This window comes from Atractosteus spatula, chromosome 7, assembly GCF_055471065.1.
Source record: "Atractosteus spatula isolate fAtrSpa1 chromosome 7, fAtrSpa1.hap1, whole genome shotgun sequence".
Classification (NCBI taxonomy): Eukaryota; Metazoa; Chordata; class Actinopteri; order Semionotiformes; family Lepisosteidae; genus Atractosteus; species Atractosteus spatula.
In genome coordinates, this window is record NC_142712.1 from 24,270,639 (window position 1) to 24,342,727 (window position 72,089).

A 72,089-nucleotide genomic window follows, 5' to 3' on the forward strand; every position below is an offset into this window, starting at 1 on the left:
GTGCAAAAAATGTTTTTGTCCCTGGTTATAGTTTAAAAACTGATTGAATTTAAATATAATAAAGGATTTGATTTAATTACAAATTTCAGATACAGCTCCTTTAAAAGCTTACATCTTAAAGCCTCTTTTTTTAAGAAAAAAAACATTTCTATGAAAAAAAATAGCAATGACAATTTTTACAGTAGTATAAATGTAAGAAAGGTGCTGTAAAATTAATAAAAACTTCTAATAATCTTAGATTTGTCAAACTTGGAGATTATTGTTGGAGATTTAAAAATAAAAAAGGACCCTCTCAAATTTTGGCAGAATGTTCAAGGAATTACAGTTAACCACGAAGAAATAACAAAGCAGGTGTTTCAGCTGCTTGTCACTTCGCTTAATGTTGCTATACTCCTCATACGCTACTATGTTAACTGAAGGTTAGTGTTAACTTTTATTTTGATTAAAATTAGGCTATTTACATACACTTCCGGATCATTCGTGTTTGATAGATTAGCTTTCTAACGCTAGTAACAGGATGTCTATGGTAGCTTCTTTGTTTGCTTCCGAGTGAGTATATTACTTTAACTTTGAAAGTCGGCAGTTTTCAAACACGAAGAAAGAAAACACAACGTTTGGCTGTGGAGCATTCTTCGGGTTTTCTTTCTTCTTTTTTTCAGCATGGAATAAATCTATTACTTGTTCCTTTGCAGCCTGCACATGTCACGCAAACACTTCCGGTTTACTCCCGCTGCACGCTTCTGGTTTTGCTATACTATTTAATCATAGAACGTGTACACACATGTATTTACTCATTGGGATTGTGTCCACTTGTCAACACTATCGCTCATTGAGGTGAGTGAAGCGCCTAATTCAAGATTCCGGATTTGTGCTCGTTGAGTAATGTACAGAAAGTACATCTTGTTCGCTTTGTAAATTACAGATTACTCGGCAAAATTGTTGTTAGTTCCATATGCATTTTCTTTTAAATAATTGACATAATTCTTAAAGAATTGTTTTATAATTTTACAATGACTAGCTTTAGTGTTTTCAGATACCATTCCGTTTTGTTAATATGTAACATTTCTGTCTACTCAGAGTTTTGCACGAGGCTGAAGTTGGCTTCTTATTTGCGTTTTTCATTCCACCTTAAATGCAGCTGCTTTGATGTTATATCGCCTTTCGCCTGTAGATAGCTCTCTTCGGTCAGTGCTACAGTACAGTACAGTTTTTCCCAATGTATTCTCTCATGCCATGTTCAGAGGGTCGTATTTAAAAAACGGTACAGTAAAAATTCCTGCAGTTCAGGATTTTGATAGTCTGCTACATTGTCTCTCACACCGTCAGAATTGTGAGATGAGTTTGTAATGAGGAGAGAGGGCCATAGCAATTAAGCCGAAAGCGCAGAACGTGCAATCACCATTTGCCAAGGTATTCTCCTATGCCATGTTCAGTGGATCATATTTAAAAAACAGTACTGTAAAATGTCCTAAATTTCAGGATTTTGATAGTTTGTTACACTGTCTCACATATCTCAGTGTCAGACTTTTGAGACGTTTTTATAACCAGGAGGTAGGTTCATAGCAATAAGCAGAAAGTGCCATCACCCTTTGTGCATCCTCAGTTAACCACATATTGTCATAAGCCATGTTCTAAATGTTCTATTTAATACTGCTATATTAACATGTCTTGTAAAATGCAATAATTTGAGACTTTTAATGATCAGAAGGCAAGGTCGTGGTAAATATGCAGAAACTGCCAGTAAATTCACTTTTTGCCTTTATCTTATTTACTTGTTGTCTAACATGCCAGTTTGTGTTATTGTGAGTTTTGATAATTGGTTTTTGAATTTCTGAAATATGTTTCATACAAAAATACAATCTGGACAGTCACTATTTACTTACATATTCCCCTTTACTGAGGATATGTACAGTAATCCATCCGGATTAGAACATTTAAGACTGTAGAGAGCCATCTACAGGTGAAAGGCGACACAACATCACAGCAGCAGCATTTAAGGTGGAACGAAAACGAGAATAAGAAGCTTGCGAATAAGAAACCAACTTCAGCCTCGTAGTTTTTGCTCTATAATACCTCTAAGCTTTTTACCAGGGTCAAGAGCTATCATTTTGGTTGTGGTTTATAATTTCAAAGACCACTGTTTTTTATTTCACACTTGAATACAAATGTTAATAAACATTGTTTTGTGTAATTTGTCATTGGATATTAGCACCAGGTTCACAGATACTGAACAGAGTCCAGAATGGCTTTGGAAATTGAGTATTGCAACCATGGTCTGGAGAGACCTGAATTGTTCCCATCTATTGGACAGTTTTGTGACTCTTAACAAGTGGTCTCTCAAAATCAAACTCTGGTCATAGAGCTTGTTTTACTAAAAGTGTGGACTGAACATGAAAGCAAAGCCCTGAATAACAGAGTACCATCAACCCCTTCTTTAACTACTACGTTCAGCAACTGGAATTTATCAGTTTTTCTTTAAGAGAAAAAGAGAGAGAGAAACTCAACATTTGTTTGAATCATCTATTTTCCTACACATCTATCCATCTTTTCTTCAAATTAAAAAAAAAAAATGTTTATTTAACTCTGAAATAACATTGAGGTTTTGAGAGAAGTAACTGCTTGCATGTTCTGATTTTTAGGACAAACGCTGCAGGGAGGCAATTCTGAGAGTCAGAATGTTTGCAGAAGAGGAGTGGAATGATGACCCCACTGCGCTCGTGCTGACACAAGCTGTCTTCCATCATAGGCAGCTCTCAGATTTCAAGAGTGTCACAGTGAGATCACATAAAGTTTCTCTAGTTTTACTTTCCCTAACATTTTCATACTTCTGAAACAAATAGGTTCTATCCAGGAAGCAAATAGGTTCTATCCAGAAAAGGATGTGTATGATGAGAGAATTACTTCTAAATCAACAGAGGAACTTTTCAGCAACTAAACTAATTTGAATTGGGCGGTGCAGTGGCTCTGTGGCTAAGGATCTGTGCCTGTGGCTGTAAGGTTGCCGGTTCGTATATGCGGCCAGCATAGGAATCCTACTCCATTGGGCCCTTGAGCAAGGCCCTTAACCCCAACTGCTCCAGGGGCACTGTATAAATGTCTGACCCTGTGCTCTGACCCCAAGCTTCTCTCTCTGTCTCATGGAGAGCAAGTTGGAGTATACGAAAAGACAAATTCCTAATACAAGAAATTGTATGTTGGCAATAAAGTGATTTTAAGAAAGTGATCTTAATAAAACGTAAGAATAGGTACATGTGAGAGGAAGCTCTAGAGCCTCAGATCAGCCAGTTTTGTATTGATAATTTCAGGCAATTTGTTATTGCATTTTGCAGAAAATCGACAAGGAAACTTGTACCAGAGGTAGCAATTAGCAGTTAAATGTAAATGTATTTAGAGTTCTGATGTCTGGTCTACTGTTAGAATTGGTCTGTTAAGTGAGATTATGAGAGCTGTGTATACCCCTGTCTTTCTGTACTTAGGCAGTGGGGAATAAAAAGAGCCTCTTGCGGACACTGCAGACTCTAGGCTCAGTCCCAGACTGGAACAGCCCCTGCAAAGAAGGTAGCAGTGACGGTGAAACAGACAAGGCTCCACAAGCTGCCAAGAAGAAAAGAGTCCAGAAGAACCGTAAGACTGCCAAGACAGAGGTCAAGGATAATGAAGAGGATGAGGGTCCAGTGGAGAAAAAGAGAAAAGCTTGTGAGTCATTCATCATATTTTTTAATTGAAAGGTTTCCAATTCTTTTTATTCAGTGACTGAAGTGATTATTGCATATACTGCATAATGCAGAACATCTATATATCAAGTATATAAAAGGAACTGATTCACTAGGCAAGAAATGCATGGCTTAGACAAGACTTATGAAAAATTATTACTTGAGTTACTCCAGACATAGTTAGAAGTCAGCAGAATTAAGATGATTCCTTGTGGGGTTCAATATTTCAGGAGGAGTCTCTCAAGATTTCCAAGTGAGAACAGTGTTGTACAAGTGTCTCCTGAGATTGTAAAGATGTTAGGTTACCTCTTTTGTTCTTTAACAAGCACATTTATTCCCAGGGCCTCAGAAGGGAGGAGAGCTGAGAGCTCGGCGAGACAGGCAGGGCAGCAAAAAAGAAGCAGAAATGATAAGGCAGGGCGAGTGCAAAACAGAGCAGCTTAAGAAGGATGAGGGCCAGTCCAAGGTCAGCAGGAAGCAGTGGAAGAATAAGATGAAGAACAAAAGAAAATGTAAAAACAAATACCGGCAAGATGGACAAGTGAGCACTGCCTTGGTAGTTAGAGAAGACGGATCAGGAAGTCTCGAACGCTCTGCTGTGGAAAGCAAGACAACACATTCTTCACTCCAGGTCAGCCAATGGCAAGAGCAGAATAAGAGGGGAGAAGATCCAGGGAAAAAAGAACCCAAGGGCTCAGCAGCCAAAAAAGTTGCATTCAGAGGTGTTGAAGGATCAGCTTTGAAATCTCGGCCAGATGAAGAAGAAATAGAAACCAGTGGTTTGTGGGCCATTTCAGCAAGGAAAAGGAAAAAAGATCTAAAACAACAGCAAGCCAAACTGCAGAAGATACTTAAGGTGCTGGAATCTAAGAGAACAGGGTCCAGAGTGAGCCAAAAGGAGGAGAAAGTGGCTGACTCGCCCGTCCCTGCACTGGATCGCTCATCTGCCTTGCGAGCGCGCATGGAACAACAGCTGGAATCAGCACGTTTCCGTTACATTAATGAGCAACTGTACACCTCCACCAGTCAGGAGGCCTACAGAATGTTCCAGCAGGATCGTCAAGCCTTCAACATCTATCATCAGGGATTCAAAGCACAAGTGGAGCGATGGCCAAGCAATCCAGTTGACTCCATCATCAGCTATATCCGCAACAAGTAAGTGAAGTAAGAGAACCTTTCAGAGAAGTCAAGGTTCTCTGTTCAGGGTGCAGTGTGGAGTGTGGGTTGAAAATATCCTTATATTGCAGTTCACTGCTGCTATAATGCTTTTCCAATGATAAGCTGTCATTGTAGTATATCTGGGACAGTAAAACTAAGTGGATTTCTGGATCCTTTTTTAAGTACACAAAAATAAAAGACTATATCTGAAATGAAGGGAAAATATTATTTGCAAGATTAAAGGTTTGTTATTAGAAGACCCTTTTAAAGAGCAAGTGTAAGGGAAAATACGTTGACCACGTGGTGATTTACTTGGTTGCCGATTTTTTTTCGTGTTTTAAAGCATTATATCTGTGATTGGCATTAATTTTTTAATTGAAATGCTTGGATACGTTTTTGGAATCTTTGAAATTATAGAATGCTGCGGTCCTGTTTTCCTGTTTTTAGCGCACATTAAATTTTGCTTGCTTCCACATGTTGTAACAGACAAATAAGTTCTGTATCCCGAGATGAAGTTTAAACAACTGAGTTTATTGCATACAAGGAACAATAAGACCAAAGGATTGTTCGTAATATAGGTACAAAACTTCCAGTTTATATTGAAAATTTCAGCCGTTTGTGATGCAATTGGTTACCATGGTAATGGGGGGAGGTCACAGTGTTCGGACATTTCCCAGACTTTGACCACGTTTAATGGTCAGTTTTAGGTTTTCTTAGTTGGGGGGTCTCTAGCTTGCATCTGGAATTCTTATCAGTTAACCCCATCTCTGCCATAACTCAAAGCCTGGAATGTCTTGTGTCACAATAAATCTTTGTGCAGAAAGGAATCAGTTAACCTCTTCTTCACATCTTATATCTTTCTTCATACATATTGAACACTTATCTAAAGTATCCAGAAAATCCACCACTAGGTCCACTGTGCTCTGTGTTACAAGTAAATTATCTTGATTCTGATGTATTTGGGCAATTTATCACATTTGCAAAGTACAAAATAAGAACTGAGCTTGAGGAATTGACTTAAACAATTTATTTAAATAATTTAATTTTTTTTAGAATACTCTATACAGTTGTAAGAGCCACATTAAAAAAGACATTGATGCTCTGTAATTAATTCAAAGAATAAAAGTTTAATTCCTGGCCTCAGATGGTTTTACACAGTCAGGTGAAAGAAACTGAATCTATTTAGTCTTTAACATCTGACAGAAATACAGTAAGCCCTTGGTTTTAACAGTTAAATTTATTCTATGAATTTATTGGACAAAATAGGAATCTTGTCTGTAAAATAAGATATACTGGACTTTCCAGCATTAACAGGGAAATACTGTTATTATGTTTATTACAAATGATAAAATAAGGCATAATTAAATAAACATCAGTTCAAAATTCAGGAATATTAGTAGTGTGCTATAGAGGTAGGTCAGTTCCTTACACTGGGTGTTTGTTTCGTGTGCGACACATGAATAAAGAGCTTGTATGTGATAAAACAATAGAAAAAAAAATTTTCATTTACTTTATTGTGCAATGAAAACCAAATAAGTAAAAAGATCCAGAAAGAATATATAGTATATATTTTTCTCATGTAATAGTGTGTTTGGAGGCTGAAAAAATGCCATTTGTGATTTAATGAACATTCAACAAAGGACACCCTTCCCCCCTATAAATCCATTAAACCAGGGGTTTACTATATATAAAATTCTGAACAAAATTTTCTTTCTGACCAGTGCTTAACTTAAGACCTGAGACATAAGTTAAAATGATAAAGATAATTTAAGGGATATGTCAGGAAGCAGTTCGTTACACATAGTTGTGAGGGGTTTTAAACAAAGTGACCAGACATTTTGTTGAAGTTAAACACAAAAATGAAACAGCTGAATGAGATCCTTGAATTAATAGCCAAAAAACTTCACTGACCAAGCAGTCTGTTCTCATTTGAAACCTTTCTTTTGTTTTTATTATCTTATGATGTGCATTCATTAAAAGAGACTGCTTTTAACATGGCTTTGTGCTTCGTCTTACAGGCCCTCTTCAATGGTTGTTGCTGATTTCGGCTGTGGCGATTGTAAGATTGCACGCAGGGTGAAAAACAAAGTGCATTCCTTTGACCTGTTGCCCATAAGTGATCTTGTTACCGTCTGTGACATGGCCCATGTATGTTCATGCCTCTCCCTTTGCTTTTCTCACCCTTCAGCCCTAGTATGCTTAAACTAAATCCTTCAGACTTCTTATTCACATTTATTCAAGCAAATATAATCAGAGTAATGCAATATATTAGATTCCTCACCTGTCGCCATGTTTATGTCTCAGTGAATCATTTCCTCTCAAAGGTCTTTTCTCTATACGTATATTTCCAGGTCCCTCTCCCAGATGGCTCGGTGGACATTGCAATATTCTGTCTATCCCTCATGGGGACAAATATTGGTGATTTTTTGGTGGAGGCTAACCGTGTGCTGGTGAAAAGGTAGGACACTCATTTGCCCTCTAGTAGAGCAGAGCTGGGAGAGGGCAGAGTACAGTGTGGCACATCACAACCGCTGGAACACCCTTGCAGGGTCAACCTAGTCTGATCAGCTACACAAGACTTTTTGTATGACCAGATTCTGATAGAAGAAAATTCTGATTACAAAATATATACTTTGAAGTTAGAAGTATTTACTCTGCCAAGTGTTACAAACTATATCTAAAATTCAAGAGACACTTCTTAGTCACCTTAAGCTGTAACACACGTATAGACCAATTTTCAAACTCTGCATTTTTGGATTCTGAATTTGGAATTAAAATCTCAAACTGAAACTTAGAATCTGAAAATTCCTTAATGCATCAAGAAAATTCCCATTTGCCAGAAAGTAGGTAGCATTAGATATACAGTTCAGGTGGGTAGCTGCATCAGTATGCATAGGCTGCAAAGGAACAAGTAATAGGTGTATTCCATGCTGAAAAGAGAAGAAAGAAAACGCAACGTTTCGGCCGTGGAGCCTTCACACACCTGAAGGAGGCTCCACGGCCGAAACGTTGTGTTTTCTTTCTTCTCTTTTCAGCATGGAATACACCTATTACTTGTTCCTTAGATATACAGTGCCTTGCAGAAGTATTCAGACCCTTTAAAAGTTTTTCGAAATAGCTCTAAGTTTACACAAGAAACTAATGAGGATATAATTTCGTTACCATTGGCTTCTGCCTGTGCAATTTTGAAGTGACTGTCACCCCAGTCTGTTTCTGGATCATTTGTCAGGCAGTGAATAAGAAGGAAAGGCACAAAAATGAAGGCTAAAGGGCACCTAAGGAAGTTGGAGTTAAAGTTAAAAAATGCATAGATTAGGAAAAGGCACAAAAAAGGCTGTTTGGATATCCTAGTAAGCACTGCTGGCTCGATCAGGAAGTGGAATGGCATCACATCACCCAGACACTGCCTAGAAAAAGCCGTTCATCAAAACTCAGCATCCAAACAAGGCGACTCTCCACCGAGAGCCCAACAGTTACTTTTAAAGACCTAAAGAGTACAGTGGCTGAGAGTGAAGTAAAGGTGCTTCAGTCAACTGCATCACTCAGGTCGATTCATATAAGTACTTAGGTGGACTACTCATGTTGAGAGTGTTTGCTCCAAAGTTCAGCAGCGCTTGTATTTCCTGCGAAGACTGAGTGTTTGGGGTTCGACAGAAAGTAATGCTACTCTTACCATGCTGTAATTGAGAGCATTATGGTATGGTATTATTAGATAGTAGATATTAGTAGGTACATAGTAGATATGGTATTACAGTGTGGTTTGGTAATCTATCAGTTCATTTAAAGTCGGAAATTTCCTGCCTCATCCAGACAGCTTTGAAGGTCATGGGAGTGAAACAGCATCCCTCCCTGCAGACAATCTTTGAAAAATCCATAGCAGGAAAAATTATATCAGATCCTTCCCACATCCTCAACTCTGAATATCAACTTCTTCCTTCTGGCAAACATTTTAGGGTTCCCAAATGTACAGATGCAAACATTCCTTTGTTCCACTATCCATTAAAGCTGTCAGTGCAAATATCAAGAATAAACACAATTTTGACTCTTACCACCCACTTGAGTGCGATATGTTTTGTGATGTATTATAAATGTTACATGTTATGTGTTATACTGTACATGTGCAATGTTTTTCTTTTCTTCTTTTTTTTGTTTGCATTCTATTTAAATGTACAGGAGTGCTGGGTGTCCATAAAAAAAAAAAAATCCCTCAGGAGACAATAAAATCTTACCTTACCTGACCTTATCAAATCAAATCATGGGCTCTGGCCTGTATCAGAGGGTGCAAGAAAGGAGCTGTCATTAAAAAATAACTATTGCAAAACCTCCCTGGAATTTGCCAGATATCACAAGAGTATCCAGCTAAGATTTAAGAAAGGGTTTTGTAGTAAGATGAGACCAAGACAGATCATCCTGTGGGGATGCTTCTCATTAGCAGGGAGTGGAAATCTTTTTAAAATTGAAAGAAAAAGAAATGGAGGAAAGAACATGGAAATATTGCAAGCGAACTTGTTGCAGTCTGCTAAAAAACAGGTCCACAAGCATTCTCCCAGAAACTTGAATCAGCTTAAGAAAATCTGCCAAGAGCAATAGGCAAACATCACTACCCAGAGTTGGTAGCTAGTAGACACCTGCAATGAAAGACTTAAAGCTGTTATTGTGGTAAAAGGTGGCTCTAATGCAAGCAGCATATTTCAGTTTTTCTCTTTTTTTAAGATATTTGCAAATAACTAATTTTGTCTTTCATGTTTGAGCATGTGAGTTGGCAATAAAAATACTGATTGGAAAAATATTTTAAGTATCATTTTTAATCCAGCAACATTAGAAAACGTATAAAGAGTCTGAATACTTTGGGAAGGCATTGTTACATATACTTTTTAAATTTGTGCCCCAAACTGGTTATGTTAACTGGTGGAGAAAAGTGTCTTACAGATTAATTTCCTTCACAAATTATATTTCTCAGGAATATGGAGCAGTGATGTTAAATATTTATGATCAAAACCTCCCCTTGAATGAATTTCAGTACAAAGAAAATGAAAATGTATTGTATTCTTTTAAACTTTAGGTCTGATAAAGCTGTCCTATTACAATGTGAACTTTTTGTGTGGTAGGTTTTGGAACATGTCAGTACTTCATTGATTGATGAATTGGCAATTCAATTAAAAATAAGAGTTGTCAACTGAAAGGCTCTGAAACATATAAGAAGATCTTATGTATAATGTTTAAGAATACCTGCCAAAAGAGTTTGTCTGCCTTTGCAAGAACTTAGTTTTCTTTGGGCAGCCTAACATCGTTTTGTCATTAACTTCATACCACCCTTCTTTGTGCAGTGGTATCCTGATGATTGCTGAGGTAGCCAGCAGGTTCGAGAATGTTCGCAGCTTCCTAAGTGCGTTGTCTACTCTTGGGTTCAAGTTAGCCACAAAGGTAAGGAAACATTCTAAGATCTGGGTAGTGATTTGAGAAAAGGTTTTTGAAAATCACAACTTTAGTGGTAGCTGAAATAAAAGATTATTTAATACACTACGTTGTCCACATTATATATACTGTACTACTGCATAATGTACTACAGTATTAGCATGTATGGTTAAAAGCCATAAATACCCTCCTTTATATTATAATGTAAATACGAATTCACTGGGTTTAAGTTAATTAAGGCAGTGGTTCTCAAATGTTTTGGACTAAGTACCACTCCTGATCAAACCAAAGCATCCAAGTACCACCTACAAGTCATTTTCTCATAGGAACCCCAGAAAATCTCAATGACCAACATGAGCGCGCGAGCGTGCGTGCACACACTCACATACACATATAATAAATATTATAATAAACTTTATTTGATATAGCGCCTTTAAAGGTGGCTTCTCAAAGCGCTTTACAAAATGACAACAGGAACAACACCAATTAAAAATAAAGAATGAAAAAAGCACCATTTCAGTGAGAGGGGTGAGCCTGTTTAGCCAAGCAAAGCAGATGTAAATTCATTGATAGATCCTTGATACAATTCACAACTTTGACAGCAGAGTCTTACAGATTTTAAATCCTCAGGCATTTTCAAGGCCTCGCGGTGGATGCTGCAGTGTGTTCACTTCATATCTGGAGCAACCTCTAATTCGTGCAACTACACCTCTGTGTCGGCTTGTCATCACTCTAGCACCGTCTGTACAAACTCAGACGGATTTTATCCAGTCGATGTCATTCTCTTCGATACATTCATTCAGAAGCTGAAATATGTGCTCTCCTGTAGTTCCTGTTGGTAGCGGCTTACAGAACAGAAAGTCCTCATGGGACATACCCTCAAACTCGTATCTAATCTAATTGCAGTGAAAAGAATCTGCTCATCTTAACGTGCTCTATCAGCATACTTTTGACATCATCCACCATATCAGTAATTCTACGAGTGACTCTGTCTTTCAAAGGGGGCAGCAGGTCGAGCTGCTTAGCAGCTTTTTCTCCATACATAATACTGTATATGTCGGCTCTTTTGCCAATAGTAAACAAAGTTCTTCACAAGTAGTGTGGGGCTTACCTGCTTTAGCAATCCGCAAGCTTGCATTTTTTCCCCATTTCCGTTTCAGAAGTCCGTCTCAGAAGTTAAAAGAAGTTTTTATTTAATGCGCATGGGAGCGGAACACAGAGACACTCTGTGTATTTTTTTCAAATTAACCTAGAACAGTCCTTAAATATTTTCTGTTATCTATCACGCTTTCCTGTGCTCACAAGATTGCCAGTGTTTCAAAACCACGCACATTCTCCTACTTTCCTATTTGCTGGAGATAACTTTTTTAAAATCCAATTGGTCACTTGCGTTCGTAGCACGCATTCCTATACAATGTTATAGAATTACACTGTAGCTCTTGTGTCCTCTCAAGTATTAGCACACTGTATCATAGTACGTAGGCTACGTATTTGACACAAACTAATTTTATTCAAATTGAAAATTTCCAATTTCCCATCCCAATTTTTCAGTGCACACAACAAATTTTCATGTCATATGGCATACCACCTGGCGGCGCTCCGTGTACCAGAAGCGGTACGCGTACCATAGTTTGAGAACCACTGAATTAAGGTAACATTAAGCAACTAAAACAAACAACATTAATCGCAAACATATATTAATCAGTTACAATAAACAATATGAATCCCTTCTTGGATGCCAGCTGTTGATTAACAGTTGGCATTAAGTGGTTGATAGTATTTCTATTAGTCTGTTACACAACATCTTTTCTTGGATATTTAAGTATACCCAAGAATCCTAATGAACCAACAGAGACAAAGAAACAAAAGCACAAAAGGGTAACACTCATCCTCTTGACTAATGTGTTAATTAATTAGTGTAATTACTAATGTTAATGTAGAACAACAGCTACATTTATCTATTGCTTATGCATGTCCAGTGATAGGGATTCTGAATCAATCATATGTCAATGTATTTACGCTGAGCTACAGGGTTCAGGCTGCACTCTGATAATACTGATTGGTTGAGAGCTACCCAGCTGTCACAGGGATTCATCAAAAGTGGCTGCATGCTGTTGATTAAACAGTTGATGTGTTCAGGAGTCAGAAATGGTACCCTTGGTCTGCCATACAATACAGTGCCTGTGAGTTTGCAGTTAGAGCTACACCAGTTTGTCCAACTGATGCTGAACTCCATAGTATACATTATGAGACCTAAATTGTGAATAACGGCAGATAGACAATGGTTTCAGGATTGCAAAAGGGTGTCTATACAGTCTTCATTCTAACCGGTGTGTGATAAAGCCAAGAAAACTTATGTGAAACAGAAATTTTGTGATCATTGATTTGATTATTGAATACATACTGAATTTATTTTTTAATTTTATTTAGATTTTACTGAAATTCAATGTGATTAACAATACAGAGTTCTGTATTACAGGAGTTTTAGCTTAAGTCGCACAATTGTACATTTTGTAGTTGCTCTGCCTTTAACTATAACCTGATGTGTTCTCTTTTTTAGGACACTAGTAATTGCTATTTCTACACATTTGAGTTAATCAAGACAATGGAATCTGAAGGGAAAAGCCATACAGCAGGTCTGGAACTAAAGCCCTGCATGTACAAGAAGAGATGAAGAAAGAAAATTGACAGTGTGGTTTGGAAACCAAATGGGCCTCAAAGTGGCTCAAAATGGGCACCCCCAGTTAAGTACAGTGGACACGTAGCCTCTAAGGCACGAGATTCTTGTTATATGTCACAGACAGTTATCTTTAATAATAAATGTATCTTTTCAATTGATGGATTACTAATGAAGCCATAATACTTGATTGGAAGGTGACTACAGTTTACAAGTATTTTCAAAGTTATTTATTTTAGATATGAAAAAACAGTTAAATGTGTATGTGTGATATATTTAATTGTGAAATGTGGAAAAGGGATAATCATAAATAGTAAATATGTAATCGATGAAATACCTGTGTAAATGTGTGAGCAAAGAGACTTCTATAATTGTGATGTTAGCTTCAAGACTTTTTCAAAATTGTTCTTTAAATTTCACTGTATTCCAAGTTTATTTGTTTTATATTAACAACAATTATTTAGCCTAGATTATTTCAGTAAAAGATGCTGTTATTTAAAGGTCTATGGTCAGTTGCCTGATTATGATTCTAATTCATCTTGCAGAGGGTGGGGGGAAGCTTGGCTACCAGGGGGATGTAAGTGATCCCTGTCCTTGAGACTGACCTCTGCAGTGGTCAAGTCCTTGTACACAGGGCAGAGGTACAGGGGAAAAGAGGAAGGGCTGCTGGTTGCTGTGGTCATGTCTGCTGTGGCTTTGATCCACACCACCGGCAGCTGGCATGACTGGGTAAGACAGTGTCTCCTGGACAGCACCCAGACGTGTATCCCAATGCACTGTGCAGCTCTAGGCCTGTGAATACCGTTGTGTGGCGGAGATGATGGAATGGCGATGGTATTGAGGACCTATACAAAAAATAGCAGATTGTAAAGGACACCATTTCATAGTACTTGTATAGACAATGCAAGTTTTCTTGTGTTTCAGGTAATCCCATTTAAAACTGCTCCTCAGCTCTTTTATTCTCTATACTGACCATTTATCTTTTGACATTGTGCACCTACCAGTTGGAGAGTTTACAGGGATAGCAGTTGAGGTTACTGAAGATTTTTAGCTTTGTTGTGCCTAACAAAAGGCATCAGCTGAGAGTTTGTGTGTTGAAAGTCATCTTTATTTCATATGCATATGGAAGTCTTGCATTTGGACACAAGACTTAAAAGACAACGCTTACAGTGCTCTTTTATACAGTGAAACAAACGATACAAGATACACTCCCACATGACTCTCTTGAACTTGAACTTTATTGCCATATGTAACCGGTACATGTACTGGTACAATGAAATTCTTACAGAAAGTCTCTCGATTGTTAAAACAAGTGTAAAAACACGAAGTGCAGACAGTGCATCAAGACAATATACAAACAAACAGTAGGCAGCGTACAAGTAAACAAGTAAGCAGTTTGAATGTAAACAATGCAGACGTGTAAACAATGACTGGAGATGTGCAATAAATAAGAAATCATAATGAGATAGATGGTATAGGTGTGGTGCGAGGAGCATGGCTAAATGTGTTCACCAATCGCACTGCTTGTGGATAGAAGCTATTAAGGAATCTGGTGGTAACTGTCTGTATGCTCTTGTATCTCTTGCCTGAGGGCAGTGGGGTGAAGAACTCATGCCCGAGGTGGTGACTGTTCTCTGTGATGGCCAGAATTCTACCACGGCAGCGGTCCTCATAGAGCTGTTTAATCTCGGTGAGACCACAGCCGATGATCTTCTGGGCCATATTGACTGTTCTCTGCAGTGCCTTTCTTTCTCAAGAAGAGATGTTTCCGTACCACATGTTGATCCCGTTGGTGAGGATGCTCTCAATGGTGCAGCGGTAGAAGTTCACCAACACAGGTACTGGCGTCCCCCATCGCTTGTGGCACCTCAAGAAATAAAGGCGCTGCTGAGCCTTCTTCAAGATGGAGTCAGTGTTCACAGTCCAGGTTAGATCTTTAGAAATGTGAATTCCCAAAAACCTAAAACTGGTGACTGTTTCCACTTCCATTCCATCAATACTGAGTGGGCTGTGAGTGTGTGGCCTGTGTCTCCGAAAGTCCACTATTTGCTCTTTCGTTTTATTTATTTTCAAGTCGAGGTTATTGCTTTGACACCACCTAAGCAGCTGTACGACTTCATCCCTGTAAGTGGACTCGTCATCATCGCTGATCAGGCCTATTCTAGTGGTGTTATCCGCCAACTTAATGATGCGGTTGTTGGTGTGTCTTGCTGGGCAGTCGTGAGTGAACAGGGAGTACAACCATGGACTCAGACAGCAGCCTTGTGGGGTTCCAGTGCTCAGGGTAAGTGGTGTTTTATTACCTATCCGCACCACCTGTGGTCTCTTGATTAGAAAGTCCAGCAGCCAGTTGCAGACAGAGTTGCACAGACCTAATCCCATGAGCTTTGTCACCAGTTGACTGGGTATGATGGAATTGAATGCTGAACTGTAGTCCACAAACAGCATTCTCACATACGAGTTCTTAGTGTCCGAGTGTTCCAAGGCTTTATGTAGAGCTAGGGAGACAGCATCATCAACTGATCTGTTGTGTTGGTAGGTGAATTGCAAGGGGTCCAGGGACTCCTTGATGGAGGAGTTGATGTGTGATAACACCAGCTTCTCCAGGCATTTCATCACCACAGATGTTAGTGCTACTGGGCGGTAATTGTTCAGGGACGTCACTTTTGCCATTTTGGGGAGTGGAACAATATTTTTTTTTTTAAGCAGGTGGGGACAATGGACTGTGACAGGGAGGAGTTAAAGATGTCCGTAATTACTGTGGTCAGCTGGGCTGAACATGTCCTCATGACGCGAGGTGGTATACCATCAAGCCCTGCAGGCTTACGGATTTTCATCCTGCTCGGAGTCTTCTGCACGTCCTGCTCTGAGAGTTTCAGAACAAAATCGCCCTGCACACTTGGGGTCTTCTCAGCAGTGCCTGTGTTCAGAGCATCAAAGCGGGCATAGAAATGGTTCAGCTCGTCCAGCAGGGATGTGTTGTTCGTGTCGATCTCCTGGCTGCCCTTGTAGCCTCCTGGCCCTTGTAGCCTGTGATTGGCTGTAATCCCTGCCACAGCCTCTGGGTGTCAGTGCACTGCGTTTCAAGCCGCACTCTGTAGCTCCGTTTAGCACGTTTTATGGCTTCCTCTAATGCATACCGTGATTCCCTGTACAGCTCTTTGTCCCCCGATTTGAACGTGGTGGATCTATCTTTTATTTTATTGCAAATGTCGTTGTTGAACCATGGTTTCTGATTGGGAAATGTCCTAATTTTCTTCTCTGGTACACAAATGTCGGTGCGGTATTTAATATAGCTGGTGACCGCGTCCGTATACTCATTTACGTCTGTGTCGGGAGCTCTGAAAGCGTCCCAGTCTGTACTATCAAAGCAGTCTATTAACCTGCTTTCCGCCTCCTCAAACCAACAACGCACTGACGTGTTCGCAACGGGGGAGGTCTTCAGCTTCTGTTTGTACCCAGGAAGCAACAGGAGAGAGATGTGTTCCGACTTACCGAAACATGGTTTGGGAAGCGCTTTGTATGCTCCTTTTATTGTTATGTAGCAGTGGTCCAAAATATTGCCTCCTCTTGTTGGTACAGTGACATGCTGAATGTATTTTTGCAGTACTTTCCTCGGATTGCAGTGGTTGAAGTCCCCGACTACAATTGAGACAGCTTCCGGGTGGGAGTTTTCGTGCTTGTGATGTGAGAAAACTCAGTCTTCACTCAGGTTAGGAGATTGTCAACAGAGATCTTTAATTCAATCAGCTGAAGGGGAGCATATCACAGAGAAAGGGTTTCCCCTAGCACTCAAGACATGCTCACTGTACTGAAGTTATACTTTCCTTTTTATACATTAAAAGTAGGCAAGATTTTAACATATCAAAGGAACATACAGGTAAAGGGGCAGTGTCAAAAGTCAAACAAACAGGACAGGAAGATGCCATTTGGCATCCTACACTCTGCTTCATTTCTCTCTGGTGTAATGGGTGTGAGGAATCACAGGCTTTAGTTTGCACCTAAGACAGTGGTCTTAGGTGCGAACAGAAAACCTTTCCCACGCATAGTCACTGACCTTTTGACTTGGTCTTCCACACTCCCCCTTTTTGTGCTTTAAAGCACAACCATCTGACTTTATTGTTTTTGTTGTCTACATTATAATTGTTCCGTTGTCTGCGTTGTGTTTGTCCATTGTACTGTCTATGTCTGAGAGATCAGCGCAATTAATAATTCCAAAGTAGATGTACATATGGTATAAAACTATTCTACTAAGCTACTACTCTACTCTCTACTACTCTTTAAATGCCTATCTGCATCAGCCTGTCAATTTCCTCTTCTTCTTGTCTCCTTTGTTCTTTACATTTAATTAACATTAGCTTTACCTCTGTGTTGGACATCTGGGCTTGGATTTCTTTTGATGTGCAAGTACAACAACATTTAATAACAGAAAAGCATAAATTTACTCCAATTACACAGCCCAATAAGAGCAATAATCCCTGCAATATAAAGGCACCTAGATTTCCTAATGCACCACTGACCCAGCCCCATAGAGTCCATCCTGGGTTTTCGTGTAGCTTGGCGGCTTCCTTGCGAATGTGTTCAGTAAGATCTGAGATTTCTTCTGAGCTGTCTGGAATGTAAGTACAGCACTCAGAGCCTATGAGGGCGCAGGTCCCCCCTTTTGCAGCTAACATAAAGTCAAGGGCCATCCGATTTTGGAGAACCATGGTTCGCATTGCTACCAGCTCGGCAGACAGTTTGTCAAGGGCTTCTACAGTGTAATTGCTGACACATTCCAGGATGCTCGCGAGGAGCCGAATTTCCTTCATGGCCCTGCCAACCCCGCACATGGGGAACGGGACAGCTGCCAGCCGGTCGCATTCGGAGATGGCCCGTTTGTTTTGGTTATCATAGTGCTTAAAAGGGAGAACAGTAGAATGCCGCATTGCTGGGGTAATGTATCCTATGTAACATGACCCTGCCCAGTCAGGTGGAAGCCAGGGATGTGCTCGATCCCTACAAATGAAATAAGTCCCATTGTAACTTCGCATTCCAGAGGATTTTAAAGTACAACCTCTGCTGAAGTACTGGGTTGCATAAAAAACTGAGGAAGGGTCGGTGCGGTTAACTATCTTCATGGTAACATTCTGATAACAACTAAGGGTATAATTGCAGGAACTATTTCCCATATAGACAGTGCCATTGTTAGCACAACAGAGAATCCCTTCAGCTTTGTAAGCCAATTTTAAGCCCAGAACATCATTAGTTCTTCGTGTGACATTATAGGGAGGTTTATACCATCCTCCAAAAGTGACATTAGTACTGTACACAGAATACTTGCAGCCACTGGGATACCATATTTTTGATTTCTCATCAGGTTGCCAATTTAACTGTTTTTCAGTTGCCACAAATATCATCCCAAGTAAAGGGAACTGGTGCCATGGGGATACCTGCTCCAGAATTATGTGGGTTGTGGGAACAAACCCAGCATCCTGATTTATTCAATGATTTTGCATACTGGTGTGTGAATTTAAGGAAAGAGTTACTCTTCCACCCCTGTGCAACACTTCCTAGACCACACATAAAGATTAGAAACAACATTTCAAATAAACAGCAGATCCTGTCCAGAGTCTGTAACTCAAATTTCATTCATCTTCTACTGGGCCACTACTCCGGGCCTGCGTTGGTTCTGGTTCATCCTACACTCTGTTTCATTTCTCTCTGGTTGAATGGGTGTGAGGAATCACAGGCTTTAGTTTGCACCTAAGACAGTGGTCTTAGGTGCGAACAGAAAACCTTTCCCACGCATAGTCACTGACCTTTTGACTCGGTCTTCCACACTGAAAATGTTGTGGAGTTCGATGTGTGATGCTTCCACGCAGGCTCGAGGTTGAATGTAACCGGCTGTAATAATGGTGGCGGAAAACTCCTTTGGCAAATAAAGGGGTTGACATTTTATGGTCAGGTGTTCTAGATTCGGTGAGCAGGATTTAGAGATTACCTCCACGTCGGTGCACCATTTGCTGTTGACCAGGAAGCAAACGCCTCCTCCTTTGTGTTTGCCGGTTGCTTGGTGGTTTCTGTCCATGCGGTAAACGGTGAACCCCTTTGGCTGGATGGCGGTGTCTGGGACGCATGCATTCAGCCAGGTTTCAGTGACGGCATATACACAGCATTCCCTCAGCTTCTTTTCCACGTTGATCCGACAATGTAGCTCGTCTATCTTATTGTCCACTGACTGAACATTAGCTAACAAAATAGATGTCAGTGGTGGTCTGTGCAGACGCCTCCATAGTCGCACTAGTACGCCGCCTCGTCTCCCCTGGCGTCTGCCCACCTGTTGTTGTTGTTCGCCGCATCTTTGTCCAATCCGGCAGGTGGGGTCCGGTACGTGAAAAAAGTTGTTTGATGACCCTAAGGAGTCTGTCCTCAGGTTTAAAAGTGTATGTCTGTCATAAGTAATGACAGATATTGAGCATCCAACACAAAACAAGAGTATTTGTTTTTTAAATTTTATAAACAAGCCATCTTGCCGGTGCCGAATGCAGTCCGCTTGCATTGTGGCTATATATTTTGGCTATATAAGTATTTATGATACTTTTGTCCTTCATCATAGATATTCTGTGCTAGGTCTGTAACATGCTTGGAATTATCCGGAATGTAAGTACAACATTCAGTTCTGATCACAGCACATGTTCTTCTTTCAGCTGTAGCTATTGTTTTCAATGAGGCAGCCATGTTAATGACTTCCCTTGCTAATTTGCCAGTGCCATACCAAGGGAACGCTATAGCAAAGAAACGTTCCATCTCGGTAATAGCCCTAGGATATATTCTGGAGTGATTTGGAGAGAATGGGCTGTGTGTCTGTATTCGCACGTGTGGTACTCTAAAGCCTAAATAACAGCTCCCCTTACATTTAGTGGTAGCCAAGAATATGCATTATTTTTTCAGTCCCACCAGTTATCATACTGTTGAACAGTAGGCAAATAAAAGTTGGAGAATTTGGTATGTGTAACATCATGATCCTTTAACCATTAAGAATATTACAATCTGAAGGATCATTACAACCCCACCGTCTTATATTACTTATGTTGTCCAATTTCAACAAAGCCCCCAAATAGTCCAATAAATTGTAAGGCATGGGCAGGAGAGGAAACCTTCCCTCTCATATACTTGGGGCTAAACACACTCAACATGAACTCTTGTTAAAGTCTCAATCCAGCTGGTAAGAGAGATCCAAGAATGTATTAACATCATGCTCTCCAATGTCCATGCGGTGCTGTGAATGAGGTTCCAAGAAACTCTATCAGATAGAAAAACACCTTAAATCTGAACCACATGGAATGACCTCTCTGTGTCCAGTACCACTAAGATGAGGGAGACTGGAAAGGGAGCAGCAAACCTTATTCCTGTATTATTAATAAGCCTTGCCGCTACACCTTAAACACGGCCCCTGCCCCTTAGCCACTGCATCGACATAAAACATACAGACATAAAAACAGTTGATCCTTCTGAGGGAATCCATCCAATGGCCATTTCCTGCAAAAGAGCTTGCTTCAAATCCTTAAAAGCAGTTTCTGCTGCAGGGGTCAAGGCAATTTTGTCCATAGACTACACTACCCCCCCCCTTAAGCAAGACTGTCACCAGTTAAGCTTGTTCTGAGATAGAATCGAATCTACCCAGGCTCTGTTAAAATTACACAGACCCAGAAATCATCACAGTTCATTCACAATCTTTGGTACTAGAAACCCTCAAATAGCTTGAGATCTATCCTCAGTTCCCTTTTTCCTTTACTAATCTTTTGTCTGGGATAGATCAAGGTTTCCAAACAGATTTGTGCTTTATAACTGGCATTATGTCTTTTCTTTGCTTTCTGAATTCCCTCATCAGGGAGACAATTAGAATATCATCAACAGGTGTCCCCCACCCACATCTATATTTGAAACTGTACAGTGGTTCCAATACATATTGTAACAGCTTGAGTCTCTTTTAAACAAACCCTTTGCCTGCATTAGCCCTGTAACCTCCTACTACCCGTTGGAGAATTTTAGGGGAACCTGGACACCATTTACTGGACAATGTAAGATTAGTTATTTTGTATTTAATTTCTTAGATGAGCTTAGGAAGGAGGCTTCCTCTTTTAAATGTATTATTTCATGTAAAGCTCTCTTTTCAGCTTCTGACAGGTTCTTTGTGAAATAAAGCCCATTTCTTACGATTTCTCCAGAAACGTCTGTTTTTTTACAGTAATTGGACATCGATTTATTTGGTAACTTATCCTGCTTGATTTGGCCCCCCTTGCCCTGCCAACCCGTGGGGGCACTCCCCATCTGAAACGCACGTACTTTAGCATACACTCCACTTTCCTCGCTTCTCTACTGAATCGCTCAAACTTCATATTGTCATCCTCTGTGATATCAGGAAAGCACAACTGTGGCATCTTAGCTATTATCTGGTTTAAGCCCATTCAGATGAATCTGTTTTATCACTACGGAGGTATCTTCATTAACCTCTTCATCGTTTGCTAAGCCTGAATATTCAAGCCACAGCATAACAATCCTCTCTATGAAATCTGACACATCCTCCCTCTCTTTCTGTTGACATGCTGTAACTTTCTTCCAGTCTGTCCTGGGTGGGTAGTATTCTTTCCGAAACTTCCACACCATGCTCCACCCCTCTTTATTTTTTCTCGCTACATATGTTCGCAACACGCCGGTCCGTTTTTCTCCTACCCTCCTTAGAACCATAGCTGTCTCTATAGGTTTAATACTATATGTATCTTTTAATTCCTGTAGAGCACTCCATGTTTCCTGCCTCAGGGTGAGGTACTTCCTTAGCCCAGTGATCTACATCCGCAGGGTTGAGTTTATATGTTTTACCCTGTTTCTTCCTCTATGAAAAGCATACGTCATCTTGTGAAAGGCGATCCTTGTAATCCCTTATCTACCTTATCCTTTCTTCCCGCGAAAATATTTTTTTCCTGAGGGAGGTGGTTCAGATCCGTCTCTATCCCAATCATACCATGTGTCATACCAGACACAGACACAGACACGCTCTCAGCTCTTTAGATTCATTTGTACTCACTGCAGTTCAGGAAATTCCGTTTGAAGCCGTGGAGTGGAGAAGGGACTTTTATAAACAGGAGTCCTGACCTCTTTAAAGCAGCGGTGCCTTGCTTTTCCACTCCACTGTTCCGGCGGAGTTATGTCACTGAGAGTACCCTGCTTGCATTGGCAAAACTTGTTGTGCCAGAAAAAAACGGCATCAGCTGAGCGTTTGTGTGTTGAAAGTCATCTTTATTCCTATGCATATGGAAGACTTAAATGACAACGCTTACGCTCTTTTATACAGTGAACACACATGATACAAGATACACTCCCACATGACTCTCTATTGCATTGTGGCTATATATGGTCATTCTAAAAGGCTGACCATTACATATATATTCTTTACTGCCGGCTTGCGTGACAAGCAGCCCCCTTCTGCTGAATAGACCATTTGTTCCAGGAGAGGTCACTCGGTCATTTCCCCGAGAACTATGTCAGCTGTGCATAAAGACATCATGTGGCTATGTTATCTCTTGAGACCAGATATCCTGAGATGGATTTAATAAAATATAAGTATAAAGATAAGTATATAGAAACATAGTTATCAAGATATAATAAACATTTTAGTTAATTCCCTTAATATCTTTAAGTATCTTAACAAAATATATGCTTTATAATATTTGTTTTACACAGTTAGAAATGAAATTTAGTTTGACTCTGAGGCATGGGAACAAAGCAATGACTACTGTAGAAAAAATATCAAATACATACAATCAGGTAAGAACAGGCAAAGGTTTATTCCATGTTGAAAAGTAGAGGAAAGAGAAACACAACACTTCAGCTATGGAGCCTTCTTCGGGTGTCAATAAAATAAAGTATATACATATCATCGCTCTGTGACTACACTTTTTCTATTACCTCAACCATACAATCAATAGCAAAAACTGCACAGCAGAATCAAGTTGGCATAATGAGTGACATATTTGTAAGGATAGTTAATGACTACGGTATTGTTTACTCAAATCAAGAAATAATCTACCCAGGGGTCCATTTCGAAGTTTATTTCCAAGCCAATGTGTCCACTGAAGAATGAAGAGATAAGGGAGATGCCTGGGAAGTGGGATAATAATATCATTTTCATGTTTTTGTATGTTTTTTTTTGCAAACTATGCAGTCTAGTGGCTTGACGTAGGTTTTGTGCTCAAATGTATATAAAGATGCTGCCTGTCCTTGGTCAGTAAGGGGTATGTATTTGGTAAGCTGGCTGTACGCCCAGAATATGAAAAGAACTAACTGTTGTCTAGTCTGCAACTTAGATATAATTAATTGGCAGGTGTTGCTTTTTCATCATTTGTTTAGAATATGTCATAGTAACTCTTTGTGTTTTAAGGTATAAAGGACCATCTTCAGCTACTTATTTTTTAAGTCTGGTGGTCGCAAGCCAGACTTCCATATGCATATGAATAAAGAGACTTCTGCTTCACAGACACCTGAACTTTGTCATTTGTTTGACAGTACACCACTATGAAGAAAGATATAAGATGTGAAAAAGGGGTTAACTGATTTCTTTCTGCACAATGACTTCTTGTAACACAAGCCATTCCATGTTTAGGCACCTTTGAGTTATGGCAAGGATGAGAGTTAACAGGACGTTCCATGCTTAGGCATCTTTGAGTTATGGCGAGATAGGAGTTAATTGATATGAAATTCCAAGTGCAAGATAAAGACCCCCCCCTAACTAAGGAAAGATAAAACTGACCATCAAAAGTGTTCAAGGTCTTGGGAATGTCCAAACATAGGGGGCCCCCCATTTCTATGGTAACAATTTGCGTCAGAAGCGGGTAAAATTTGCTATATAAACTGGAAGTTTTGTACCTATATTTTGAACAATACTTTTGTCTTATCGTTCCTTGTATGCAATAAACTCAGTTACTCAAACTTCATCTCAGGTTCCAGAACTTATTTGTCTGTGACTACAACTCTATCAAATCAAAGTGCTCCTATAACAGCATCTCTGTCCTATTTCCTCTCTGTCTCCACACATGTTCCTTATACGTATGCCATGCTCTGTTTTGTGTGTGAGCACCTGTGCAAGGATTCAGAAAACCTTTGTATGTATAAAATGGTTGTAACCGAGACTGCCTAGTATTCCCCTGTATGTTCGTCACTCATCTGTGATTATGCTAGTTTGTGGTCAAACGTAATGAACAAGGAGGGGTATCAGATGTCTTCATGACCTTTTCTCCATAAGACTCAGGACTGGCTTCTTTTCTTCCACCCTTCACCTCCAACATTCTAAAACTTTATAGTTTTGTCTTAATAGTGTTCCAATTGTCTGAAAATATATTTTCCCATCATCAGAATACAAAGAGAAAGCTAAAAGAAAATGAAACAATTATGGAATGCCACAAATATCACATACAGAATGTACCTTTCTTTTGTGCATGAAATTGCTCTCATCAATTACTACAAACTCCCTTCTGCCACTCAGGTACCTCTGCAGTACCTCCGAATAGCTTTCACACAGATACCCCGGACCTCCTTGGAAATGTTTTACAAGGGGCTGCTGCTCGCGGCTATGCCATCCTGAATCATGTCTATTTGACAAAGATGCAATCCTTGGGCAAATCTAATGCAAGAGTCGGTGAGAGAAAACAATATATTTGTTTATATTTGTATGTTTTCTGAATGAGCAACACCAAAAATAATATAGTACATTCTGCATACATGCCACATACATATGCTGTTAACCTTTATCAATGGTCTGTCAACATGCTTTTATTACACCATACAGTATAATTTACTTTATCTTTTTAAGTTGTAATGTTTTTAATTTTATTGGGGGGGGGAATTCCAATTTCACGCATAGGGTAGAGTGAAATAGCTGTAAGGAGTGATTCTCAGGGTCTAATTTGTCATTACAACAACAAAACAGCAATTGCCATTACAAGTCCCAAACAGCGTTTGGCTAAATCTCTAAAAATGCTTTATAACTTCACATACCTCCAAAAATGTTTTTACTTTCTGCCTGTTGAGTCGGGAGTTGCCTGTGGTGTATTTTCCATCCCCCCTTTTGGCAAACTGATGCTTGCAGGGATTTGATTTCGGTTTTTACTTCTGCCATGCCTCCATTTTCAGAGGCACATTCTTGAACCTTGACCTTTACCCAGTCTATGAGGGCTGTAATTAGTCCCCCGATTCATGTGAATAACGGTTCCATTTGTTTATTAGTAAAACAGTAATTAAGATTTCATATTTGAAACTTAGATCTTTAAGTGTTTTGTTTGGATGAATTCCTCTTTCTCATTACAGTGTTAACATACTGAAGGATCCAGTCTCTCAGTGTTTCTGTATGAATCACCTTAATTAGTTCCTGCTGTAGATCACTGGTAGTATTGTCTGTTTGTGTGGAGTGTGCATGTTCTTGCTGTGTTGGGAGAGCTTTAGACTGAAGATCTAAAGGTCCCTTGTTCTATCTCGAGTTTTGGCATTTTGGTTCATTACGCCCTTTGGTCTTCTCTCCAGCGCCCCCTGCCTAAAGTGGCACTTTTGGTTAATTATGTGAGAAATAAACACAGCTCCTTTGTATTCGCAACAAGAGCCACCAGCTGCAGCAGCAGTACTTTCTGTAGGTTTCCGTAGTGTAGTGGTTATCATGTTCGCCTAACATTTGAAAGGTCCTGGGTTCAAAACCAGGCAGAAACAAGCCACCTCTTTTCACATGCTTACAGGCCCCTAGTGACAGGCCATTTGTTTCCAATGCCTTCATGGCATCTTGTACCAAATGCATGTTCCTTCTGTACACTGAGTTGATCATTTACAATTCTGCTATGCAGAGGGACCAAGATGAGCTATGTCGACTCAAAAGCAGCTGAAAAGAACAACAGAAAGATCACAAACCCCCGGGGGCTTCTTAGTGAGCCCAAGATCTCATCAAGAAGCCAGGATATCGACTCCAGCAACAGGCCTGGGCAGACTGTTTCATACTTCGGCTACTCTCGGGGTAAACAAGTCCGATTTCTGATTGAAATGGACTCCTCTGTAAAGCGCTGTTCTTTCACATCACTTATGTGGGACAACATCAGTTGGGTGAAACCTTGCACCGAGGGAGAAGGCACTCAGGACTTTCTAAGCAATAAGAAGGAGGCTCTTCAACATCAACCCACCAACAAGAATCTGGCTGCAAATATCTGAATGTGTAATCCAATCCATTGCCCTATACGGCAGTGAAGTGTGGGGTCCCCTCACAGACCGGGAGTACACTCTGTAGAAACTCTAACCAATCTTTAGAAACATCCTCCATGTGCAGAGAAAAAACCTAACAACACGTGCGGGGCCAAATTAGGCCAATACCCACTATTAATAAACATACAGAAGAGAGTAATCAAATATTGGTTACACCTGAGAAACAAAGACCACAATTCATACCACCACTTGGTCCTGCTGATCCCAGAGTACAGCTGGTGTTGATACCAGCCAACCTCAGGACAGCACAGCTACAGCAACGCCAATCACAATCATCCAAATCACAACACTACCTTACTCACTGGAATACACCCACAACATAAACTGGAATGCTACAAGCAGCTAAAACCACAATACACACTAGCTGAATATTTGACCAACATAAGTAACAGCAAACAGAAACTGTCCTAGAGGAACTACAGACTCAGTGACCACAGCCTAGCCATAGAAACTGGACACAGTGTGTCACACCGGGGGAAAGGTTTATGTAATAGAGATAAAATTACTCACACCACACTCTCTTCTTTAATTTTCGTGGAGTTTTTCTCAGTTTCCAAGCCAGTCCGCAATCCGTTCTCTCAATTTGCTTCTTTGTTGAGGGTTTAGGCCAGTTTCTAATTAACTGCACCTTCTGTTCTTGGGGCATGATCATTCCTCTCCCCATCGTATAGCCGAGATAATTGGCTTCCTGGGTCCCTAGACAACATTTACTTGGATTAGCCGTTAGTCCTGTTTCTCGCAAAGCTCCAGTTACTGCATTCAGGTGTTGTAGGTGCTGTTCCCAAGTCGTGCTATGAATTGCAACATCATCTAATTAGGCAGCCGCAAAATCTCAATGAGGTCGGAGTATTCGGTCCATTAATCTCTGAAAAGTAGCTGGAGCTCCATGTAAACCAAACAGAAGGACCCGATACTGGTACAGCCCCTCCGGGGTGGCAAAAGCGGTCTTGGCTTTAGCATCTTCGGCTAGGGGTACTTGCCAATATCCCTTCGTAAGATCTAGCGTACTGTTATATCGGGCGTTACCTAATCACTCGATTAGCTCATCTATACGGGGCTTAGGGTATGCGTCAAACAGCGAGATCTCATTTAACCTTTTGAAATTATTACAGAACCTAATAGTTCCGTCTGGCATGGGTATCAGTACTATGGGACTAGCCCACTCGCTATGGGATTCTTCTATTATCCCCATTCTTAACATTTTTTCTACCTCTTCCTTAATTAATTTCCTTTTTGCTTCAGGAATTCGATATGGGGGCAGTCTTACCTTTTTTCCTGGTTCTGTGATAATCTTATGTTGTATGAGGCGAGTAGGAACTCTTGTAATTCTTGCTTCTGCGCTGGAGCCAGGTCCCCCATGGCGACAGCACCCGTTTCTTCTTCCAAAGGGTCAGGGGAGAAGTGGGTGAGCAGAACTTCTGCACCATGCCATCTCTTTAATAAATTCACATGGTAGATCTGATGCTGTCGTCGTTTGTCAGGTTGCTTAACTTTATAAGTGACCGGACCCACTTTTTCCTCCACCTCATAAGGTCCCTGCCAGAAGGCCAGGAATTTACATTCCGGGGTCGGGACTAATAGCAATACTTTGTCCCCTGGCTGAAATTCTCGCACACTAGCTCCCCTATTATAAATCTGCCTTTGTTGCGCCTGGGCCTTCTCCAGATTTTCCTTCAAAATGGGAACAACAATGTTTATCCTTTCCCTCATTTGTTCCACGTTCAATGACAGTCTGTAAGGGTGAAGGTTGATGCTCCCAGGACTCTTTGACTAGATCTAATAAGCCCCGTGGTCTCCGAGCGTATAATAACTCAAATGGAGAGAACCCAGTCGAGGCCTGTGGTACTTCTCAAATAGCAAACATTAGATAAGGGAGCAATTGATCCCAATTTTTGCCGTCCTCAGCATGCTTTTCAGGGTCTTATTAAATCGCTCCACTAGTCCATCTGTTTGTGGGTGATATACCGAGGTTCGGACCTGATGAATACCCAAAAGCTTACTTAGGTCTCGCATGATTGTTGACATAAAAGGAGTTCCTTGATTGGTTAAGATCTCCTTAGGAATTCCCACTCTAGAGAAAATTTGCACTAGCTCTCTAGCTATGTTTTTGGCTGTAGCGGCTCTCAGAGGAATGGCTTCAGGGTACCTCGTGGCATAGTCCACTATTACCAGTATATTGTAACGCAACAGGGGCTCAGGCGGGCGCCCTTGCCACATTAGGTCAGCCCCGCACCGTCCGGGGCTCGAACCCGGGACTCCCGCGTCACTCTGCAGGGACCCAGCCCGGTGAGCCAAAGAGAGATCTCTCTACAGCCCACTAGTTGTAGTCCTGCTATCACAGGGAAGGACGGTGACGTCACCTGCTCTGGTACGCCGGCTCTTACACAGTGCCCGTCAGCCGTAAGCGTTACACTCTCCCCCGCTTAAATCGCCGTCCCTGGCGAAGGGCTATCCCACCCCGCTTCTGACACCAATGTAACGCAACGGGGGCTCAGGCGGGCACCCTTGCCGCATTAGGTTGGCCCTGCACTGTCCGGGGCCCAAACCCGGGACTCCCGCGTCACTCTGCAGGGACCCAGCCCGGTGAGCCAAAGAGAGATCTCTCTACAGCCCAGTAGCTGTAGTCCTGCTATCACAGGGAAGGGTGTTGACGTCACCTGCTCTGGTATGCCGGCTCTTACACAGTGCCTGTCGGCTGTAAGCGTTACAATATACTGATGTCCCTTTGTAGTTTTAATCAGGGGTCCCCCTAAGTCCATCCCAATCCGCTCAAAAGGAGTTTCTATAATTGGGAGAGGAATCAAAGGGTTTTTATAATAAGGTTGGGGGGCAGTTTTCTGACACTCTGGGCATTCCCGACAATATCTCTCAATGGCTTTGTATATTCCCGGCCAGAAAAATCGAGAGAGCAGTCTCTCAGCCGTTTTCTTCACGCCCAGGTGTCCTCCCAGGAGTTGGCTATAGGCCAAGTTGAGGAGTTTTGCTTGGTAGGCTCGGGGAATAAGGAGTTGCTCCACTTCTTCTTGATCCCTCTTCTGTACCTGATAGAGGAGATTGTTTTTCACCATGAAATAAGGGTAACTCAGGACACTGTTCTCATTACAGAACTTTCCCTCAATTTTTCTCACATGTCCCCATGCATGTCTCAGATTTCCATCTTCCAACTGGGCCGTCCCAAACCTCCCTCGATGTTCTGGTGGCTTCCAGTCTGGCAAATCCATATTTAAGAATTAATCTCCCAGTTCGGAGCCTACTTCCTGTTGGTCTGCCTCTCCAGGGGAATTGGTATTGTCCTCTGAGTCTCCAGAACATGGAAGTGGACATTGCCTAGCAGACTGGACAGTATTCCAAAGCTGAAGAAAGTGGGGACAGTCTCATCCCAACACCACCGGGTGAGGCAATTTTTCAACCACCCCTACAGTCGAACTATATGTTCCTAGTTCGGTCGAAATGGGAATTTTTGCAGACAGATATACCTTAGTTTCCCCATGAATACAAGTAATAGGGATCGCTTCTGCTGGCCTGATCTCGGTGTCTTCAGGTAGTGCTGTAGAGGTCACCAGTGTCACCGTACTTCCCGAGTCTAACAAGTCCTCGACATGTTTTTCCCCTATCTTGATTTTAGCAATACGGGGTTCTTCACAGGATGGGACGCTTGCCGTGAGGTAGTTGCATTTTCCCTCTTCTCGGGTGTCCATTTGCATAGGTTCACACCAGTTGGGGCAATTACTGGCTAAATGTCCCTCTTCGTGACACTTAAAGCATCTGCGGGACTCTTTCCATGGTTGGGCCCTTTGAACCGATCTTCCCTGAAGAGAAGACTTACATTGTGGTGGACCTCGATAATCCCTGTACTTTAGTGACTGAATCTTCATTTCATTCTCCAAACTCTTGGGGTTTCTCCTCTCTTCTTTCTGCAATTCCCCTCTTTCTTCCTTAATCAAAGCTTCAGTAGCATGCTGTCGGTCCACTAAATCAGTGGTTCTCAAACTTTTTGGACCAAGTACCACCCCTAATCCAACCAAAGCATCCAAGTACCACCTACAAGTCATCATCTCATAGGAACCCCACAAATTCTCAATGACCAACATGAGCGCGCGTGCACACACACTCACACATACATATAATAAATATTATAATAATAAACTTTATTTCATATAGCGCCTTTAAAGGTGGCTTCTCAAAGTGTTTCACAGAAAAAAAAAACAGTAACAACAACTAATAAAAAAGCACCATTTCAGTGAGAGGGGTGAGCCTGTTTAGTCGAGCAAAGCAGATGTGAATTAATTTTTCGAGCCTTGATACAATTCACAACAGAGTCTAACAGATATTAAATCATCAGGCATTTTCTTGACGGCAAAGGTCTCGCGGTGGATGTTGCGATGCGTCCATTAATTTCTGGAGCAACCTCTCTAATTCGTGCAACTACACCGTTATGTCGGCTTGTCATTGCTCTAGCACCGTCTGTACAAACTCTGACACATTTTATCCAGTCGATGCCATTCTCTACGATAAATTTATTCAGAAGCTGAAATATGTGCTTTCCTGTAGTTCCTGTTGGTAGCGGCTTACAGAACAGAAAGTCCTCATGGGACGTACCCTCAAACTCGTATCTAACGTAAACGAGCAAATTGGCCAAATCGACTACAGACTCATCTAATTGCAGTGAAAAACATCTGCTCATCTTAACACGCTCTATCAGTGTACTTTTGATATAATCCTTCATTTCAATAATTATATGAGTGACTGTGTCTTTCAGGGGGAGGGGGGCAGCAGGTCGAGCTGTTTAGCAGCTTTTTCTCCACACATAATACGTGTCAGCTCTTTTGCCAACGGTAAATACGGTTCTTCAAAAATAGTGTGGCTTACCTGCTTTAGCAATCCGCAAGCTTGCATTTTTCCGCTTTTCCGTTTTTATTTCCGTATTTATTTAAAGTTTTTATTTCATGCGCATGGGAGCGAAACACAGAGACGCTCGGTGTATTTTTCTCAAATTAACTTAGAACAGTTCTTAAATATTTTTCTGTTATCTATCACGCTTTCCTGTGCTCACAAGATTACCAGCGTTCGTAGCACGTATTTCTATGCATTCCTGTGTTTACAACTTGGCATTGTTCCAAAATCACGCACATTCTCCTTCCTCCCTATTTGCTGGAGATACAGTAGCTTTTTTAAAACACAATTGGTCACTTGCATCCGTAGCACGCATTCCTATAGAGTGGTATAGAATTACAGAGTATCTCTTGTGTCCACTGAAGTATTAGCGCGCACTGTATCCCAGTACGCAGGCTGCGTATTCGACACGTTTAAAATACAAAATACAAAATATGAAAACCCGTCCCGATTTTTCAGCGCACACGACACAGTTCCAGGGTCTTTTGGCGTACCACCTGGCGGCACTCCACGTACCACTGCCGGTACGCGTACCACAGTTTGAGAACCACTGCACTAAATCAACTGCCTGGTCTAATGTCTGGGGATCCCCATCACTCACTTTTCTTTTCACATGAACCGGCAGACTCCTCACAAAGTGATCCAATACTACTCTTTCTACCACTTGCCCTGAGTTTAGTTCTTCTGCCTGGAGCCATTTTTTTAGCCAGATGTACAAGGTCAAACATTTGAGATCTCGTTGGCTTATCCATTTGATACCTCCAGTTATGGAACCGGACCACTCGTATCGCCATTGTTACTCCTAATCTCGCCAAGATCTCCTTTTTTAGAGTTTCATAGTTCTCAGCATCCTCCTCTTTTAAATCATAATAGGCTTTTTGGGCATCCCCAATTTAATAAGGTGCTACTCTCCCTGCCCATTGCTCTCTGGGCCATGCATTCCTGGAAGCTGTTCTTTCAAAAGTTTTTAAATATGCTTCCACATCATCGAGCTCTGTCATCTTTTGAAGCCCAATTTCGTCTGTCTTACTGGGTTCTCTCCCTGTTACTGAGGACCGTCTAAGTTCCTCTCCTAATCTTTGCAATTCCTCTCTCACCAAATTCTGCTCTTCTATAATTCGTTGATTCATCTCAGTTTGAATTTTATTAGCCTCCTGCTGTGCCTGTATAGCTTCTTATTGTCCCTTTAAAGCCTGGAACTGGGTTAGTGTGGCTTGGGATAATTGTTGTATCAATTGTTCCATTTTCCTTAGCGAGAGTTCACACAAACCGAGATAGAAGAGAGAAAAAAAAAACTTTTTTTTTCACAAACCCGATCAACGGGTTGCCCGCATCCTCCACCAATGTGGTGCCTCCGGGGGAAAGGTTTATGTAATATGATAAAAGTACTCACACCACACTCTCTTCTTTAATTTTCATGGAGTTTTTCTCCGTTTCCAAGCCAGTCTGCAATCCGTTCTCTCAATCCTTATTCTGTCCGAGTTCCAAAGTCCATAAAGTTCCACAAATCCGCGCCGTATCCAAATCACAAAGCGTAAACCACAAACCTTTATTTGTCCGTTAATCCGTTATCCTTAAATCCGTACAAACACCATCCTAATTCCACTATCGAGTCTAACCGCATTCACCTACTGGTTTCCGCGCTGGTTCACTGTTTCCAGGGCATATATATTTTGTTTCCTGATGAGGCACCTGTGTCTCGTTGTTTTTCTGACTGACCCCTTTCCATCTGCAGGTCAGCTGGTTTCTCTTAGCGGCCATCTTGGTCAGGTCTAAGTCAAGTATATTGAGCAGATTGTTCTTGAAATACAGTACCTGTCCTGGATGACCCTCCCTCTGGTCATCTTACAACAGGCAGACCTGACTGCCCAGAGAGGACAGGCTCATTGACTACAGCCTGGCCAGAGAAACTGGACACAGTCAGACACCGACAAATCTGACTGTCCAGAGAAGACAGGCTCAGTGACCACAGCCTGGCCAGAGAAACTGGACACAGACAGACTTGGCTGCCCAGAGAGGACGGGCTGCCAGGACAGACTGCCACTGCCAGCGGGGAGAAATAGAGACAGAGATGCACTTCCTACTGCACTGTGACAAATATTCTGGGATAAGAGAAACATTCTTCCCCAAATTTACACATCTAATCTCAGAATTTCACACCTGCCAGAATCAGGGTGCCTCTTATCAGTGCACAGGTGCATGAGTGCTTTTCAGAGTTTCATTTCTAACTCTGTTAAACAAAAATTGTAAAATTCGTTTATTGTAAATTTCGTTAAGATACTTTAAAGATACTTTGTCCAAGATTTCTGTTTTTGTATTTGCAAAATATTTTTATAAGGAATACAGTGGTTACACTTATTGTCATTAAAAGAATCTTGTTTTAAAAATGTGATCTATATTATTGCCACATTTAATGTGTGGTTTACAAAGGCTTTATTAATGTCTATTAATAGTTTACTGCAACATGATTTTGCATTAATAAGAATGAATAGGTTCACACTTTACATGAGGTGCTGCAAAGAATGTATAAAAGGCTTATCAAGCCTTTACAAATGCCTGTTAATAATATATATATATCCCAACCCAATGTGGGGTTAGTAAATAGAAAACTTGGTCATAAGGTTTAGTCTGAATGTGTTTGATGGTTCTAAGTGACAGAATACTGTAACAGCCCAATCATAAAACAACATACTGCAATTCTACCACTGTCCTGTATGAAGGGAGTCAACAGCCGGGAGCTGCATACACACTCTCTTCAAGATGTTTCCCATAAATATCTAGTATGCCTTCAGTTGTGATCCTGTAGTTGAGTAATCTGTGGATCTCTTCAAAAGGTGTTCTATAAAGCACTTAGGTGTGCCAGAGACATAGCAGAGCAAAGAGTAATATTTAGCAATACAAAAATTGACATATGTTAATGTGACATCTGTTTACTCTTTATAAAGTATGAGTTTGTGATAGATCTGTTCAATTATTTTTAATGCGTTGACACTGCTGATCATGTTGATAACGTTTATTTTGTTCCTGCAGCTTGACATTCAGCTCATTAGGCAGTTCAGTCAAGTTTGTAAGGAATCTGCAATAACACCAGTTCGAATTCAGGTCACGGCAGGACAAGTGCTCCGCTTTCACTGCTTGCAGGAATGAAGGAAAACATTGTAGCAAAGCATACTCCAAGGTTTCACCCCAAATGATGTTGCCCCACATAAGTGATGTGAAAGAACAGCGCTTTACAGAGGAGTCCATTTCAATAAGAGAACAGGAGAGACTTCTTTACACCAAGAGTAGTCGAGGTATGGAACAGTCTGCACAGGCTTGTTGCTGGAGTCGATATCCTGGCTTCTTGATGAGATCTTGGGCATGATTCACCTGAAAAAACGGAACGTATCGGGCTTGTTTATATAAAGAATTTTCTTAATTGTCTAAAAAATGGCAAAATTTATCATCAATAAGTTAAGCGCCTTGGGGCAACCTTGTTGTGAAAAAAATTGAATTGAATACCATAGACACTGTGCCTGTCTCTATAGATACCCTGTCTCCCATTATAGACTGTCTCTACTGTAGACATTGTACCTGTCTCTATTGACACCCTGTCTCCCATTATAGACTGTCTCTACAGTAGACACCATACCTGTCTCTATAGACACCCTGTCTCTCATTATAGACTATAATACAAATTACTCTTTTTCCGTCTCTCATTTGATATTTCAAATGTGGCTCATCAGATGGGTTGAATTTTTACATGTCTCCTGGTGCGCATGTTCATTTAAGAAGGAGACAGTGAGAAACTGATCACTTCTTCAGATTTTTAACAAAGCACACCGCTACTAAGTATTAAGACGTGTTCGTTAAAGCCTCTTGGTAAGAACATGCAATTGTATTGCACAGTAGACACTGATATTAAATGCAAAATCCAGCGCCACCTCCCACCTGGGAAACAGAGGAACACAATTGCAAAACTGTTACTCTCGCACCGGTAACAGACGCTTTAACTCGGCAGACGGGGTCACTGGAGGTCAAAATCACAGTGCATGGTCAGGTGATCACCCATTAAACAAGGCGCTATATTTCAGGAGCAAAAGCAGCACAAACGGTACTTCAACGGCACAGACCGGCACAAACACAGCACTAAGGAATGAGAGGGGTTTCATCGTTTGTGCTGTTTGTAGGGTGGGAACTTCACTGAGCAGGCACACTGACCTGAGGGAGAGTCAAATCTTCCTCCCGAACCTCCGCACATACGTGCACATTTTCACCCCACACACTTACAAACAAGCAGGACCATGCCCGTGTTTTTATGTTAAAAAAAAGCCTTGAACTTGATCAGGCACAAAGGACTTTCCCAGGGTGTTTCTTGAAAAGAGTATGGCACTGGGGTACTGTCGGTATGCTTGGTAAAAGCTTTCCCCACTGTGTGTTTTCATGAGCGGTCCCCTTAAAAAAACTACAACACCCAGTTGTATCCAGTCACATGCTTCTGTCTCGTCCAACCTTTGTTCTTCATTCAAAACACAAAGAAGCATGCCGGACATGAGACAACACTAGCGCTTATGCTGAACCCCAGTCAGGAAGGGATGACTCGATTACAAATGAAGACGAGCTTGTATCTAAAAAAGATGCAGTGTTGATCATTTGGTCATATTTTGGCTTCAGCAAACCGGATACTGAACAAAGAGAAGTCAGATGTAAACTCTGTCGGAAAGTTCTGGTTCTGATTTTTATAATTATAGACTGTCTCTACTGTACAAATTGTACCTTTCTCTATAGACACCCTTTTTCCCATTATAGACTGTCTCTACAGTAGACACTGTATCCCTCTCTATCGAAACTCTGTCTCCCATTATAGACTGTCTCTACCATGTACCCTGTACCTGTCTCTATAGACACCCTCTCTCCCATTATAGACTCTCTCTACCGCAGGCACTGTGCCTATCTCTATAGACACCCTGTCTCCCATTATAGACTGTCTCTACTGTAGACACTGTACCTGTCTCTACAGACTCCCTTTCTTCCATAACAGACTGTCTGTATTGTAGACACTGTGTCTGTCTCTACAGACACCCTGTCTCTCATTACAGACTGACTCTACTATAGACACTGTACCTGTCTCTACAGATACCCCTTCTCCCATTATAGATTGACTCTACTGTAGACACTGTAACTGTCTCTACAGACACACTGACTCCCATTACAGACTGTCTCTCCAGTAATAATATTCACAAAATCACACATAACTATAATACAGTGGTCAGACAGGCCCTTGATGAAATTGCCCCATTAAAGACTAAGGTAGTCAAAACCACTAGACACTCTCCATGGTATAATGATCACACACGATCCCTTAAACAGGAGTGCCGCAAACTAGAGTGCAAATGATGGTCTACTGGTTTGCAAGTATTCAAGTCAGCATGGACTGATAGTCTGCAACAATATAAGAAAGCCCTATTAAGAGCTCGTTCAACTTGCTACTTTGAACTTATAATAAGCAATAAAAATAACCCTCGCTACCTATTTAAGAGAAGTGTCTCTGTATGAACCCCCTTAATTAGTTCCTGCTGTAGATCACTGGTAGTGTTGTCTGTTTGTGTGGAGTCTGCGTGTTCTTGCTGTGGCTCACTGGTACTGGTGTCTGTGTGGAGTCTGCATATTCTTGCTGAGGGACACTTAGTACTGGTGTATGTGTGTGTGGAGTCTACACATTCTTGCTGTGGCTCACTGGCACTGGTGTCTCTGTGTGTGGAGTCATGACTTGGCATGTTAAAGTACTGTATGTAGAAAATCGTAAGGTGTAATGACAAAAAAAACACTCTTAGATCTGGCTGGGCGAAATATCGAAAATGTATCGATACCGACGTTAAGAATCTCCCACCGGCCTTATTTTGCTTATGTCGGTATGCTTGGTAGAAGCTTTCCCCACTGTGTGTTTTCATGAGTGGTCCCCTTAAAAAAACTACACCCAGTCGTTATATCCAGTCACATGCTTCTGTCTCGTCTAACCTTCTTCTTCATTCAAAACACAAAGAAGTGTGCCGGGCATGAGAAAACACGAGCGCTTATGCTGAACCCCAGTCAGGCAGGATGGATCTAGCTGACAGGTGGTGTTCTTTGTGTTAATAATTAATTTCTTGTGTTCTTGTTCATTAACTAATTGAAAAACACTAAAGAGGCGCTCATATTGTTTTTATTCCAGACTTCTTTGAGGCTTATTTGATTGTGTTTGAAGTCTGATGGTGTTAATTTTATCGTTAATGAAGTTAATGAAATCGTCACTACTAAAGTTACATGGTGCTATAGAATCGGTCTTAATTGTTGATAACTTCTGTTTTAAAAGATTTCAGATTTGTTTTAAAATTTGTATTTTTTGTAGCTGCTTATACAATGGCAAATATAATTGTAATTCCATTATCACCTTTTATCGTGAGGGATACATGTGCATTGTTGGGTGGGTGTACACTGTTACTCACTGGTTCAGTCTTGGCATGTTCACATAGAATTACATGTTCTGTGTTCATGTTAGTGGTTTTATAATAAATCAGTCTGATTGGTTACTTCATAATTTCTCATAAGCATTTCCAAAGACTCCCGAGCGAGGCTCCTCTGTGAAGCTGCTGCTGGAGCTTGGCTTGCCCTTCTCCATGGCCCTAAAACTTCAGGACCACAGCAATAACAGTTGCTGTACAGCTCGAGATAAAAGTAGCACAAACTATTTTCAACAGTGCATTTTTTGTGTGATAATAGGTGGTCCAACTCTATTATTATTATGAGATGGTACGGTCTCTTTAAAATGAAATGTTTCCTTAACATTGCATACTGCGGTTTTAAAATGTCAGCCACATGAATCGAATATGTGAACGAAGACTACAATATTCACAGAAACTCTGAAACAATAGCAATGAATACATAAAGGCAATCAAACTTATCAAACTGCAGCTTTACACATTTTAATATGTACTGGTAGTTTGTGAGCTGATGAGTTTTCATTGTATTATTTTGTGTCTAAAGAGGAAAATGTCCTATGTTAAAAAAATGTACAATGTGACATAAGGTAGGAACATGATTCGTTCGCAGAAAAAAAAACATAGTGCCAGGTTTGCTTTCGGGATGTTTATTGGCAGGAATAGGAGAAAACTAAATACAACAAAAGAAACATCACAAAATATGCATATATGTGTGAGGTTTAAACTTATGGGTGATCTTTAGAAATGAATTATCCAACTTGAAATTGCAGAAAAGAAGGGGGGCATACATTTTCGTCGGAGCCTCCAAAGAAATATTCTGGACAGGACCTAACATGAAGATTATGCTGGTAAAGACTGGTTTATGCAGTATTTTACTGTTGAACAGTATGCTACAAGGCAACTTGCTTCCATTTTCATTTGTTCAATTTTGGATTTTATTTCACTATCTATTACTGCAGGATCATTTTGAATATGAATGAAAGTTATGAAAAAAAGGAACATTTGTTTTTGGTTGCAGTAACAGTGTTGCCTCTGAGAACCAGTCATGACAGAAACCTACTAGATAGAATTCCTTTAAGAATCAATTATTTTTCTCTGTGTAACATTTCTCTACCCTACTCGATAAATACCTCATCTTCCAACTTTGTGTTGCAGTAAGTGCTCCTTCCACGTTCTTGTTATTCAGACACTTATCAAACTTTTTCTCGAATAAACTATTTCTTGATATCCGTAAAATTATTACCTAAAATTTCAAAATGCTGGTATGACAGCATAATTATTTCAGACCATGCATGCGTTTCATTTTACTATGTCCAAACTCTCTCAGAGGACCTTCTAGGTGGCGTTTTCAAACAACTTGGTTGAAAGATCTGGACTTTTTCTGAAGCTGAAGTGAGTACAAAAGAAAAATGAGTTTATGGTGTATGTGCAACTACCTGAAGGGCTATTGACAATATCCCTTGAAAACAAGCTGAGAGCGTGCAGTCTTCAGAATATCAGAAGTCTTTTAAAAAAAGAAATAATATATTTTTTGGATTGAAAACTGGTCAATAGATAGTGTATGATAGTGTATGTGTTTGTAGACAGCTGTTTTGTGAAGGTGGGGTAGAAAAAGAGGGATTGCTGAAGGAATAGCGTCTCACCCTGCCCGTGCGAAAAAATCCAGGTGTTGTATCCTGGTCAGGTGTGGTATCCTGATATGCGGAAAAATCCAGGTGTTGTATCCTGGTACATGACTGCAGTACGGCTGAGGGTCGTAACTCGGACTGTACTCGTGGAAGAGCCGAGGGTTGTAACTCGATTCAAGTGTGTTATTAAAGCCAGGATTTGGAACCTGGTCCGTGTTCCCGAATTGTAATAGTTCGTCAGTTTGTCTCGACTGGGGTATTCCGCGGGGCACGTGGGAGACGAGAAAATGGTTTGGTGCGAAGAAAAAAATTATTAGTGGAGGTGTCTGACTGGGTATCAGAAAAAAAAAAGAAATTAGATTAATGCAAAGTGAAACTTAAAAAGAAATATGGACTGTCAGACAGAATTTAGGCTGAACAGGAATGTAGAATGTAGGCTAAGGCCTCTAAAGCAGAGAAATGGACATGGTTAGAAAAGAATGTGGGGCTGCATGATGATTGGTTGCGGTGCTGCCAGCACACTGGACGCCCTGCATGCCCTCACAGCCTAATGCCCTTTGTAGCCCGACAAATGCACTCTGTTGGACACCCAGGTGTGAGTCAAATGGTGTGCCGGTTACCCAAAACTGGGTGGGGACTGGGTTTGAAGCAGTAGCCAATTATGTGGTATCTCGATGTGAGGCTTATCAAAGGAACTCAACTACAGTTCAGGTGCGTGTGCTACAGCACATAAGACCTGCTCCTGAGGAACCTTTCATGCAGTGGCAAATTGACAATTGTAAAGGGAAAACCTGGTGTCATGATCGTAAACCCCTCCTCTTAAGGACGTTACAGACCTACCTTGTTTATACTCATCTCTAGCACCTGGAGCAACTCGACGGCATAGGCTTCACTACGGTGTCCTGACCATCTGGGTCTGGGATCAGGGAGCGTCTGGTCCTGTTACCCACTTTTTATTCCCCTGACCCTCCGCCGGATCCCGCTCCGGTTTTTAACTCTGTGTGTCTGTCAGGATGGATTACCCGGCTTTGGAATTTTTCTTCATTCATGGATTTGCCTCGGACTACCTTGGACTGTCTGCCTTGGCCACACCTCCCCGAACACTACCGCACCATGGACACGCCCCCTGTTTTCCTTCCAGCCCCTAGCATGCCTCTTTCCCCATGTTTTCTTCACTTTCCTCCGGATCGTGTTGTCTGCATAGGGCCCTGAAAGAACGCTTTGTGACACCTGGGCTCTTGTTTCTGTTTTCCCAGTGGGTTGCTGCCACTGCCTCTGTGTCTGTGTCTACCAAACACTTGATGACAGAGATAAGCCCTCGGTGGGCACTGCCTTGCCGCTTGTATTATGATCAAGGGCCACACTTCACAGGGAAGGTGTGTCAGGCTGTGGCTGCGTTGTTCGGGGTGAGATGGGACCTTCATTGCACCCATCACCCTCAGTCTACTGGAACAGTGGAACGAAGGAACAGAACTCTGAAAGATCGACTAAACATCAGACTGAAGGAACGCCATGGGTAGATGTTCTGCCTGCTGTCCTGTGTAGCCTGCGGGCTGGATCAAACAGAACTGTGTAACAGAGACTGTTTGATATCATCACGGGCCAACCAACGAAACTTCCTCGAGGGCTGAATCTGGCTAATGGATCGTTGAATTTGCTAATTCTCTATTGTAGTATTGTAGGTTGTTAATTGAAGCAGTGCATGGGGCTGGTGAACAGGTGCTGGATGCTTGGGGACCTCCAGAAGAGGGAAGACACGACCTGATACCTGGTGAGTGGGTGTGGGTGAGGAAGACATTACCCTGCCAGATGTTGCAACCCTGCTGGGGAGGGACCATATCAAGTGCAACTGATTACCGACTCTGCCATCTTAGTGACAGGATGAGATCACTGGATCTACGCGTCGCACTGCCATTCTGCACCAGAGACTGAGTGAACATTAATTATTATTTTGTTAGTGTTTCTGTGTTTGTTGAGCTTCCTGAGGGGGGCCGACAGTGGGCCTGTTAAGTGTAAGGAGTTTTACTTTGAGAAATGGGGATATGGAATCAATACTTTATCAATCAGCTTCAAATAATAATCAGAGCTCATGTTGGGTTTGTATTGCTATAAAAGATGCTCATGGGAGTAATTCCCTTTGATAGAAGTGATTATTTAGGTTTATTGGCATGGGTAAATAGTTCTGTTTTTAGTCTGAGTGTAACTCAAATGTATTAGAATGGAACTAACTGTGTTCTCCCCGCTATAATCACAGTTCTAGGCCATCCTCTATTAGGGTGACAGACAGCTGTTTAGGTGAGTGAAGACTAAACAGTACTTGTATTCCAGACAATTCTGAGCACATAAATGACTTAGCACAGCACATCTATGATGATGAAAAAAAAAATCATAATTATAATCCAGATGATTGGGGCACTGGCGCGTGGCTACAGTCTGTGCTAGGAACATGGAGAGGGTCTCTGGTTCAATACATATTTGTGGGTCTGGTATTATTCGTTATGATCATATTGTTAATATCCTGCTAGAAAAACATGTGGACTAAAGCTGCTGCTTCTGTGCTAATTGTACACCCTGAAGGGATCACAGAGGTCAAGAATGATTTCATTGGAAAGGTTTCTACATCTCTTATCTAGTGGCAGAACCTGAGTGGTAGAACAATATGGTTCTAAGGGGGGAATGAAGAGATAAGATAGCCGCCCGGGAAGTGAGATAATAATATCATTTCTTGTTTTTGTATTTTTTTGCAAACTATGCAGTCTAGTTGCTTGAAGTAGGCTCTGTGCTCAAATATATATAAAGATGCTGCCTGTCCTTGTTCAGTAAGATAAAGGGCATGTATTTGGTAAGCTGGCTGGATGCCCAGAACATGAAAAGAACTAACTGTTGTCTAGTCTGCAACTTAGATATAATAAATTGGCATGTGTTGCTGTCTTATCATTTGTTTAGAATGTGTCATAGTCTTTTTGTTTTAAGGTATATAGGACCATCTTCAGCTACTTATTTTTAAGTCTGGTGGTTGCAAGCCGGACTTCCACAACAATGTTAACACTGTAATGAGAAAGAGGAATGAATAGAAACAAAACACTTAACAAAGATCTAATTTTCAAATATGAAATCTTAATGACTGTTTTACTAATTGACAAACAGAACTGTTATTCACGTGCATCGGGGGAATAATTACAGCACTCATAGACTGGGTAAAGGTCAAGGTTCAAGAATGTGCCTCTGAAAATGCAGGCACGGCAGAAGTAAAAACCGAGATCAAATCCCTGCAAGCATCAGTTTGCCAGAAAGGGGGATGGAAAATACACCGCAGGCAACTCCCGACTCAACAGGTAGTAAGTAAAAACAGTTTTGGACATATGTGAAGTTATAAAGCATTTTTAGAGATATAACCCAATGCTATTTGGGGCTTGTAATGGCAATTGTTGTTTTGTTGTGGTAATGACAAATTAGACCCTGAGAATCACTTCTTATAGCTGTTTCACTCTACCCTATGTGTGAAATTGGAATTTCCACCCATGACCCCCCCCCCCCCCCCCAATAAAATTTAAAACATTACAACTTAAAAAGATAAAGTAAATCATACTGTATGGTGCAGCTAAAAGCATGTTGATGTGAAAAGATGTGAAGACGGGGGTTTAAATTAAATCCTTTCTGTATGAGGTTTAGAATTCTAAACAACAAACTGGAGTTTATGGCAGGAAAGGGGGTTAACTGATAAGGATTCCAGATGTGAGCTAGAAACCCCCCGGGGATGTAATCTTAAACTGACCATTTGGCCAGGGTCTCTTAACTGGCCAAATACCATGACCCCCCCCTCCCCCTTTACCAAAATACAGAGTGACGTCAGAAGCGGAAAGAAAATACTATATAAACTAAAAGTTTGTACCGGCACATTGAACAATACTTCGGTTTTGTTGTTTCTTGCGGGAAACAAGACTTCGGCTTTATTGTTCCTTGCATGCAATAAACTCATCTGTTTAACTTCATCTCGAGATCCAGAACCTTATTCTTTCTGTTACAACAATACTTGTGTCATGTATTCAGTATGTAATTCATTATTTTTGGTGTTGCTCATTCAGAAAACATGCTCACTTAATCACTTTCTCTAATTTATTTAGGGGGAAAGGGTTGTGATTCTATTCCATGACACTATTGGCAGTTGAAAGATTCAATGTCTCTGTATTAACCCCCTTAATTAGTTCCTGCTGTAGATCACTGGTAGTGTTGTCTGTTTGTGTGGAGTCTACGTGTTCTTGCTGTGTGTCACTGGTTCGTGCATCTGTGCGTGTGGAGTCTGCATATTTTTGCTGAGGGACAATTGGCACTGGTGTATGTGTGTGTGGAGTCTGCATGTTCTTGCTGTGGATCACTGGCACTGGTGTCTCTGTGTGTGGAGTCGTGACTTTCTGAACATGGCATGTTAAAATATGTAGAAAATCGTAAGGTGTGATGACAAAAAAACACTCTTAGATAGGGCTGGGCGATATATTGAAAATGTATCGATACCGACATTAAGAATCTCCCACCGGCCTTATTTTGCTTATGTCGGTATGCTCGGTAAAAGCTTTCCCCACTGTGTGTTTTCATGAGCGGTCCCCTTAAAAAAAACTACAACACCCAGTCATTATATCCAGTCACATACTTCTGCCTCATCCAACCTTCGTTCTTCATTTAAAACACAAAGAAGCGTGCCAGGCATGAGACAACACGAGCGCTTATGCTGAACCCCAGTCAGGCAGGATGACTCAAGTAGAAATGAAGATGAGCTGGTATCTAAAAAAAGATGCAGTGTCGATCATTTGGTCATATTTTGGCTTCAGCAAACCAGATACCGAACAAAGAGAAGTCAGATGTAAACTCTGTCGGAACGTTCTGGTTCTGGTTTTTATCATTCTAGACTTTTATCAGTCTCTACTGTACAAATTGTACTTTTCACTGTAGACACCCTGTTTCCCATTATAAACTGTCTCTACAGTAGACACTGTACCCCTCTCTATCAAAACTCTGTCTCCCATTATAGACTGTCTCTACAGTAGGCACTGTGCCTGTCTCTACAGACACCCTGTCTCCCATCCAATGGTGCGTTTTATGGTCTGATGTCCCGCCACCTCCCAAGCCAATGGTGTGTTCTTATGTTTGTTATTGTCCCGCCTTCCACCCTGAGCGGACCTGAGCCTCAGGGTCCAAATGTCCGTCCCCACGTCCCCCCTCATTTATAAATGTGTATGAAAGCGCGTATTAGCGACGAGGGTTGGTATGCGATAATGACTGAAAAGGGTTTGAGCGTGCTCTATTATACCCCTAGGGAATCGGGGAGTTACAGCGGCGTGGGGGGTGTCTGGTGAGGGCCGTGAGTTCCCGGGGTGTGAGCGCCAGCCACGGCCAGGTGGCAGACTGGCTGTCCAGGCAGCTGGCTTATACCTTGCACAAGCCGGCTCGCGTGAGCTTTAAGAGAAACAGGACGCTGGTACCCGAAATGGACTGGCAGTGGCAGGCCGACTTGGTGGACATGAGAGAGTACAGCAAGTTCAATGACGGTTTCTGTTACATCTTAAGATGTATAGACATGTTGTCTAAATACGCCTGGGCTGTGCCACTGAAAACCAAGTCTGGAGGCTGCTTTCCGAAATATACTTTAAGAGGGTCGTACTCCTAAAAAGCTACAAACGGATGAGGGAAAAGAATTTCTTAACAAGACCTTCCAAAATTTTCTCAAATGTGAGAATATTGAACATTTCATTATGGCTGGCGATGTGAAGGCAAGTGTGGTAGAGAGGTTTAACATAACTATTAAAACAAAAATGTGGAGGTACTTGACACACAAAAACACCTTGATCTTTTTTACTTATTATCTTATTTACTCTTAAAATCATAGTTACCACGTGACTATTAAACGAACCCCAGCTTCTGTTACACCTGACAATTCCCTGAAGGTGTGGAGAACAGTCTATGGCGATCACTTTAAGAGAAAACCGTCAGAGTTTTCATTTAATGTGGGTGATCATGTGCGGTGTCCAAAATAAAGGGAGTGTTTGAGAAGGGTATGAACAGACCTTCACAGATGAAATTTTCATTGTCAAAGAGCAGACCTCGGCTCTGAGACCCTATTACAAACTGCAGGACTACGCAGGCGATGACATTAAGGGCTCCTTCCACGCAGAAGAGCTACAGAAGATAAACCCCAATGCCGAGAGCGTCTATTGCATCCAAAAGATTTTAGCATCCAGGGGGTGTGGTAAAATCAAACAGCTGGCGCGGCTGGAGCGATAAATTCAATAGTTGGGTAAAGGCTTCCGAGGTCAGAGACATATAGAGGTGCTGAAAAAATGAACCCCAATGGCTTCTATGTTATGCTGGCCAGTAATTCATCCTCAAAGATGTTTCCAAAGAACACCAGCAAGTGCTTCACAGAGTATCTAGCAAAGGTGATTGACCTGGACGGCAGCTGGGAAGTGGGTCTGGTTGAACTGCTCTATCTGCATATGTTAAACACATTTGATCGAGATGAAGATTTTCTGCTCATCAACGATGAAATCGAGGCTATGTGGATCTGTACCGTACCCAGAGGGTACTACAGCAGCATCGATCAGCTCATGCTTGAAATGAAGCACTCTGTGGACAAAACCAAGCTAACTAATGTAGGTTTTAAATACAACCCCATTAGCCGGTCTGTAAGGATTGTAGGGGCTTGTTATGCATGCGCATGGCCGTCTGGCAATTTGGGATCCTTCTTTGTACACGCACTACTACAAACAACAGGCTGTTTATGGATTACCAGGATTTTCGGGACTGCCACTTCAGTATGGCGCTGGTATAGGGGGTATTTTCAGAACACTATTTAGAAAAGCCATACCTTTTCTGAAACGAGAGTTTGAAATAGCTAAGCCGCATATGGCATCGGCAGCTAAAAACATCGCCAAAGACGTAGTTAGCAACGTTACAAGTGCTGTCATGTCTAAAGTGGCAACACATCATTGATGCGGCAGCCTCTGTGAGTCTCGTGAATTACCCGATCGCATCCATCTTCAGCCAGGTTAACATCACCGTGGGAGACCGACTGATCAGTTAGAGCAACAACTGCTATCCTTACAGGGCCTTTATAGAGTCTGTCCTGAACTACAGCAAAGACGCAGTATTCAACTGAGCTCTTTTACAAAGACACAGCTGGGCAACACAAGTCCACAGTTTTGGATGGACCCAATCTGGGGTTCCGAAAAAGGGCATCATACACGGCGCAAAGCCGAAAACTGGGGCTCCTGGGTCACATTCACGCAGACCTGTTTTTTCAGGACAAACTACTAGTAAACGGTGTTGACCTGAAAGTGCGCAACAGAGATGCTTTCTGCTTAATGAACAACATCAGAGAACACAAAGTGGGCATACTCTCTGCATCATTGTTTGTGAAAAGAGTCAGAGTGTCACCAGGGGTCAGGTTTGGACACGCCGAAGCACTGCTGACGGCCAATGCTAAACACCCCATAGACCGCGTACAGATGAAAGTCTTCAGTCTGCCTTCAGGGAGCTGTGTGTGTAACCAAGAAAACCTCTTTCTCGGGCAGTTGCCCAAAGTAGTAATTTTAGGTTTTGTGGACAATGCAGCATCCAGCGGCAGGTTTACACAAAACCTCTTCAATTTTAAACACTACACCGTTAACTTTTTAGTTCTCTACTTGGACGGTGAACAAATCCCCACTAAACTGCTTCAATCCGACTTGAATATTTTAACCTATTGGAAACAGCTGGGATGCTTCTGAAAGACAAACCTCTTTTGGTGGACCGTGAGGGGTATGCGTGCGGTTACACTTTGTTCGCTTTAAACCTCAGTCCAGATGATGAGTGCACAGGTCATTATTCACTTATTAAAACAGGTAATCTGAAAGCTGAAATATGCTTCGCACAACCATTACCCACTACAGTTAACATGGCCGTGTATGCTCTGTTCGACAACATGGTAGAGCTTGATATGAGACGTCAAGTCATTTACGACTTTAACTAAAAAACCTGGAGCCCCACAACCTTCACATAATGATGAACACCAAACAGCTGGAAGACATTCTAACTTGAGACTGCTACACCAGAGACAGTTTTCTGGGTGTGTTCCCCAGGGATGCACTTCTAATCGAGAGACTGGAGCGGCGGTCTTTGAGTTTAATAGTTAATACTCACCCACACACCCTCCCCGGCGGACACTGGCTCGCTATTTACCTACCAAATGACGACGGAGCAGAATTTTTCGACTCCTAGGGATTTTCAGCCGGATCTTTTTTCTTTCCCAAGAACATTATTGATTTCTTAAACAGAAATGCTTTCCATATTCTATAATATGCGAGTTTATTGATGAAAACACAGCCTGTGTCACCTGGAAACACACTAAAGACCACTACACAGGCCACTCCAACACCAACATTTTCATCGCTAGCTTTACAATCGCCTATGCCCGATTGGAGTTATACACATTGTTAAATGCTTTGCAAGACCACTGTCTATACCACGACACAGACTCGGTCATCTTTGTGAGCCGTGAAGTAAGATGTGAAGACTGGGTTAATTTTAAGTCCTTTCTGCATGAAGATTAGACTTCTAAGGCAGGAGTTTATGGCAGGAAAGGGGGTTAACTGATAAGGATTCCAGATGCGAGCTAAGAACCCCCTGGGGACGTAATCTTAAACTGACCATTTGGCCAGGGTCTCTTAACTGGCCAAATACCATGACCCCCCTCTTTACCATAATAACGAATGATGTCCAAAGCAGAAAGGAAGGACTATATAAACCTAAAGTTTGTACCAGCACCTGGAACAATATTTCGGTTTTGTTGTTTCTTGCGTGAAACAAGACAGAACAGGGACTGCACTGGAATACACACACAAACACAACATAAACTGGAATGCTACGGACAGCTAAAACCACAATACACACTAGCCGAATATTTGACCAACATAAGTAACAACAAACAGAAACTGTCCTAGAGGAAGTACAGGCTCAGTGACCACAGGCTGGCCAGAGAAACTGGACACAGACAGACCTGGCTGCCCAGAGAGGACAGGCTGCCAGGACAGACTGCCACTGCCAGCAGGGGAGAAATAGAAACAGAGGTGCACTTCCTACTGCACTTTGAAAAATATTCAGGAGATTAGAGAAACATTCTTCCCCAAATGTACATACTGTAAGCACAATAGTAACATTTCTTGTATTTCAGGATTTTGACAATCTGTTATATTGTCTCTCATACCTCAGTGCCAGAATTATGAGACAATCTTATAATCAGGAGGGAGGGCCATAGCAATTCATCAGAAAGTGCAATCACTTTTTCCCAATGCATTCTCTCATGCCATGTTCAGAGGGTCATATTTAAAAAACGCTACAGTAAAATTTCTTGTACTTCAGGGTTTTGATAGTCTGTTACAGTGTCTCTCACATTTTAAGAAACCATTTACAAAGCATGAAAATCAGAGTTAATAAAGGCCTAAGAACAAGTTTGTTAACCCTTAAATAATACTTTGTTCATTTTCAAAAAATTTAAATCCTTGTCAGGTTTCCCAAGACCGTATCCACCCTAATTTGTGTACACGCTCCCTTTGCTGCCCTTGTGTGTTTAAAGTTCGATTGAAGGGTTTATGGTTTCTGTTGCCTAGTAATAGGGTGATGGAGGCCTGTAATAAAAAGTGCGTGCGCTATCTAAATGTCTCGTTGTTGCCCATGTGAACCATTCTATAAATGTTACACTATAAATTTAATGTGTTTAAAGTGTGTAAACATTTTTATTAGGGTAACTGATAAACTTGGTAAAGCTTTGGTTAGGTTTTCGTTTCATTAGGTTTTGAGTAGTCTGTCCCTAACCTTATTTTTCTCATGAGCCCTGTTATTTTTATTGCGTGAGTTTGCATACCGCACAGTTTTACAGGAACGCATCTATCGTGTTAAAGCATTCATTTGTATTCCAAATGTGTTGGGTTTTCCCATTAAAACTAGTACAGGCGTGTACTAGTTAAAACTGTACTAGTTTTAATGGGAAAACCCAACACATTTGGAATACAAATGAATGTAGGGGGGTTTCATTGTTTGTGTCAACTTCAAAAAACTTCACATAGCTAATTTACAACTGGATACAATTTGATCTTGCCTTGCGAAACTGAAAATCCAGTTCCTTGTGAAACTGAAAATTTGATGTAGCTGCTAATACAATGGCAAATATAATTATAATTCTATTATCATCTGTTATCACGAGGGATACATGTGCGTTGTTGGTTGGGTGTACGCTGTGTAAGAGGACCAGAGGAAGGGTCATCTAGGACAGGTATTTTAGGAACGATCTGCTCACTATACTTGACTTAGACCTGACCAAGATGGCTGCTAAGAGAAACCAGCTGACCAGCAGATGGAAAGGGCTCAGTCTGAAAGACAATGAGACACAGGTGTGTCTCATCAGGAAACAAAATATATATGCCCTGGAAACAGTGAACCAGCGCAGAAGCCAGTAGGTGAATGCGTTTTGGAGGAGATAGTGGAGTTCTGATGGTGTGGATACAGATTTAAGGATAACGGATTTTCGGAATAAATTAAGGATTACGGTTTACAGTTTGTGATTTGGATACAGTGTGGATTTGTGGGACTTTACGGACTTTTGGAACTCGGACTGATTAAAGATAGATTGCGGACTGGCTTGGAAGACGGATGAACGGGAGAGAGGGAGAAAACTTCACGAAAATAAAAGAAGAGTGTGTGGTGTGAGTACTTTTGTACCTACATGTATTACATAAATCTTTTCCCCGGAGGCACCACAATTGGTGGATTCTTCTCTCTCGGTTTGTGTGTGAACTCTTGCCAAGAACAATGGAACAATTGATACAATAATTGTCCCAGGCCACTCTAACCCAGTTCCAGGCTTTAAAAGGACAACAAGAAGCTATACAGGCACAGCAGGAGGCTAATAAAATTCAAACAGAGACAAATCAACGAATTATAGAAGAGCAGAATTTGGTGAGAGAGGAATTGCAAAGATTAGGAGAAGAAATTAGATGGCCCTCAGTAACAGGGAGAGAACCCAGTAAGATGGAAGAAATTGGGGTTCAAAAGATGACAGAGCTCGATGATGTGTAAGCATATTTCACCACTTTTGAAAGAACAGCTGCCAGGAATGCATGGCCCAGAGAGCAATGGGCAGGGAGAGTAGCACCTTATTTAATTGGGGATGCCCAAAAGGCTTATTATGATTTAAAAGAAGAGGATTCTGAGAACTATAAAACTCTAAAAAAGGAGATCTTGGCGAGATTAGGGGTAACCACGGCGATACGAGCAGTCCGGTTCCATAACTGGAAGTATCAAATAGACAAGCCCACTAGATCTCAGATGTTTGACCTTGTATATCTGGCAAAGAAATGGCTTCAGCCAGAAGAACTAAACTCGGGGCAAGTGGTAGAAAGAGTAGTATTGGACCACTTTGTGAGGAGTCTGCCTGTTCACTTGAAAAGAAAAGTGAGTGATGGGGATCCCCAGACATTAGACCAGGCGGTTGATTTAGTGGACCAACAGCATGCCACTGAAGCCTTGATTAAGGAAGAAAGAGGGGAATTTCGAAAAGAGGAGAGAAGGAACCCCGAGAGTTCGGGGAGTGGAATGAAGTTTCAGTCACTAAAGTACAGGGACTATCGAGGTCCTCCACAATTTAAGATGTCTTTTCAGGAAAGATCGGTTCAAAGGCCCCGACCATGGAAAGAGTCCCATAGATGTTTTAAGTGTCATGAAGAGGGACATTTGGCCAGTAATTGTCCCAACTTGGGTGAACCTATGCAAGTGGACACCAGAGAGGAAACCAAGTGCAACTACCTCACGGCAAGCGTCCCGTCCTGTGAGGCTCCCCACATTGCTAAAATCAAGATAGGGGAAAAGCCTGTCGAGGCCCTGTTAGACTCTGGAAGTATGGTGACCCTGGTGACCTCTACAGCACTACCTGAAGGAACCCAAGGTCAGGCAAGCGGAGGGGATACCTATTATGTGCATTCATGGGGAAACTAAGGTGTATCCATCTGTGAAAGTTTCCATTACTACAGAAATGGGAATGTATAACTATATACTGTAGGGGTGGTTGAATGTTGCCTAACCCTGTGGTGTTGGGACGTGACTGTCCCCACTTTCTCCAAATTTTGAATACTGTCCAGTTGGCTAGGCAAGATCCACTCCCCTGTCTGGGAGATTTGGACGATAACACAGATTCCCCTGGAGAGGCGGACCAACCGGAAGAAGGCTCTTAACTTGGAGATGAGTTCTTAAATATGGATTTACCGGACTGGGAGCCACCAGAACATCGAGATAGGGACGGCCCAGTTGGAAGATGGGAATTTAAGAGATGCATGGGAACATGTGAGAAAAATTGAGGGGAAGTTGTGTAATAATAATAGTACCCTGAGTTACCGTTATTTTATGGTAAAAGACAATCTCCTCTATCAGGTGCAGAAGAGGGACCAAGAAGAAGTGGAGCAACTCCTCATTTCCTGAGCCTACCAGTCGAAACTCCTCAACTTGGCCCATAGCCACCTCTTGGGAGGACACCTGGGCGTGAAGAAAACAGCTGAAAGACTACTTTCTTGATTTTTCTGGCCCGGAATATACAAGGCCATCGAGAGATATTGTCGGGAATGCCTAGAGTGTCAGAAAACTGCCCCCCAACCTTATTATAAAAACCCTCTGATTCCCCTCCCAATTATAGATACTCTTTTTGAGCAGAGTGGGATGGACTTAGTGGGACACCTGATTAAAACTACAAAGGGACATCAGTATATACTGGTAATAGTGGACAATGCCACGAGGTACCCCGAAGCCATTCCTCTGAGAGCAGCTACGGCCAAAAACATAGCTAGAGAGCTAGTGCAAATTTTCGCTAGAGTGGGAATCCCTAAGGAGATCTTAAGCGATCAAAGGACTCCTTTTATGTCAAAGGTCATGCAAGACCTAAGTAAGCTTTTGGGTATTCATCAAATCATAACCTCAGTTTATCACTCGCAAACAGACGGACTAGTGGAGCGCTTTAATAAAACCCTGAAAAGCATGCTGAGGAAGGCCATGCAAAAGGACGGCAAAAATTGGGATCAATTGCTCCCTTATCTAATGTTTGCTATTCGAGAAGTACCGCAGGCCTCGACTGGGTTCTCTCCTTTTGAGTTATTATACGCTCGGAGACCATGGGGATTATTAGACCTGGTCAAAGAGTCCTGGGAGCATCAACCTTCACCATTACAGACTGTCATTGAACATGTGGAACAAATGAGGGAAAGGATAAACATTGTTGTTCCCATTGTGAAGGAAAATCTGGAGAAGGCCCAGGCGCAACAACAGCAGATCGTTCCTAAAATACCTGTCCTGGATGACCCTTCCTCTGGTCCTCTTACAGTTGTTACTGGTTAAGTCTTGGCATGTTCACATTGAATTGCATGTTCTGTGTTCATATTAGTGGTTTTATAATAAATCACCCGATGAAGTTGTTACATCATCATTTCTCATAAGCATTTCTGAAGACTCTCAAGTGAGGCTCCTCTGTGAAGTAGTAGTTAATCAGTTTGTGAACTGATGAGTTTTCATTGTATTATTTTGTGTCTAAAGAGGAAAAATGTCCAATGTTCCAAAAAATGTAGAATGTGACATAAGGTACAGATGCAGCCATTCAAAATGCACAGTACAAACCCGTACTGTGGGCAACTACGCATGAGCCACTGCGCCATACCGCGGTATGTGATTGGCTGGCCAAAATGACCGACAGGGGCACTCGTGGTGCATTGGTCGGTAGTGAAAAGACTTAATCATTTAATCTCTTTACGGTGCACATTTTAATCCACTTAGTATTGAATATTTATATGGAATTTTACCACTAAAGGGAATTTTTAGTAGCTGAGCATAAAAAGAAGAGGAGTATAACGCATCTGAAGGTCATAAACGATATTAATTTAGGAACATAAACATATTATGCAAACTGTATATTGCTGGTATTGGTATTTTAAAGAAAAAATACACACTAGTATTCCATTTCTCCCTAAACATTTTAAGCATCAAAGTCTTACATGTGGTTATTTTGGAAATGTTTTTACGTGCTCCTTCTGACCATACTACTGTACATTTATATACTTTTCTGCAAATATGCTCGTTATCGGAGTAAACAAAGCATACTTTTAGAATTTGATTAATAGGGAATATAATATGGAATCATGTATCTAAAGAAATTAATGACGATATAATTTTATTCATGTACTGTAACACAAACAGTAGTATATACACATATCAATAGATATGTGTAAGGCTGTTTCAGTGGCTGTCATGTAACTGTGTCAGTGGTGTGATGGTTTAAGCGACTGACTTATAAGTGAAAGGTCAGGTGTTCAAATCCAGCTATTGTCACGAGCTTTCTTTAAACAAACATTTCTTTGAAAAATTAAAATAGCAATATTATGGACACTCTATTGACTTTTTTATATTTCTAAGTATCACAACATGTTCGAATCTAAGGCATTTATTAATAACAACAAATAGTTTCAAACTTCTACTGATATCATTATCATCAATATGTGAAAAAAGTGAATCCTGTTTTTTTTATGGTCTGTAGCTCAAATCCTGCTCAACTAAAAATTAGACACAAGAAGAGTATTATTGGACAATGTTGTGAGGCTAAAGAAATCAATAACTATATTAATTCAAAGATCTAAATATATTTAATGCATACACCTGTTATTAGAGGGTGTGTCTGCTCGCCTGCGCGGTGACGTCACCGTCTTTCCCTCTGAATAGCTACAGTAGCAGGAACCTGTACTGTGTGGATCCCCCTTCAGATTTAAAAGGTTATTATTAATATCTTCAGTATCGCATTAACATTGGAGTGTTCTTCCAAGTGTAAAAAGAGGCGATACGCAACGTGTCTCTTTCATACATTTTCAGTTTACAGACCGTACAAGATCATTTTTTATGAATAATGTTTTCCGTATTGCATTAAAATTGGAACACTTTTCACAGGTGTAAATCCACCTATTTTCTAACTGCTTTATCCAGGACAGGTAACAGTTTCACAACTCACCCCCCCCGCCTGTCTGACTTTCTTTTTAACCCTTCTGTGCCCGAATTGCAGCAGGTAATCGAAACCTGTTTTTATCGCTTTTAAAGTCATGCAATTTCTAAGTTAAGCAGGAACACATCGTTACATCTCATTTTATTTTTTTTTATTAAAAATTCGATTGCCCAGCCTAAGGCGCGTTTATAATATTGTGGCATTATTATATAGGACGGACACAGTGACTCAGGCACTCGTTGAATGAAAAACGGTGCTTTATTTTTCAGTACAGCTGAGTACAGAGAGACACACGCACACACTTTTTCATATATAAGAAATATTATATATTTTTCATATATAAGATATAATGATGTGTTCCTGTTTAGACTTTGCACGACTTTAAAAGCTATAAAAACAGATTTCTATAGTTAATAACCACTTTTTTATGCGCAAAACACGGGTGATTTTTCTTCCTCCTGATCAGCTTAGAATCTGTGTACACTGTAAGGTTTTTACTTCTTAATTAAATGTTTAAAATACACGTTTCGAATAGAAAAAATCATATTCTGTTGTCTTCCTGGTATGTAGAACAGATCAGCAGGTCTTTTTTTCCCCAATCGGAGGCTCACCACAATTCACACTCAACCACATCACAGATCTGCCACACACATACGCCTCAGGACGGTGACGTCACTGCCTTTCATACGATTCCTTTCATATGGAAACATTTTGACACTGCGCTTAACAATCCTAGGAAGATCACAAAACTAGCCTGTTAGCCTGGTTTTTGCCTAAAAAATTCACGCCCAAGAAAGTGAAGTAGCATTAACTAGCAAAGGTATTTCGCAGATGTAATAATAAAAATAATAATTGCTTACACTTATATAGCACTTTTCTGGACACTTCACTCAAAGCGCTTTACAGGTAACGGGGACTCCCCTCAACCACCACCAATGGGTAGCATCCACTTGGATGATGCAACGGCAGCCATAGTGCGCCAGAATGCTCACCACACATCAGCTATTAGTGGGGAGGAGAGCAGAATAATGAAACCAATTCATAGACCGGGATTATTAGGAGACCATGATTGATAAGGGCCAATGGGAAATTTTGGCCAGGACGCCGGGGTTACACCCCTACTCTTTAGGAGAAATGCCCTGGGATTTTTAATGACCACAGGGAGTCAGGACCTTGGTTTTATGTCTCATCCGAAGGATGAAACCTGTTTACAATAGTGTCCCCATCACTATACTGGGGCATTAGGACCCACATAGACCACAGGGTGAGCACCCCCCTGCTGGCCCCACTAACACTGCTTCCAACAGCAACCTTAGTATTTCCTAGGAGGTCTCCCATCCAGGTACTGACCAGGCTCACTCCTGCTTAGCTTTAGTGGGCTGCCAGTTGGGAGTTGCAGGGTGATATGGCTGCTGGCAAAGAGGCTTTATGAACTCTAATAATTAATAATCTTAATTAATCGAATCCCAGACGTGAGTTCATAAAGCCTGAATTACATACTATGTCTACGTCTGCGAAACACCTGATCATCTACTCTAAAGATTTCAGTGCTTTGTGTATATTCTAATCGCAGTGGCGGCAGGGTGTGTGGGGACAGGTACCGGGGTAAAGTTAGCTCAAAGTTCAAAAACGATTTTGGCACACCTGTAGCATTTTCACGAAACCTCCTAGAGTTGTGAGAACACTTCTTTTGTGTATAAAGTACACTGTGAATGTTTTCCCAGCCTTCCCTTTGTCGTTTTTATGCCATTTGTTTGACCACGCACGAATATTCTTATGTCCATATCTTTGCAAGGGAATTGGTGCGAATTTTAATACTAATTAAATGACCACGGGCACTTTCCACCCCCTCTATTCTTCTCAGGGTAGAATAGGCTAACCTTCGGTGAATGTTTTGGGTTTTGCTTCTTCACATATCTCCCCTTTTTATAAAATAACATGGTTGAAAACTGTTCCAGAGCCACTGTTGTTTCATCAGTGAAAAGTACATCATGAAATGCCTCTCCCTGTTCAATCCATTGGAAAAAAGAAAAGGAGCATAAAGCGTCCAATGGTCATAAACGATATTAGTTTAGGAACAGGCTTCAGAGATATTTTTTTAACTGCACTGCATCAGAGAGAATACCATAGCGCGTTTTTTTATTACTCCCTAGCACATTTTTTTTTACTCCCTGGCGGAAACGGGCTTCCATAAGAATCAGTATAGCTTCTGGGAAATACATTTTTCCTGCATTAAAGTTTAACTCTTTCAGAGCGCCCTACATTACAAACTCTAAGCGTTTCATTTTGGCTGTGGGGGTTGTGAGGGCAGGGTATGTGGGGACAGGTTACTGTTTTCAGAGCCTTCACTACTGTTCACAAGCCAATAGCATGTCCGTGGGGGAAGGTGGAGTGTGTGTCTTTCATTGGAAGACTTGCCCTGTTCTACTTTGAAAATACCTGTGAAACCGGTTTGTTTACAAACAATGAAATTCGGCACAGGCGGCACTCCCGGGGGGAGGGGGAGAGAGAGAGAAATGCAAAACCGCGCAGCGTGAGGCGAATGCACAATATTAATGTAGGGCTTTTGGGCTCACGTGGATTTGCGCCCTACGCCCTGCAGTACTGCTGTGTACATACAGTACGAACATGTTCTGATATTTAGAAATATAAAAAAGTCAATACAGTGTCCATTATTTTGCTATTGCTATTTTAGTTTTTCAAAGAAATGTTTGTTAAAAGAAAACTTGTGGCACTAGCTGAATTTGAACACCCAACCTCTCACTTACAAGTGGGTCACTTAAACCATCACACCACTGATACAGACACATGACAGCTAGTGGAACAGCCATACACATATACTACTGTTTGTGTTACAGTGCATGAATATAATTATATCATTACTAATTTCTTTAGATACGCGATTCCATATTATATTCCCTATTAATCAAATTCTGAAAGTATGCTTTTGTCTACTCCGATAACGAGCGTATTCGCAGAAGAGGTTAAAACGATCACTTTCACAAAGTATATAAACGTACAGTAATATGGTCAGAAGGAGCATGTAAAAACATTTCCGAAATAACCACATGTAAGACTTTGACGCTTAAAATGTTTAGGGAGAAATGGAATACTGGTGTGTATTCTTTTCTTTAAACTGCCAATAACAGCAATATACAGTTTACATAATATGTTTATGTTCCTAAATTAATATCGTTTATGAGCATGTGAAAGGCATGGTGAATCGGAGATTCTCAAAACTTACTTTGTATGATTGGAAATGAATGCGTGATTGGATCAATGAAATGCTGTGGTGTTACTTTTTGTCTTTTCGTTTACAAAGACGGTTACAAAGAATGTGGACCAGGGTAATACTTTGAGTTTACAGCTTGTCCAAGGTCATTCATTATTAATACTGTTAGTAATAGCTTCGGTAAAGACTTTGATGCATAAAATATTTCTGCATAATTAAAATATTTATGATAAAGGTAGGTTGTGTACTTTTGCCCAACTGAGCAATCTTGCTTTCATAAAATATACCAACTTTTTAATGAATGATGATTAACATGCTGTAATACACAGTTTAAATTTAAAAGTCTAAAGAGCATACAACTTAAATTCTTAATTGAATAAAGATTGTCCATCAGCAGTGATCGGGATTAGAAAGCGGCGTTTTCTGGTGACAGCTCATGTACAGCATGAGAGGTTAAGTTTTATTAGCTCCTCCTGGCGGTTTTCCAAGGTGATTCCGGATACTATTAACATAATTTAATTTGCATATTTGCAGTTGATGCGAAATGACGCGTTAACTACGTTTTGATGCGACACACTCACCGCGTTATACCGCAGCGTACCCTGCTTGTTTTTGAATGGCTGCATCTGTAGGAACGTGATTCATCCGCAGAAAAAAAAACATTGCGCCAGGCTTGCTTTTGGGATGTTTATGTTCGAAAGAACTATTGGCGGGAATAGGAGAAAACTAAATACAACAAATGAAACCACAAAATATGCATATATGTGTGATGTTTAACTTATGGGTGATCTTTAGAAATGTACAGATGCAGCCATTCAAAATGCGCCGGCGATACCGCATTATTTTGCGGTGTGCTTTACGCGGTCTACCGCGAGTTACCGTAAATTCTCCTATAATACCGCAATTAAAATAATAGTATCCGGAATTTCCGCAAGGTGGAGCTAATAAAGCTCAACCTCTCATGTTTGAGCTGTCACCATCAAAGTCTTTAAAGAAGATATTACTTATAGTATTAATAATGAATGACCTTGGACAAGCTGTAAACTCAAAGTATTGCCCTGGTCCACATTCTTTTTTTCATTGACCGTCTTTGTAAAAGTAACACCACAGCATTTCGCAATCACGCATTTGTTTCCAATCATGCAAAGTACAGTAATTTTTGAGAATCGATTCACCATGCCTTTCACATGCTCATAAAAGAGATTGATTTAGGAACATAAACATATTACCGTTTGCAAACTGTACTGTATACAGTATGTATATGTATATTTAATGTCTTAACTGTGCCCGTTTAAGTATTGAATATTTATATGGAATTTTACCACTGAAGGGAAATCTTAGTACCTGAGCATAAAAAGAATAGGAGCATACTGTAACGCGTGTGAAGGCCATAAACGATATTAATTTTGGAACTTAAACATACAGTATATGGCTGGTCTCGGTACTTTAAAGAAAACATACACACCAGTATTCCATTTCTCCCTAAACATTTTAAGCATCGAAGTCTTTAACTAACCTGATACCGGAGTCAACAAGCATACTTTTAGAATTTAATTAAAAGGGAATATAATATGGAATCGCGTATCTAAAGAAATTAATAACGATATAATTATATTCATGTACCGCAACACAAGAATAGTACACGCTGTACATTGTCTGTTGCAACGTAAATTGCAAAAATGCACTTGGAATCTGTCCAAGCCCTACTTTGTCAGACATTTTCTTTTACTGCAATGGACATAAAAACTCCCTTGCTTTTAACAGAGCGTTTCATAATTTCTAACTACGAAAATTATTTAAACACGAATTCTTTTCCAATCGCACAAAGTAAGGGTTGAGAATCTCCGATTTACCGTGCTACTAATGGTTTCCCGGAGATTGCAAGGCAAGGCACTTTTGCCTCTGGACCCATCAAAATTTACAGACGTGGTCCACCCCCAGTAAATTTCAAAAGTCTCAAGATTTCGAAACACGGGGGCGGCGTAGCGGTCGGCTCTTGCTTTCCCGTCCAATGAAAGGCAGGTTCCTTTTGCCGAAGTCGGGAGACATTAGAGGCTTGCCACACCCGGACTGTTAAACCAACGCATTAGCACGTCAAACCCCATTAAGGAGTCGGGTGCAATAATTGTTTTGTCCCTTGATTTACTGATCTGCATTAATTACAGAAATCGAGTTCCTGCTCTTTGCAGACGACCTGGTCCTGATGTCGCCCACAGAACAGAGGCTGCGGCAGAACCTGGCACTGCTGGAGCAGCACTGTCAGACCTGGGCACTGACAGTCAATCTGGACAAGACCAGAGTTATGGTTTTCCAGAAAAAAAGCCAGACCTCAGGGAAACAGGTACAAATTCACACTTAACAACAACACATTAACACCTAACAATGGGAGCAGGGCCGAATTAGGCCAGTACCCACTATTGTATTCTTTAAAAGAATATTAAAGTATTGGCTTTAGTATTAGCCATACAGAACATTAAAGTGCCCCTTTCCATTCAGCGGGTGTCTGAGCCGCTGTGTCCTATCTTCTGACAGTCGCTGTTGTGAATGTCTGTAGAGTGTATCTTATTTTTAGTACTATATTTTTATATTATATTCCCTATTAATCAAACTCTAAGAGCACTTTGTCAAACTGCAATGAAATACAATATTGTTGTTGTTGCTGTTATTGTTGTTTTTATCCTGTAAAGTGTTTTGAGAAGCCACCTTTAAAGGCGATATATAAAAGCGCTGATTCTTATGGAATGTGTTCCGCCGGGGAAGAAGTATAACCTTGTTCATGCACAAACAGTGGGATGTTACATTATTAATTTGGGTGTCTCCTCTTGCCAGAAAGCTCTAAATTGCATTTTGAGTGCGGTTTTTGACTTTTTTTAAATTGCAACCCGTAAATAAAGCTGATACTGTTTAGACTTATATTAGGATTTAGACTTATATACTTTGTGAAAAGTGATAGTCTATTAACCTTTTCTGTGAATTCGCTTGTTATCTAACAAATGCATACTTTTAGAATTTGATTAACAGGGAATATAATATGGAATTGCGTATCTAAACAAATTAATAACGATATAATTATATTCATGTACTGTCTGGCGGAATAAACTGAAGAGGTTAGTTAATGCGACACGGAATTACTTTCCACCCCCTCTACATTCTCAGAGTAGAACAGACTAACCTTCTAATGAAAGACGGTCCACCCCCCACGGACAGGAAAAGTGTCCACAGGCACTTAAACTTAATATGGTCAGTAACAGTAAACAGTAACATGGTCAGAAGGAGCACGTACAAACGTTTCCGAAATAACCACATGTAAGACTCTGATGCTTAAAATGTTTAGGGAGAAAGTGGAATACTGGTGTGTATTTTTTCTTTGAACTACCAATACCAGCCATATACAGTCTGTAACGTAGGGATTTCTATATGTATCTTACATTAGTGACAAAGGCTAAACTTTTAGCTTCAGTAACGCGTACATATCTCCCCTTTTTATAAAACGACATGGTTGAAAACTGTTCCAGAGCCACTGTTGTTTCACCAATGAAAAGTACATCATGAAATGCCTCTCCCTGTTCAATCCACTGGAGAAAAGAAAAGGAGCATAAAGCGTCTGATGGTCATAAACGATATTCATTTAGGAACAGCATCAGAGATATGTTTTTAACTGCACTGCATCGGAGAGAATACCATAGTGTGTTTTTTTTTTACTCCCTGGCAGAAACTGGCTTCCATAAGAATCAGTATGGCTCAGAGATTAAATAAAACTTCACTCGCACCAAACAAATGTATATTTCTAAATATCACAACATGATCGAATTTAAGTCATTTTAATAACAATGAATAGTCACCTAGGCGTTACAATATAAACATTTATATTGATTTAAATTGTGTTTTGATTTAAATCGCAAAAGTGGGTTTAAATATATGTGTTTTTTGATTCACAATCAGACAAATGCAACATAAATTGATATCTTTGTCTTCTAAGTATCTTAATAAACTTTCAGCATAGCTTTCTCCCCATTTAGATTTATTTTTCTTGGGATCTTGGGATCAAAAGTGGAAAGATTAGATTGTAATCGTTTTTATTTTTTAAATACATTTAGAAAAGAGTAATCTATACTAAAAAGCTGTACACCACCTGCTATAAAGATACATATTGTGATACTTTCGGGTTTGGATAGGACAGACACAAGAACTCAGACTTGCGTAGTTAAAGCAAGTGAAAGCCTTGATTTTATATATCACCTTTAAAAGTGGCATCTCAAAGCAAAGTAAATACCCAAGACTGATTGTACCCATCTGTCATGCTAATAAAGCACCTTGAATTGAATTGAGAGAGAGAGAGATTTAAACTGCGACACTTATCATTCAACCAGAGCTCGAAATATCACAAGGGTCTCAGGAGCACAGCAAAGACTTTATTAAAAGTATACTAGTGACAAACTAGTATACTTTAGATCTTTTTTTCTGAACCGGGGAAAATCTGATCATGTTTCTCTATAACAATAATAAAAAACATTATTTTACATATCACCTTTATGTGATATCACCTTAAGGACAGCACATACAAGGGTTAATTGCACAATGGACCGCGCAAAGAAATTTAAAATAGTCTTCTTTAGGTGTGAGGGCAGGAGTGGATCGCAGAAGGCATAATCAGCAAATTAGGAAAACAAAGAACAGGACAGGCGAGATGTTTATCCAGAGAGCGAGTGATCAGAAAAAGGAACAGCTGTTACGCCCAGGTTTTACGCTCTCTCTCTGCTGAATGAATAAAAGCATTTTATTTAAAACGTGTTTGCGTTTGTCTGGGTATTTACTTTGTAATCTGTGGTTTACATCTACTGTATTGCTTTGAGATGCCACTTTTAAAGGTGATATGTAAAATAAAGTTTTTTATTAATGTTATAGAGAAACATGATCAGATTTTCCCTGGTTCAGAAAAAAAGACGATTAAAATCTGTAATCTTTCCACTTGTATGTCATCGGAAAATACAAGAAGTTTCTGCTTTGTGTAAGGATGGTATCAAAAAGTAATCTTAGTGGTGAGAAAGCTGTGCTCCTCAAAGCGCTTTACAGGATAAAAACAATAACAACAATAGTGTTAGGCTGGGCAAACGATTTTTTTTATAGAAATACAAAATGAGATATAATGATGTGTTCCGGCTAAGACATTAACGAGTACAACCCCCCTCTCTGCGGGAGTGCTGGCTGTGACGAATTAAACCGGTTTCACAGGTATTTTCAAAGTAGAAGGGGGCGAGATTTCCAGCGAAAGACACCTCCCCCCTCCAAAACCAAGGAAGTTCAGTACTTACTAGTTAAGAAAGCTAGGCTCCTCAATGAAATCACTTTAACATGCTAATGCGTTGGTATAACAGTCCGGGCGTGGCAAGCTTCTAAAGTCAACTCGACTCGATTGGAAGACAATGAACATATTCTAGCCCTAAATGAATTAATAGCAAACATGGTTTACATAAAAGACATTTTTCCAAGAAAGTTTATAATAATACGATCTATAGTTGAAATCTGAGCCTAAATAAAAAGAAAAAGCATTTTCAGAGAGCAATTACGCTGTTTTTATGTAGAATAAGTGATTAGGTTTATGAGCAATCTAATTACTTATTTGTTTAAAACCCTATATAAAATAAAGTTTATTATTTTATTTTATTATTATTTTGTCGCTGGACAGAGCGGTGAACATTATTATACATAAGACAAAGATAACAATCCTGATCAGTTTAGAAATCTGTGTACGCTGTAAGGTTTTTACTTCTTAAACTTCTAAAATACACGTTTCGAATAGAAAGAAATCCTCTTCCTGGTACAGTATGTACGTATAGCAAACCAGCACGTCTTTTTTCTCCAATCAGAGGGGTGTCAGATGGTGTCAGCCAATCACCATTCTGAAGCCCTACCATAATCTCTGGTATGGGGAGACCCCAGAATTCTGTCCCATAGTTTAGACAGATGATAGATACTTTTATTGATCCCATGAGGGAAATAAAGTAAATCATTTTCATTTTAGGAAATTATTAAACGCTCGGTTAAAAGCAAAGGAGATTGTCTGTTATAGTGGACATAAAAACAAGAGTTCGCTGGCATTATATCCTAGAAGACACAGACCGGCGCCAGACCGGGAGAATGCCTGCAGCGTAAAAGAAAATGCCTGATGAACTAGGGATTGGACAGTTTCCAAGTGCTTGTACAATTGATGAAAATGTTCAAATAAATGTGCAAAAGAAATAAACAAAATAATCATTTATTTCTTTATCATATTGGCTAGCTAATGTCCTCTCTTTGCTAGTTGCTGGCTGTGTTTCTGTGTTGGGTAGCAACGGGTGACTGTTCTCAGGCGGAAGATGTAAACAGCTTAATTTTCGTGTTAAATTTTTTTTTAAATTAAAATTCATTCTATACAGCAATCGCATATTTGGGTACCATTTCATAAAACTTTCATGCTTAAAATGTTTAGGGAGAAATGGAAGACTGGTGTGTATTTTTTCTTTAAACTACCAAGACCAGCCATACACAGTACAGTTTACGTACATTCAGTAATGTTTATGTTCCTAAATTAATATCGTTTATGACCTTCAGATGCGTTATGCTCAGCTACTAAAATTTCCCTTTAGTGGTAAAATTCCATATAAATATTCAAAACTAAGCGGATTAAAATGTGCACAGTAAAGACATTAAATGATTAAATCTTTTCACTACCAACCAATGCACCACGAGTGCCCCTGTCGGTCATTTTGGCCTGCCAATCACTTACCGCGGTGCCCTACGGTGCCCCGTGGTGGCTTGTGGGTAGTTTACCGTACCGCGGGTTTGTACCGCGCATTTTGAATGGCTGCATCTGTATTATGCAACTTGAACATATGGGAATGTCCGAAAGTTCACGGTTTCTGGTAGAAGGTATTGCATATAGTTTCACAGATACAAGATCCCGTTTCATGTAAAAAAAATAACAAACTAGCAGAGAACAAATAGTTCACATCACCTTAATTAAGCATGTCATGGTATTTAGATGATAAACATTTAATTTGTAGAGCAAAACAAGATACCAGTCATCGGGGTCTTTCTGTACAATGTCGCATTTGTTTTGGCATGATTCGTCCGCAGAAGAAGCAACATATCGGTCTTGTTTTCAGATATTTGTGTTTCAAGGAGCTATGGGCTGGAATAGGAGAAGACTAGATATAACAAATGAGACATTACCAATATGCATGCTTGTGTGATGTTTGTCTTATGGCTGATGTTTAGAAATTAATTGTGGAACTTGAAATTGCAGAGAAGGAGAATGGGATACGTTTTCAAAAGGAATACCAGACAGCACAGAACAGGAAGATCGTGGTGATAAGGTAGACTGATACAGTACTTTGGTGTTTAATTATCTCATTACTCTTTTTGTGCAATGTTTTGCATCCCACTGTAACTATTGTGACCAGAACTGCATACAGACTCAGATATTATGAACAATGTTCAGAATGATACAAAACGTAATTTTCAGCTCAAATAAACGTAAACGTTAATAACAACTTTTTTATGCGCGAAAACCGGGTGATTTTTCTACCTCGTGATCAGCTTAGAATCTTTGCCTGTCCCTGCGAAAGTCAGGGAGCCATGTCTCGCTTGAATGAGGTGAACAAGATGACAGAAAATGTCTACAAGGTGAGAGGAGCCTGAGACCCTCAAGGACTCAACAAACACGAGAGGGACAGGACTCTGCTTCTGCTGTTAGCTTGGTAATATATGAAAATACGTCCATTCCCTTGAATGGTCATTTGTAATGGGTATGTCTGATTAGTTGATTAATGAAGATCTAGTAGTAAAAATAGCTTCTAATACAGTATTTCTAATATAATATTATTTCCAGATAAACCAACTTCTGAGAGTAGGCAGCAGTGATGCTAGAGAGCGTGTGTTCACAGTTTTGTCAAGGTATTGCTTATTGAATTTTTTAAATGTTTTTACATTACGTTTTTACTTTGATCAAGTTAAAATATCCACAACATTTAACTGATAGATATCTATGTGTTAACCACTGAATTTGCAAGGTGTAAAACTGCAAAATTATTTTTTAAAATATAAGGATTACAGTACTACATTTGGTCCTAAATATTTAAGTAAATAAATGTTGAGTGGAAACTCGCTTGATAAATGTCTAAGCTCAGTGAGAATTTGGTTCTCAGACTTATGACAAATGGACTGATGATGGAATTCAAGTTCGCTGGCACAAACCAGAAAGGCAGTATTTTACAAAGAATGGACTGCAAAATACTTTTTCACAGAGGTTGGTACAAAGGCTGTATGTTTAATTTGTAAGGAAAGGGTTGCAGTGCTCAAAGAATACAATCTCAGTCGGCCTTCTTTTTACCAAACATGCTAACTATGCTAGCAATCTGTCATGTGAGGAGCAGTCCAATAGGGCTTCCAAACTAACCGCTAGTTTATAGGCTCAACATAATGTACTGTATATTTCCACCTTTCTACCATCGAAGAGGCCAGCTCTGTATAGTAAAGAGTGTGACTGAACTTGGCTGTTGTCATCCCTCCCGAATTTTCATTACAAACTCGATTAATTTGTCATAATTTTTTTGAAACTCTTGAAATTATATGATTACATGATATGCTGAATGATCACGTTTTAAATATGCAAAACTATTAAACTTAGTAAATGTCAGGCAAAGACAGTTTGAGAAAAATATTTTCTTAACTGCACACTGTCAAGTAATTGAACGAGTCTTTTGAAACCATTATTCTCCATTGTTGGTATGGGAACCATGTCCTTCGCTGTGTAGTATGTAATGGCGCTAGTTGTCTCGTTACATCTGCGTAAATCTTTTGCATATTGAGTGGCATTAGTAAATGTTTGTGTTAGAGACAGCTGTTTGAGGGAATCACTTCGGCCATGAGTGCGTTTGTCAGTCTCTCTCTTTTTTTTTTGCACTCTTCGTATTCCACGACATGGTTGTGTTTCAAGTGATGAAACAAGTTGCTTGTATTACTTGTGGGCGCAGAAACGGTTTTCCGACAGTCTTTACATCGGACTTCTCTTTGTTCAGTATCCGGTTTGCTGAAGCCAAAATGTGACCAAATGATTGACACCGCATCTATTTTAGATACCAGCTCATCTTCATATGTACTTGAGTCATCCCTGCCTGACTGGGGTTCAGCATAAGTGCTCGTGTTGTCTCATGCCCGGCACGCTTCTTTGTGTTTTGAATGAAGAACGAAGGTTGGACGAGGCAGAAGCATGTGACTGGATATAACAACTGAGTGTTGTAGTTATTCTAAGGGAACTGCTCATGAAAACACACAGTGGGAAAGCTTTTACCGAACATACCGACATTAGCAAAGTAAGAGATTCTTAATGTCGGTATCGATACATTTTCGATATATCGCCCAGCCCTAAGATTGTTTTTTTTGTCGACACACTTTATGTGTGACTTTATTCAACACTAATTCTTTACTTTTGTAAAGTGTAAATGTCATAACCAGAACTGCCATTTGCAATATATATGGAATAGACTGTCCTATTTTATGTGCTTTCAATAACTGTAAATATTAGTATAAATCTAAGAAAGTATAAATGCTATTTGCCACAATACAGGAATCAAGTATATAAATGTGTGTATTTAGCTTACCTATAACGTTTTTTAGACATCCTGACGTATAAATTCTATACATTATTAATTTGGACTAATTTGTTTAAAATAAAACTTTATGTATTGATAGAATAATGGAGTTTCCGATTCATTAATAGTTGCGTTCAAGAACAAACAGACACCAGTACCAATGAACCACATAAAGAACATACAAACTCCACACAAATAGACACCAGTTCCAGTGACCCTCTGCAAAAACACACACTAGAACACAGAGCACAAGTAAATACCTCTCACCCGCAGTAAGAGCACACAGACTCCCTACACACAGACCCCAGTACCACAGCAAGAAAATGCAGACTCCACACACGCAGACAACAGTTCCAGTGACCCATAAGAAGAACACGCAGAATCCACACACACAGAAACCCGTCTTTTAAATATGACCCTCTGGACATGGCATGAGAGATTACATTGGGAAAAAGTGATTGCACTTTCTGCTGAGCTAAGTGGCAGGACGGCAATAATTGAACCGATTGTCCAGTGCTGCAAGATAACAATGCTAAAAATTTTACCACCATTAGAAATGGTTGGATAGCTTAGATATCTTTCTAGTTCAGAGGTTTGCATACATAATTTAATTTTTATAGCCACTGAGGCATCTGGTACTATTGTTGTATTTATGAAAAAAACATACAAAAAGCATGCGAACAACTGTGCCATCCTATTCCTTAGCTAATACATTTTATTTGTATAAACAGTTAACAGTGTTAGCAAACTATTTTGAATTATATTTTACCCTATTTTTCAATTTTGTATTTAACTTATTTTCTGATAGTAATATTTACTGTATATTTGAACAATGAAAATATATTTTTACAAGTTGAAAGGGAAAATAGCAACAATTTATGATAGTGCTAACTTTAATATTATTGATTGCTAATAGTAAAAAACTTACAGCACACACAAATATTCTAAGCTGATCACAAGGAAGAAAAATCACCCGGTTTTCGCGCATAAAAAAGTGGTTATTAACGTTTACGTTTATTTGAGCTGAAAATGACATTTTGTATCATTCTGAACATTGTTCATAAAATCTGAATCTGCATGCAGTTCTGGTCACAATAGTTACAGTGGGATGTAAAACATTGCACAAAAAGAGTAATGAGATAATTAAACACCAAAGTACTGTATCAGTCTACCTTATCACCACGATCTTCCTGTTCTATGCTGTATTCCTTCTGAGATTCCAATGAAAACGTATCCCATTCTCCTTCTCTGCAATTTCAAGTTCCACAATTAATTTCTAAACATCAGCCATAAGACAAACATCACACAAGCATGCATATTTGTAATTTCTCATTTGTTATACTTAGTCTTCTCCTATTCCAGCCCATAGCTCCTCGAAATACAAACATCTGAAAACAAGCCCGATACGTTGCTTTTTCTGCGGACGAATCATGCCCAAACTCATGCAACCTTGTACAAAATGACCCCTATGGTATCTTGTTTTGCTCTACAAATTAAATGTTTATCATCTAAATACCATGACATGCTTAATTAAGGTGATGTGAACTATTCGTTCTCTGTTAGTTTGTTATTTTTTACATGAAACGGGATCTTGTATCTGTGAAACTATATGCAATACCTTCTTCCAAAAACCCTGAACTTTCGGACATTCCCACATGCTGTTAAATAATGTGCCTTTGTTATCTTTGTATTTAATACAGAAGTCAGGAATATTTGGAATGAATTGATGAAGTTTATGTGGTGTGATATATAATCTTCCTATCCACTTATACTGTAAGAGTTTTAAGCTAGTATTCAGAGTCTTAGTCTGAGCTTTCAAACAATTTTCCCTCCACTCTTCCTCAGATACAAGATTAAATCATTACATTTAAGTCATTTTTAAATGTAACTAATCCAGATGGATTACTGTACATATCCTCAGTACATATCCTGTGTACAGCATGAATTTGCCAAGAGCTCACAGATGGGTGGACTGGTGAAAGACATGGCTCAGAGGTTGGTCCAATGAGTGATTCTGCTTTGACAGGATATAACGTCTCAGTTGTAGATACATACAAAGTGTGTTTTGGGAATATTGTAAGGCAAAAAAGAAATCTATTTGTTCTTCAAGAAATTTTAAAAAGTCCAGACCTTTCAACCAAGTTGTTTGAATATGGTATCTTCAAAATGAAACGTTTCCTTCTCATTGCATACTACAGTTTTAAAATGTCAGCCACATGAATTGAATATGTGAACAAACACTAGAATATTCACAGATATTCTGAAACAATATGTGGTGTGATATATAATCTTCCTATCCACTAGTATTCACAGTCTGAGTCTGAGCTTTCCAACAAGTTTCCCTCCACTCTTCCTCAGATATGTCTTCTTGTATATCTGTCTTCCAAGATTGAAGCTGTCGTGGAATTTTATCAAAGAAGAGCCAGGAAAGGTGTTCTCATTCACTCAGTGAGGCATTTATTCATATTGCAATATGGGAAAAAGCAATCACTGGTCTGTGCAGAGAAGTGAAGGCTGATTCAAAAGCAAGCAGAGAGATCCCCTTGTTTTATATCTTTTTTAAGCTGATGCAACACTTCAAGGACAGGTGAAGCAGTAATTTTCCATTCCTTATAGGTTTCTGCTTTAAGCAAAGAAGAGCAGTTATACAAATAGTTTCTCATACTCCCTTCTTCAAGCAGCAGAGAGAAACATTATTGAAACATCCCATGCCCTTGATGAGCTGGGTGCTATCACACTTTGTTCTAAGAATCCAGCTGCTTCTGCAACACAGCTCTGTCCGTAAACAACATTCTTAGGATAAAACACTTTTTTCTCAGTAATTTTCCATTACATTCCCTCCTTTTTATCCTTAAATATGTTCACACCACAGAGTCCTAATAGGGGTCACCTGGTGGGTCCCAGGGCTCCTAGGAGTCTGTTCTGAGCAGTGCATATTGATGTGTAAACATTTTCATTACCATAGATCGAAGCATAGGAATAATACAAGACATACAACAGCACAACAGCAAAAGCACAAACACAACAGGCATGAATAGCTTTAAGAAAAACATTCCCCATGACCCAAATAATGATTTTAACCATGAAAAGAAGGGGAACTCATTGCCAATGTCCCATTCTTGATTTACCCTGTTCTTAAGTTCTTTCAGCTGGTGTATTACGAGGGTGAGGTTACCTTGGTCATCATCATCATCAGCAGGGATATAGGTACAGCACGAATCACGAGCCTATCAGAGCACACTGGAGGCTGCATTCTGGAGGTCTAACACAAACCTATTTTGCAATGCCATTAACCTGACTCCTCTTAATTCTTGTGCAAGTGGGAGTCTACCAGAACTACTAGGATTGGGTGGTGCAGGGTTATGAGTGCACAAATACCCTTCCACTGAGGAGGAAGGCTTTTGTACACCTTTGCACCACATTGCCAATAACAGTCCATTAACACCATGGTTCCATCATATGATTGGTAGTAGTAAGATTACAACCTAGGGTTCGTCCTAGGGAGGGACCCTGACCCTTGTTTTCATAGCAATGTGAATGGTAAATCATGGATGGGAGGTGAACTACTATTTTGACTGTGGATCAGTAGAAGTAATGTGTTTCATCATGTGACTCCAAATCGGGGGGCACACAGGTTTTTTGTCGCTGGTGTAAGACGTGAAGACTAAAACTCAACCCTCGTGCAGTAGTGTCAGATGTGTTGAAACTTAGTTCAATGGAGCCTGGGACATGTCCCCTGGACCCATTCATTGTACTGTTGTTGCACCTCTTGGAGTAGACCAATGAAGTTAGGACAAATCCTCTGGGGTCAGGCCTCTGAAATCCCACAACTAAACTTATACACTCAGAGAAAATACTTGCAACCAGCTGAGGGATGAGCCTTCCTGGTGAGGCTGTGGACTGAGGCATTAGAGAACACACATAACAGGACTCATTTAGTCGAGTACTTTTCGCAGTATAGTTCATGTAACGGCACCACAAATTGTCCTGGAAATAAGCATGATCGGTCTCATTCAGCCAGTCCAGTGGGGAAACAACCTCTCCCTTCTGTCTGCTTTTCGGAACTGGAGTAGTGCCGTTTTGGCCTCCAGTAGTCACAGATTCAGTTGTCAACAGAATGCGGATGATGATGAACAGACTGAGGAAGACTAGTCCACACAGGCTTCTATCGAGTGACCACTCTAAGCTTCAGAATGGGTGCCAAAGACGCTGAGACGTCATCATTGCTCTGATAGATCGCCGGTCACCTTCTTGCAGTGGGACACATGGATCCAGGGCACTCTTTCTGCAACCTTCACAGAGGTGGTTGTGGTCAGTAGCACCTGGTATGGGCCTCTCCACCTGGTCGAACACCACTTTTTCTTTCTGAAGTCCTTCACCAGGATCCAGTCTCCTGGCTGGAGGGTGTGGCTGGAGGGTCTTGGTCTGGAGCCAGTAGGGCAACTTTAACCTGTTTGTGAATGTCACTTACAAGTTTAGACAGGTCTGTGGGCATGCCCCGGGGATTTGGAAGACCCATTGGCATATGTCTGCCCGTGAGGACCTCGTGTGGGGACAGGCCAGTAGTTGCATGGGGCTGTGCTCTGATATACAGTACATCAGCACTAAGGGAAGGCAGGTCACCCAATCCATTCCTGTGTCAGCCATCATTTTTGTTAGTTTGTTTTTAATGGTCCCATTCACTCGTTCTACTGCCCCGCCATTTTGCGGGTGGTAGGAGCAGTGAGTTGAAAAACATCAGGTAAACCTGGTAGCCAAGGTAACGAACCAGCTTAGTGCAGGAGGTTCCATGAATGCAATACAGGTCCTATCTAATTTCCCTTTAAACCTCGCTAAACAGCTTGAATTGACCTTGTCCAAGTTATCGAAGTTCCAGAAGCTTCAGGGTAAACTTTGGAGATATAGGACAGAGCGAGTTGCGTTGTTAGACATAGTCAGTGAGAGAAATAAAGAAACTGA

General features: G+C 40.6%; 1 protein-coding gene and 1 pseudogene across 2 annotated transcripts; one reads left to right on the forward strand and one right to left on the reverse strand.

The window, feature by feature from the left end:
* Positions 1-723: 723 nt before the first annotated feature.
* Positions 724-13,466, forward strand: LOC148830741 (uncharacterized). Its single transcript, XM_088922460.1, has 8 exons — positions 724-834; positions 2,640-2,774; positions 3,477-3,696; positions 4,055-4,868; positions 6,890-7,019; positions 7,223-7,329; positions 10,199-10,295; positions 12,847-13,466. The coding sequence occupies exons 2-8, from the start codon at positions 2,676-2,678 to the stop codon at positions 12,958-12,960; spliced, it is 1,581 nt and encodes a 526-aa protein (XP_088778586.1). The 5' UTR covers positions 724-834; positions 2,640-2,675; the 3' UTR covers positions 12,961-13,466.
* Positions 13,467-21,672: 8,206 nt separating this feature from the next.
* Positions 21,673-29,936, reverse strand: LOC148830742 (uncharacterized; annotated as a pseudogene). The gene is made up of 6 exons (XR_016091295.1): positions 29,715-29,936; positions 29,172-29,279; positions 27,506-27,774; positions 24,412-24,622; positions 24,001-24,294; positions 21,673-23,103 (listed from the first exon to the last, which is right to left on the reverse strand). The product of XR_016091295.1 is annotated as an uncharacterized LOC148830742 (transcript).
* Positions 29,937-72,089: the final 42,153 nt, after the last annotated feature.

Coding starts and splice junctions, on each gene's coding strand:
- LOC148830741 (XM_088922460.1), top strand. CDS start 2,676: ATGTTTGCAGAAGAGGAGTGGAATGATGACCCCACTGCGCTCGTGCTG. Junction 7,020..7,222: donor CCGTCTGTGACATGGCCCAT/GTATGTTCATGC, acceptor GTATATTTCCAG/GTCCCTCTCCCAGATGGCTC. Junction 10,296..12,846: donor GGTTCAAGTTAGCCACAAAG/GTAAGGAAACAT, acceptor TCTCTTTTTTAG/GACACTAGTAATTGCTATTT.